We start from the raw sequence: 71677 nt of genomic DNA on the forward strand, positions 1-71677 counted from the left end.
TCACCTGCTGTCAGTGTGGGAAGGGATTTATTGATCCATCCATCCTGCAGAGACATCAGCGAGTTCACACTGGGGAGAAGCCATTCACCTGCTCCCTCTGTGGGAATGGATTCACAGTTATCTACTCTGCAGACACACCAGCGAGTTCACACTGGGGAAAAGCCATTCACCTGCTCTTAGTGTGGGAAGGGATTATATAGGAATTAGGAGCAGGAAGAGATAATTTGGCCCTTTGCGCCTGCTCTGCCATTCATTATGATCATAGTTTATCATCCAAATCCACAGCCTAATCCCGATTTCCCCTCCATATCCTTTGATCCCCTTCGCCCTCAGTGCTTTATCCAACTGCTTCTTGAAAACATGCAAGGTATTGGCCTCAACTATTTCCTGTGGTAACTAATCCCACAGACTCACCACTCTCTGGGTGAAGAAATGTTTCCTCATCTCTGTCTAAATGGTCTACCCCGTATCCTCAGACTGTGGCCTCTGTTTCTGTACACTCCCACCATCGGGAAAATCTTTCCTGCATCTCCCCAATCAAACCCTGTTAGAATATTGTCGGTTTCTATAAGATCCCTCATTCTTCTGAACTCCAGCGAATACAATCCTAACAGATACAATCTCTCATACGTCAGTCCCACCATCCCAGGAATCAGTCTGGTAAACCTTTGCTGCACTTCCTCTAGAGCAAAAACATCCTTCCTCCAATAAGGAGGCCAAAACTGCTCACAATATTCCAGGTACAGTCTTGCCAAGGCCCTGTATAGAACAAAGAACAATACAGCACAGGAACAGGCCCTTCGGCCCTCCAAACCTGCGCCGATCACGTGTTCTATCTGGACCAACCGCCTGTATCCTTCTATACCCCGTGTGTTCATGTGCCTATCCAGATAAGTCTTAAAGGTCGCTAACGTATCTGCCTCAACCACCTCACTTGGCAGTGCATTCCAGGCCACCACCACCCTCTGTGTAAAATACTCTTCCCGCACATCTCCACTGAACCTTTCCACCCTCACCTTGAATTTGTGCCCCCTTGTAATTGCCATTTCTGCACTGTTCACTCTGTACCCCTAATAATTTTATAAACTTTTATCAGGTCACCCCTCCGCCTCCATCTCTCTTGGGAAAACAATCCTGTTTATTCAATCTATCCTCATAGCTAATCCCCTCCATACCAGGCAACATCCTGGTAAACCTTTTCTGTACTCTGTCCAAAGCCTCCACGTCCTTCTGGTAGTGCAGTGACCAGAATTGGGACACAGTATTCCAAATGTGGCCTAACCAACATTCTATGTAATTGTAACATAATTTTTGAGCTTTTATACTCGATACCTCGTCCTATGAAGGCAAGCATGCTGCCTGCTTTCTTCACCACCATTTCCACCTGTGCTGCCACTAAGTATCTGTGGACCTGCATGCCCAGATCTCTCTGTATCTCTATGCTCCTGATGGTCGGCATCTCCACATCATGAGTGTTAAATGCTCTCAGTTCTGTATATTATGAATCTTTGTTGGACCTTATCCAGTGCCTCTATTTTCTTTTTCTAAATGGAGATCACCAATGTTGTCAGTGCTCCCAGTGTTGTCTAACCCTAATTCTAAAGAAGTTGAACATTTCCTCCGTGCTTTTCAATTCTATCCCTCTGGAATAGAACCTTAGATATGGGCATCACACTGTAAGAAAGATGTGAAGTTCTTAGAGAGGGTGCAGAGGACATTTACAATAACAATAATCATCTTTATTATTGTCACAAGTGGGCTGACATTAAACTGCAATGAAGTTACTGTGAAAATCCCCTAGTCGCCACACTCCTGCGACTGTTCAGTTTCACCGAGGGAGAATTCAGAATCTCCAATTCACTGAACAAGCACATCTTTCGGGGCTTGTAGGAAACTGGAGCACCCGGACGAAACTCACGCAGACACAGGGAGAACGAGCAGACTTCGCACAGACAGTGACCCAAACCGGTAATCAAACTTGGGACCCTGGTGCTGTGAAGCCACAGTGATAACCACATGTGCTGCCCATTGAAAGCTGCAGCAAGACTGTGCAGTTGCATGTTGCACAAGTCCATTGGGTCATGTGAAAGTGAAAATCGCTTATTGTCATGAGTAGGCTTCAATGAAGTTACTGTGAAAAGCCCGGGTGCCAGTTGTGTAGAGTAGGGGTTATCATAGTCACCTAACACGTGAAAGGTCCCCGGTTTGAAACTGGCAGAAGCATTAAATGCTTCTCATTTAGTCAGAGGAAAACTTTCCACAACATCCGTTTGTCCCTGAATATTACCTGAATCTCGTATGTGAGAGGAATAGGAGATCTGGTCTCACATCAGCCACAACAATTGATTCAGCGAAGTCTGAAGTGTTGCATTTTCAAGAAGCAGTGAGATGATAAAGAATTTCCTGCTTTGATACAGTTCCGATATTGGCAGTTTGTTCAACCACAACAGAATTTAATGTGCTTACAGATGCAAATGAACATAATAACTGTCTCAATCATGTCTAATTGTGAGATAAAAGCAACTTACTGCGGATTCTTCAATCGGAAACAAAAACAGAAAATACTGGACAATCTCAGCAGGTCTGACAGCCTCTGTGGAGAGAGATGGCAGCTGACGTTTTGAGTCTGGGTGACTCTTTGTCAAAGCTGGAGAACTGCAAATAGGGTCAGATTTAGACTATTGTGGGTGGACAGTGGATGGGGCGGGAGGGCAGGGAGCTTGTGGAGATGTGGGGCTGGGTAGAGGGCCAGGGACAGGTGGTGAATGACTAAAATGACAGAAAGAAAAAGAGAATGTAAATAGGGGTAATAAAGGCTAAGAACACTGCTGATAGTGGTGCGTTAAGAGATTAGAATCTGAATGGCAGAATAAAAGTTAGCAGTGAGTGAAAGGAAGACTAGGAACAGGGAGCAGATTGTCCAAGGGGGGAGGGGGGGGGGGGGACAATGGTGGAGGAAAAACAGATCGATGGAAGAAATGAAAATAAGTTGCTAGAAATAAACATGTGAGGAAGGTGGAGGAGAATAATAAGTGACATGGCCTCTCAGCCTAACCATCAGAAGCTGCAGCAAGACCTGCAGTTGAACATAGCATAGGTCCATTGGCTGCTCCACTGCTGCCTGTTTCTGTGGTGTAGTGGTTAACATGTTCAGCTAACTCGCGAAAGATCCTCCATTCAAAACTGTGCAGGAACATTGAATTCTTCTCGCTTAGTTTGAGGGATGTTTGGATAACATGCGTTTGTTTCTGCATATCATCAGAATCCCATTTATTAGATATATATTTGGCCTCCTCGGCCTCAAACTTCTTTCAGAGAATTCTGTGAATATTGAAGAAGCAAAGATCAGAAAAAGATGATCCCATTTTGATACAGTTCAGATCTTCTCAGTTTGTTCAGTCCACAACAGAATTTAATGGATTTCCGGATATAGATTAACATTTTTAATCACCATCTGAAAGATATCTAATGGTAATGTGTGTTCATACAGACATAGGCAAATGATATTCTAACTGAATTAGAGGGAATGGCAGAGATTCAACTAAAACACCTTTTTGAAAATCGGGCTTTGTGGTAGAGAAACAGGAAAAGCCACTCAGGGAGATGAGGAAATTCAGGCTCAGTGCGGATTTGCTGTCACCCCTCGTTTCATTAACATGGACGGGATTAAGGCAGCGGAATGTTTCATACCCAGAACAAAGAGGGTAAAAGAGGGGGGGGGGGGTGTTTTCTAGAGCTGTTGGGGAGGGTTTAAACTAATGTGGCAGGGGGATGGGAACCAATGCTGGAAGTTGGTAGTAAAACAGGGACAGAAACAAAAGGAAGTAAGGGGAAAAGTGCAAGGCAGAGAAGACATAGTCAGAAATCCATAAGGGCGACAGTACAAGGTACAGTGACTGAGGGGAGTACAGTGAATAGGCCCAGTAATAACAAAAGGAATAAAACTGGAGATGTTAAGATTCAAAACAGAGGTAAAAAAACCAACATAAGTGTACTTTACCTGAATGCTCGTAGTATTCGGAATAAAGTAAATGAGTTGGTGGCACAAATCATCGTAAATGACTATGATTTAGTGGCCATTACTGAAACATGGTTAAAGGATGGTCATGACTGGGAGTTAAATATCCAAGGGTATCAAACTATTCGGAAGGACAGAGTGGATGGTAAGGGAGGTGGTGTTGCTCTGTTATTTAAGGATGACATCCGGGCAATAGTAAGGGATGACATCGTGCTATGGAGGATAAGGTTGAATCCATTTGGGTGGAAATCAGGAATAGTAAGGCGAAAAAGTCACTGATAGGAGTAGTCTATCGGCCACCAAATAGTAACGAGATGGTGGGGCAGGCAATAAACAAAGAAATAACTGATGCATGTAGAAATGGTACAGCAGTTATCATGGGGGATTTTAATCTACATGTCGATTGGTATAACCAGGTTGGTCAAGGCAACCGTGAGGAGGAGTTTATAGAATGTATCCGCGATAGTTTCCTAGAACAGTATGTAATGGAACCTACGAGGGAACAAGCGGTCCTAGATCTTGTCCTGTGTAATGAGACAGGATTGATTCATGATCTCATAGTTAGGGATCCTCTCGGAAGGAGCGATCACAATATGGTGGAATTTAAAATACAGATGGAGGGTGAGAAAGTAAAATCAAATACTAGTGTTTTGTGTTTAAACAAAGGAGATTACAAGGGGATGAGAGAAGAACTAGCTAAGGTAGACTGGGAGCTAAGACTTTATGGTGGAACAGTTGAGGAACAGTGGAGAACCTTCCAAGCGATTTTTCACAGTGCTCAGCAAAGGTTTATACCAACAAAAAGGAAGGACGGAAGAAAGAGGGAAAATCGACCGTGGATATCTAAGGAAATAAGGGAGAGGATCAAATTGAAGGAAAAAGCATATAAAGTGGCAAAGATTGCTGGGAAATTAGAGGACTGGGAAATCTTTAGGGGGCAACAGAAAGCTACTAAAAAAGCTATAAAGAAGAGTAAGATAGAGTATGAGAGTAAACGTGCTCAGAATATAAAAACAGACAGTAAAAGTTTTTACAAATATATAAGACAAAAAAGAGTGGCTAAGGTAAATATTGGTCCTTTAGAGGATGAGAAGGGAGTTTTAATAATGGGAAATGAGGAAATGGCTGAGGAACTGAACAGGTTTTTTGGGTCGGTCTTCACAGTGGAAGACACCAATAACATGCCAGCGACTGATAGAAATGAGGCTATGACAGGTGAGGACCTTGAGAGGATTGTTATCACTAAGGAGGGAGTGATGGGCAAGCTAATGGGGCTAAAGGTGAACAAGTCTCCTCGCCCTGATGGAATGCATCCCAGAGTGCTAAAAGAGATGGCTAGGGAAATTGCAGATGCACTAGTGATAATTTACCAAAATTCACTAGACTCTGGGGTGGTCCTGGTGGATTGGAAATTAGCAAACGTGACGCCACTGTTTAAAAAAGGAGGTAGGTAGAAAGCAGGAAATTATAGGCCAGTGAGTTTAACTTCGGTAATAGGGAAGATGCTGGAATCTATCATCAAGGAAGAAATTGCGAGGCATCTGGATAGAAATTGTCCCATTGGGCAGACGCAGCATGGGTTCGTTAAAGGCAGGTCATGCCTAACTAATTTAGTGGAATTTTTTGAGGACATTACCAGTGCAGTAGATAACGGGGAGCCGATGGATGTGGTATATCTGGATTTCCAGAAAGCCTTTGACAAGGTGCCACACAAAAGGTTGCTGCATAAGATAAAGATGCATGGCATTAAGGGTAAAGTAGTAGCATGGATAGAGGATTGGTTAATTAATAGAAAGCAAAGAGTTGGGATAAATGGGTGTTTCTCTGGTTGGCAATCAGTAGCTAGTGGTGTCCCTCAGGGATCCGTGTTGGGCCCACAATTGTTCACAATTTACATTGATGATTTGGAGTTGGGGACCAAGGGCAATGTGTCCAAGTTTGCAGATGACACTAAGATGAGTGGTAAAGCGAAAAGTGCAGAGGATACTGGAAGTCTGCAGAGGGATTTGGATAGGTTAAGTGAATGGGCTCAGGTCTGGCAGATGGAATACAATGTTGACAAATGTGAGGTTATCCATTTTGGTAGGAATAACAGCAAACGGGATTATTATTTAAACGATAAAATATTAAAGCATGCCGCTGTTCAGAGAGACTTGGGTGTGCTAGTGCATGAGTCACAGAAGGTTGGTTTACAAGTGCAACAGGTGATTAAGAAGGCAAATGGAATTTTGTCCTTCATTGCTAGAGGGATGGAGTTTAAGAATAGGGAGGTTATGTTGCAATTGTATAAGGTGTTAGTTCGGCCACACCTGGAGTATTGTGTTCAATTTTGGTCTCCTTACTTGAGAAAGGACGTACTGGCGCTGGAGGGTGTGCAGAGGAGATTCACTAGGTTAATCCCAGAGCTGAAGGGGTTGGATTATGAGGAGAGGTTGAGTAGACTAGGACTGTATTCGTTGGAATTTAGAAGGATGAGGGGGGATCTTATAGAAACATTTAAAATTATGAAGGGAATAGATAGGATAGATGCGGGCAGATTGTTTCCACTGGCGGGTGACAGCAGAACTAGGGGGCATAGCCTCAAAATAAGGGGAAATAGATTTAGGACTGAGTTTAGGAGGAACTTCTTCACCCAAAGGGTTGTGAATCTATGGAATTCCTTGCCCAGTGAAGCAGTTGAGGCTCCTTCATTACATGTTTTTAAGGTAAAGATAGATAGTTTTTTGAAGAATAAAGGGATTAAGGGTTATGGTGTTCGGGCCGGAAAGTGGAGCTGAGTCCACAAAAGATCAGCCATGATCTAATTGAATGGCGGAGCAGGCTCGAGGGGCCAGATGGCCTACTCCTGCTCCTAGTTCTTATGTTCTTATGTTCTTATCATTCTTTAATCTCCTACCTGTGAATGTATTTGTTTAAAAACTGACGTGGCCAATCTCAAATGAACTCAACAGAACTTATGTTACCCAGTGACTTTATTTTCTTTGTCAGTCATGTTTGTTGTATATTTCAGAGAGTCTCAATTTCAGATGAGGACATAAACATCAAATAATATCAAGTTTTGAGTAATGCAACAAATACTGAGTAAAATTGTTTGATGTTTTTCGAAGGAATATAAGAATTATGTTATTACTGAATGAGAGGAAATATTTGCTGGGCAGACATTTCTACATTTCATAATTCATTTGAAATCTAATAAAGTAAACTACTTCAGCAAAGTGATCTCTAAAGTCTAGAGGGCTTTGTTAAGCTTTACAAATCCCTCTCTAATAGACAGACTCTGTGAATAGGATGTAGATCAAATGTAATTAGATTCTGTTATCAACTCAGAAATAATGACAAGATGCTTCAGCAGCAAAATACACTTTTGTAAATTCAATATGAAACCAATTGCATGATTACATAATGTTTGTATCATAAACTACACCATCTTCATGTCCGAATCTTCTGGTCATTGGTCCAGGGGAACGTTCTCATTAAATCAAACTGAGCAAGGATTCTGCAGAAACTCCTTTTTCAAAAGCAAATTGGAAGAATAATTGGAATAGAGAAACTTCAAGATCACAGAAAGAGAGAAGGACATTGAGACTAATCAATTTGCTCTTGTTCAATCTATATTTTTATTTGACTTTGATCATTTTTACAGATAGCACAACAGATTTTCCAATGGGCTCATTGTCAATCAGCTGTTTTTTCAGTGCACTGGTTATCACGTCTCCTCACACACCAAATGTCCCTCATTATTATTATTCGAAACATTATTGATGTTACTCATCTAAATTGGCAGATAAGTTGTATCATTGTTATTTATTGTTCAATAGTTAAACAAATGCATTACCTGACACCCGCAAAGTTCCAAATGATACCCTGCAAAATACTCTGTGATGGAGACTGGCAGGAATTGCAGTCAGAGTTCACACGTGTTAGTTGTGAATGGTTTTCTAATGTGTTGTGGCATTTTATGATTCAAAAGTCAGATCAATTTCTCCACCAATTGCCTAATTTTCAGTCAAATTGTACTCCCACATAGAAGGGTCTTCAGTGCAATAAGGATGCACTGTTTACTATTCTCGGTCAGTGCACGAAGCGCTGTTCCCTGTTTCTGTAGTGTAGTGATTATGTTTGCTTAAAGGCCCTCGGTTTAATACTGCACAGAAACATTATTAAACCACATTCATTTCCATGAGTGGAAAAGTTACAAGATTGACATTTTCATTATTCATTTACACCCACCCTGAATTGCCCTTGAATTGGGTTGCTGAGGTGATCTGCCGTGTGGAACCCCGGAGCTTCAGCCTGGTTCTCCGCTTTCCTAGTCTGGATGTGGAGATGCCAGCATTGGACTGGGGTGGGCACAGTAGGAAGACTGACAACACCAGGTTAAAGTCCAATTGGTTTGTGTCGAATCACTAGCTTTCGGAGCACAGCTCCTTCCACAGGTGAATGAAGAGGTGGGTTCCACAACCCCATATATAGAGAAATTCAATGATGCAAGATGATACTTTGAGTGCGTGTCTGCAGGTAATTAAATCTTTACAGTTCCAAACATTGCAACTGGAGAGAGGGATAATCACAGGTTAAAGAGATGTGAAATGTCTCAAGCCAGTACAGTTGGTAGGATTTCACAAGCCCAGGTGGGGGGTGAATGTAATGCGACATGAATCCAAGGTCCCGGTTGAGGCTGTACCCATGCGTGCGGAACTTGGCTATCAGTTTCTGCTTGGCGATACTGCGTTGCCGAACGTCCTGAAGGCTGCCTACCTAAGCCCCACCTCTATCCTATCCCCATAACCCAGTAACCCCACCAAACCTTTTTGTACACTATGGCAATTTAACATGGCCAATCCACCTAACCTGCACATATTTGGACTCATGCCTGTGCTATCACAAAGACTGCCCGTTTCCATCCACGTTACATTATCCGGCCTCTCTCCTGTGTCTGTGCGCCTGGGGCTGAAATCTCAGTCATGCTTTCGTCACCTCCCGATTTGACAATTCCATTACACACCTGGCTGCTCTCCCACATTCTACCTCTGTAAACTTAAAGCCATCCAAAAGGCTACTACCCATGTCTTAATTCACAGCAAGTCCCTTTCCCCTATGATCTCTGTGCTCCGAGACTTGCATTCTCTCCCAGTCAATTCTCACTCTCATTTTCAAATGGCTCCATGACCTCATCTCTCCCTGTGTCTGTCATCTCCTCCAGCTCCACAACCCCCTGAGATATCTGTACAGCTCTGATCCTGGACTCTTGCACACCCCCGATTCTAATTACTCCGCCATGGTTTTAAATTCCCTCGGCCCCAAGCACTGAATTCCCTCCCTCAACCTCCCCGTCTCCACCTCACTTACCTCCTTTCAGACTCTAAAAGTCACCTCTTTGACCAAGTTTTTGGTCACCTGTCCTAATATCTCCTTTTGTGTCTGGGTGTCTCACTTTGTTTTACAATGTTCCTGTGAAGTTGACTGGGATGATTTATGATGTTAAAGGTGTTATATAAATAGAAGTTGTTGTTTTTGACTTTAACGCTGACCTCCTGTTTTACAATATCCCATTGGTTTCACAACAAACTCTATCTCTGATGTTTTGCCTCCTGCGGGTTTGCAGCCTCTATAAAGACGGCGGCCGTTAACTCAGGCCTGTCACCGGGAGCAGGTCGCAGCTGTCCCCCCGTTCGATGCAAACCCGGGCCCGGAAACTTTTTATTGGTTTGGAGAGGTTTCAATGAACCCTCCAAGCCGAGTCCAGAATAGGCACTGCGCATGCTCCAGCTCACAATGCCAGAGAGTGATTGACGGCAGCTCTGGTCTAATAGGAAGAGAGGGGTGGGCCTGGAGGACCGAGTGGTTGCAGCCAGTCTTCCAACCAATCGTAGTGAATGAGGGGCGGGGCTCAGCCCCGGTCTCCCACGTGAGGCCAGAGCATGCGCAGTACCTATGACAACTCGGGATTCAGGCGGTTGGGTCGAAATTGTGAGCCGGTCAAATTCGGTTTGGTAAGTCATGAGGGAGGGATGGAGCCGGCGGATGGGTCGAAAGGCTTCACAGACACTCCGTGTAGACCGAAGCCCCGAATACGAAGTGAGGATGCAGGAGCTGAACCGGCGAAAGCTGCTCGGGCTTTTCTCCGAGACAGGCCCGGGTGGCCGGGCGCATGCGGAGGGAGCGAGAGCCCCGGCTTTGCTCCGCCTCCCATTCACTCTGATTGCCTGGAGGACCAGTCGCTCTTGTTTGGTCCTCCAGCCCCGCCCCCTCTTCCTATTGGCCCGAACCCGCCGTCAATCAGTCCTCGGGCATTGTGAGCTGGAGCAAACCCTTCACCATCATTGTCAGCTCCCTGGTTTGCAGCTGCGGAGCTTCTCCCTCCCTCCCGGGAACAGGCCCAGGTTAACGGGCACCATCCTGCTTCACACACTGGAGGGTGGTTCACATCACAGGAGGGGGGATAATAAATAAGAGCTGACACTTTGCACTCAAATCAATGAGGACTCTGATCTCTGCCAAGGAAGGAAACCCTGGCATGTGGGCGGGGAGGATTCACAAACACCCGCTGGAGGCACCAAACCCCCAATAATTTTATTGTCAGTCTGCAGACAGGAACTGGAGAACTGAACCCAGGCAGAGGAGAGGGAGGGAGAAAACTGGGAGTGAAGGAAATAAATGGTGCAGATGGTGAGATGGGTTTGGATTTCAGCCCAGGGAGTAGGGAGAGTGTGTGGGGTGGAGATTTACAGCTTTGGGGGAACGAGAGAGGGACAAATGTTCCAGAGAAACTAAAATTGTCTGTTCAGAATTTCTATCCTGGACTGACAGTGATGGCTTTTGTAAACTCCTTTTACAGGGGGTTAGAATTGGAGACTCTGCACACAACAAACTGAACCCAACAGAAAGGTTTGTCTTTGCGAATTCTATCCTGCATCAACAGTTATGACTTTTGTAACATGAACGATTACAGCTCTCAGGAAAGATTAAATGGAGTGGAGCCCTTTTTCTATCGACAACAATAAATGAAGCAGTGACCTGCTATAAATCTTTTAAATTATCAGTAGTTTGGAGAGGGGCGATGTGAGAGAATGACCATCAATAAACAACACGTCATAAATACAAGATAGTTACAAATAAATCTAAGGGGGCAATACAGACAAATTTATTTATCACAGGTTCAGAATGTGCAACTCATTACCATGGAAAGGAGTTGAGGAAAGTGCTGAGATGTTTTCAAAAGGAAACGGGACAAGCACGAGAGAAAATTGAATCAAAAACCAGCTGAAGGGCTGAGATTTGATAGGTGTGACAGTCGGAGATGTGTGCCGAGTATTGACAGCAGTATCGGTACAGAATGGCATATTTGTGTCGTATATATTCACAGTATTTCAATGTAATCTTTTATAGAATATTTGCAGATGCAAACATCATGTCGAGATCTGACAGAGTCACTTGATTCATCAGGACCGGCCTTTCAACGTGGAAGGAGAAATGTTCGTCTGTTTTGTCTTTCAGAAAAAATGTCAAAAATCACTGTGATTGGAAAAGCACCGAGACACAGACATCTAAGTAATTTTCCACAGTTAGCTGGAACTGAGCTTTAACCAATCACAAAGCATGAAATTAAATTGCAGCATTTACATCAGGGAGACACCGTACTCAGGCTTCAACTGATGATCCAAGTTGGAGAGACATAAGGACATTCGCACCAAAGGAATCAAGAAGCAGCAATAGGACATTCAGCCCCGTGAGCCTGTTCCACCATTTAATAACATCACGGCTGATCTGATAGTGACCTCAAATCTGCATCCCACCGACACCTGACAACTTGTCGATAACCATGGAGAAACCGTGGAAATGTGGGGACTGTGGTATGGGATTCAATTACCCGTCTGAATTGGGAACTCATCGACGTATTCATACTGGGGAAAGGCCGTTCACCTGCTCCGTGTGTGGGAAGGGATTCACTCGGTCATCACACCTCCTGACACACCAACTTGTTCATACTGATCAGAGACCATTTAAATGTGATCACTGTAAGAAGAGTTTTAAAAGCAGATATAATTTACTGACACATCAATGCACTCACACTGGGGAGAGGCCATTCACCTGCTTCGTGTGTGGGAAGGGATTCATTCTGTCAACTGAACTCCTGAGACATCAACTTGTTCATACTGATGAGAAACCTTTTAAATGTGCTGACTGTGAAAAGAGCTTTAAAAGCAGAAAGGATTTACTGTTACATCAACGCACTCACACTGGGGAAAGGCCATTCACCTGTTTGGAATGTGGGAAAGGATTTAATGATTTGTCAAACCTCCGGGCTCACCATCGGGTCCACTCTGACCAGAGACCGTTTAAATGTGCTGACTGTGAGAAGAGCTTTAAACGCAGAATGGATTTACTGACACACCAACGCACTCACACTTGGGAGAGGCCATTCACCTGCTCCGTGTGTGGGAAGGGATTCACTCGGTCATCAATCCTCCTGAGACACCAACTTTTTCATACCGATCAGAGACGCTACAAATGTGCTGACTGTGAGATGAGCTTTAAAAGTAAAAAGAATTTACTGGTACACCAACGCACTCACACTGGGGAGAGGCCATTCACCTGTTCCGTGTGTGGAAAGGGATTCACTCAGTCATCAATCCTCCTGAGACACCAACTTGTTCATACTGATCAGAAACCTTTTAAATGTGCTGACTGTGAGAAGAGCTTTAAAAGTAAAAAGAATTTACTGTCACATCAACGCACTCACTCTGGGGAGAGGCCGTTCACCTGCTCCGTGTGTGAGAAGAGCTTTAAAAATAAAAATAATTTACTGTCACATCAACGCACTCACACTGGGGAGAGGCCATTCACCTGCTCCGTGTGTGGGAAGGGATTCACATGTTCATCCCAGCTTCTGCAACACCAGCGAGTTCACATGTGTGACAAGAAATTTACTCAGTCATCCTATCTGACTTCACACCAACTTGTTCACATTGATCAGAAACCTTTTAAATATTCTGACTGAAAAGAGATTTAAAGGTAAACCGAATCTATGGAAACACCAGCGAGTTCACACTGAAACACAATCATAGAATTTACAGTGCAGAAGGAGGGCATTCGGCCCATCGAGTGCACCGGCCCTTGGAAAGAGCACCTCACTTAAGCCATACCTCCAACCTAACCCATCACCCCACCTCACCTTTTTGGACACTCAGGGCAATTTATCATGGCCAATCCACCTAATCTACACATTTTTGGACTTCTGGGAGGAAACTGGAGGACCTGGAGGAAACCCACGCAGACATGGGGAGAACGTGCAAACTCCGCACAGACAGTGAGCCAAGCGGGAATTCTGGGACCCTGGAGCTTTGAAGCAACAGTGCCAACCACTGTGTTACCGTGTGGCCGACACGTCGGAGCGGTACTGGGGAGAGGCTGTTTAACTGCTCCGTGTGTGGGAGGAGATTCACTCAGTCAAACAACCTGCACAGACATCAGCAAGTTCACAGGCAACAGCAGGGTTTGGATTCAGCTGTTGTTGCTGCTGTTAGTCACATCCAGGACTGAATGATGCCTGGACGTCTGTTTCCAGTGGGGCTCCAGTTTTCCGGTATATATCAATGATTTAGACTGAAATGTATGTACTAGGATTATACAAAAGTTGCTGATGTGTTTTAGACAATGAGGGAGAAGCTATGGACTGGGTTAGGCGGGCAGAAAAATGGTGAATGGAAATTTAGATAATGAGATAATGAGAGATAATGAGATGAAAATAAAGTCACTTGAAATGAAATGAAATGAAAATCGCTTATTGTCACAAGTAGGCTTCAAATGAAGTTGCGGTGAAAAGCCCCTAGTCGCCACATTCCGGCGCCTGTTCGGGGAGGCTGGTACGGGAATCGAACTGTGCTGCTGGCCTGCCTTGGTCTACTTTCAAAGCCAGCGTTTTAGGAAAAAACTGATTGGTGGGGAAGCGACAAATAATCCTTTTTTTTTAAAATAAATTCTGAGTACCCAATTATTATTATTTTTTTTCGAATTCAGGGGCAATTTAACCTGGCCAATCCACATAACCTGCACATCTTTGGGTTGTGGGGGTGAAACCCACGCAGACACGGGGAGAATATGCAAACTCCACACGGACAGTGACCCAGGGCCGGGATTTCAAACCCGGGTCCTCAGCGCTGTCGTCCCACAGCTAACCACTGCTCCACGTGCTGCCCTAGCTACAAATAATTCTAATAAGTTTCTTGAACAGTTCTCACATGGAAAGGCACTTGACCACTTTAAAACAGACCACGTTAAGACCAAGTCATATTTAGGGCAAGATTATAAACAGGGCATTCACTTAAAGTGATTAGAAAAAGAAGCAATGCTGAGCAAGGCTTGGAGAGTGGGCAAAGAAATGGCAGATGGAATACAATATGGAAAAGTGTGAGGTTATGCACTTTAGAAGGATAAATGGGGGCATAGACTATTTTCTAAATGGGAAAATGCTGAGGAAATCACAAGCACAAAGGGACTTGGGAGACCTTGTTCAAGATTCTCTTCAGGTTAAACTGCAGGTGCACTGCAGCCTCACGGCGCTGAGGTCCCAGTTTCGATCCCGGCTCTGGGTCACTGACCGTGTGGAGTTTGCACATCTCCCTCTGTTTGTGTGGGTTTCGTCCCCACATCCCAAAGATGTGCAGGGTAGGTGGATTGGCCACACTAAATTTCCCCTTAATTGGAAAAAATGAATTGGGTACTCTAAATTTAAAAAAATGTAAAAACAAATGGTTAATGTGCAGGTTCAGTCGGCAGTTAGGAAGGCAAATGCAATGTATTCATGTCGAGAGGGCTTGAATACAAGACCAGGGCTGTACTTCTGAGGCTATGTAAGGCCTTGATCAGACCCCATTTGGGAAGCACGGTAGCATTGTGGATAGCACAATGGCTTCACAGCTCCAGGGCCCCAGGTTCGATTCCGGCTTGGGTCACTGTCTGTGTGGAGTCTGCATTCTCCCCGTGTGTGCGTGGGTTTCCTCCGAGTGCTCCGGTTTCTCCCACAGTCCAAATATGTGCAGGTTAGGTGGATTGGCCGTGATAAATTGCCCTTAGTCCAAAATTGCCCTTAGTGTTGGGTGGGGTTACTGGGTTATGGGGATAGGGTGGAGGTGTTGACCTTGGGTAGGGTGCTCTTTCCAAGAGCCGGTGCAGACTCGATGGGCCGAATGGCCTCCTTCTGCACTGTAAATTCTATGATAATTCTATGATTATGAGCAGTTTTGGGTCCCGTATCTAAGGAAGGATGTGTTGGCCTTGGAAAGGGTCCAGAGGAGGTTTGCAAGAGGGATCCCTGGAATGAAGAGCTTGTCGTATGAGGAACAGTTGAGGACTCTGGGTCTGTACTCGTTGGAGTTTAGACGGATATGGGGGAATCTTATTAAAACTTACAGAATACTGCGAGGCCTGGGTAGAGTGGACATGGAGAAGATGTTCCACTTGTAGGAAAAACTAGAAGCAGAGGACACAATCTCAGACTACAGTTGCAATCCTTTAAAACAGAATAAGAAGTCTTACAACACCAGGTTAAAGTCCAACAGGCTTGTTTCGACTCACTAGCTTTCGGGGCACAGTTCCTTCCTTTGGTGATGAGGAGGAATTAAAACACATGAGGAGGAATTTCTTCAGCCAGAGTGTGGTGAATCTGTGGAAGTCTTTGCCACAGAATGCCGTGGAGGCTAAATCACTGAGTGTCTTTAAGATAGAGATAGATAGGTTCTTGATTAATAAGGGGATCAGGGGTTATGGGGAGAAGGCAGGAAAATGGAGATGAGAAAAATATCAGCCTTGATTGAATGGCGGAGCAGATTCGATGGGCCGAGTGGCCTAATTCTGTTCCTATGTCTTACGATGTGAAGAAAAACATTCTGTGCTGCATGTAGGATCATGAATGCACTGCTCGAAAATGTGGTGGAGGCAGATTCAATTGATTCCTTGAAAAGAGAATTGGGCAACTCTCTGTTACTATCAGATCAGCCATGACCATATTAAATGGTGGAGCAGACTGGGCTGAATAGCCAACTCCAGCTCCTTGCTCATCTGTTTGTATCTTTTGAGGAGAAAAATATCTGCAGAGTTCAGGGCCAATGACAGGGGATTGTGATTGTTCCAGAAAGCTGGCACAGATACAATTTGTTGAGTGCCTTTGTTTTGTGCTGTCACCTTTCTGTGCCACTGTGTTATGAGGGAAATGCAGTGCACCAATGCAAGAGAGGCAGATTGCTCCCTCGATTTAGGTTAGATTTTATTGTCACGTGTACAGTACCGAGGTGCAGTGAAAATTATTATTCTGCGAGCAGCTCAAATAGATCATTTTGTACATGAAAAGTAAACTAAAAAGAAAATACATAATAGGGCAACACAAGGTACACAATGTAAATACGTAGACAAAGGCATTGAGTGAAGCATACAGGAGTGTAGTATTAATCAGATCAGTTCATAAGAGGGTCGTTTCAGAGTCTGGTAATAGCGGGAAAGAAGCTCTTTTCAATCTGTTTGTGCGTGTCCTCAGACTTTTGTATCTCCTGCCCGATGGAAGAAGTTGGAAGAGTGAGTAAGCTGGGTGGGAGGGGTCTTTAATTATGCTGCCCGCTTTCCCCAGGCAGCGGGAGGTGTGGATAGAGTCAATGGATGGGAGGTAGCTTTGTGTGATGGACTAGGCTGTGTTCACTCCTCTCTGACGTTTCTTGTGGTCTTGGGCCAAGCAGTTGCCATACCAGGCTGTGATGCAACCAGATTGGATACTTTCTATGGTGCATCTGTAAAAGTTGGTAAGAGTAGTGTGGACATGTCAAATTTCCTTAGTTTCCTGAAGAAGTATAGGCGCTGTTGTGCTTTCTTGGTGGCAGCGTCGATGTGGGTGGATCAGATTTTTGGTGATGGAAACCCTGTGCCTAGTGCAGGAGAGGCTGGTTGTTGGGCAGTGTGAACTGAACATACATGGCTGGATAAAGACTAAGGCAGATGTCAAGACCCTTGGAGCGAAAACAGGTCTGGAGGGAGTTGGTCAAAAAACCTGGGGAGTTGCATTTTGCATGAATCGTGAGTATGATCCAGTCACAATTATAAACAGTAAACAAACCTATCACTGATTTGATGAGATGATTTACCGTGTCTCAGGTGTTGTAAATACTGTAGTTCAGTCTGCTTGCTGCCCATGTCTAAGTGATATCAGAATAATGTGCTTCTGTATTAAATAAAGTACCCAAACCTCTCATTGTGCTTCATCCCCAGCATCTTGCCTAACTGTGAATCTTCTATTTTGCTAACTGGGAAATAGAATCTTCCTGTTTACTAATTGCTCTATGGCGTTACCCAGAATCCCCCGGGCTGCAGAAAGTCCCCTATCAGTGAGTGTACGAGGCCAGTGTACAGGTGCAGTGTGGGTGTGTGCTTTGAGCATGCTCAGTGTCAATCATGGTGAGAGAGTGAGGAGGAGCTGGGTTGAATACAACAGTCAGGGGGGGGGGGGGGGGGGGGGGGGGAAGGAGGAGGAGGAAGGAGTGGGTGCCGGGGAGACCAGAATCACAACAGGAAAACAATCCCTTCCCACTCTCGGAGCGGTGAACGGTCTCTCTCTAATGTGAGCATATTGGTGAGTTAGCAGATCCATTTTGCTTCTAAAGTTCTTCTCGCAGTCGGAACACAAAATGTCTTGTGTCAGAGTGAACATGTTGGTATGAAGTGAGATGGGTTCGAGTTATAGAGTTTTACAGCACAAAACAAGGCCCTTTGTCCCATTGTGTCTGTGCCGGCTATCAAGCACCAATCTATTCTAATCTCAGTTTCAGGGATTATTAACATCAACTCAAACAAACTCCATCTGTCAGAATGAACATGGTTCTGTCCTGGATGTGATTTTGGTTCAGTCCCGGATGTGATTAATATCAATAACAGCAGAGTCTTGGAGGCACTTGTGAACTCGCTGGTGTGTCTGCAGGGTGGATGACCGAATGAATCCCTTCCCACACAGGTAACAGATGAACGCTCCCTCCCTGGTGTGACTGCGCTGGTGAATCAGCCGGAGGGACTGCTGAGTGAATCCCTTCCCACACACGGAGCAGGTGAACGGCCTCTCTCCAGTGTGACTGCGCTGGTGAATCAGCAGATCCATTTAACTTTGAAGCTCTTCTCACAGGCGGAACATTTAAAAGGTCTCGTGTCAGAGTGAACACGTTGGTGGGTAGACTCGAGTGAATCCTTTCCCACACTCAAGGTAGGTGAATGGTCTCTCCCCAGTGCAAACACGCTATAAATTGCCCCTTAGTGTCCAAAGGTGATATGGGGTTACAGGCAGAGGGAAGGGAAAGTGCACCTGGGTGGGGTGCTCTTTTGTAGAGTTGGTGTAAACTCGATGGGCAAAATGGCCTCCTTCTGCACTGTAGGGATTCTGTGATGCTGCCAGATTTGTTCAGTTAATCTGGCATTTTCAGTTTTAACTCTATATTACACACACTTTTAATCGACTTATTATATTTATTGAACCACCATACCATCAACTACCAGGAGCAGTGTCTTGATGTTTGAGCTATTTCGACCTTGGGTGACTGGGTGGCGTTTGCACAATCTCCCCGTGTCTGCGTGGGTTTCCTCCGGGTGCTCCAGTTTTCACCCACAGTCCAAAGATGTACAAGTTAGGGCGACTGGCCACACTAAATTGCCCCTTAGTGCACACACTAAGGTTAGGTGGGGTTACTGGGTACGGGGATAGAGTGGAGGCATGGACTTAAGTAGGATGCCGTTTCCAAGGGGCGGTGCAGGCGAGATGGGCCAAATGGCCTTCTGCACTGTAAATTCTATGATTCTGTAGGATTTTCTCAGTCTCATCCAATGGGTCTGTCTGGTGGTATTTCTCTGATGGGAGCAGAGTGGTTGGAACTGTTGCTTCACAGCGCCAGGGTTCCGAGTTCACTTCCCACTTAGGTCACTCTGTGCGGATTCTGCACGTTACCTCTGTGTCTGCATGAGTTTCCTCCGGGTGCTCCTCTTTCCTCCCACAGGTCCTGAAAGATGTACTTGTTGGACATTCTGGATTCTCCCTCGGTGTACCCGAACAGGTGCTGGAGTGGCGACTAGCAGTTTGTCACAGCAACTTGATTGCAGTGTTAATGTAAGCCTACTTGTGAAAATAAAGATTATCATCATGTGTTTGTGTATTTTAAGGAACATGTAGAACTTCCTTAGTTCGTCCTGTTGTCCCCTCAGATATTTCATCTGTTTGGTTAACGTATCTGCAGTAAGTTCTTCCAGTCTGTCTCCAATTCTCCTTCCTGTCTGGGGTATATGGGTCTAGGTAGCTTGGTCTTGTGATTTGTGTTGTTTGGTTGTCTGCCTGTCTGTCTCCAGCGGGTATTGTTGTCTCTCGATAATGACTGTGCTGCTAACTTGTGATGACTGACCTTGTCTTCTGGTCTTATGGACATATCCGTGTTGGATCCAAGCTCCCGGATTGTCTGTCTTTCTCTCCGGGTGAGATTCTGTTTGTCTCTTGTATTTCACTGTGACAGGGCAGAGACCTGATTGAAGGGATTCAAACATGGGAGTTCTGGGAAAGATGGGGAAGGATTTGGGAGGTGACAAGTTCAAAGAGTTTGGAGAGGAGAGGGAGGTTGAAGATGGACAATAATTTGTAAGGATGGCAGGGTCAAGGGTTTGTTTTATTGAGGAGGGGGTGATGATGGCAGATTTGAAGGACAGAGGGACAGTACCTGAAGAGAGAGAAATGTTGACAATAGCCATTGACACAGGGTAGTTGGCTGATCAGTAGCTCAGTGGGAATAAGGTCGATGGAGCAGGAGCTGGGTCTCGTGGACAAGATGAGCTCAGAGGGCATGAGGGGAGATGGGAGAGAAACTAGAGAAAGATGTGGGTTCAGGGCTCGGGAAAGGATGAAATTTAGAGACAGTTTGGTCCGGTGGGCTCGTGGAAGGGAGGGAAGCAGCAGAGGCAGCTGATCGGATTTACTCAATCTCAGTCACAAAGAAGCTCCACCATCTCCTCACACTTCTTGTTGGAGGTGAGGATGGAACAGACAGGGGAGAGTGAGAGGACTTCAAAAGGAACTGACTTATGTCAGAGATATTAAAAAGTTTCAATGCACTGCGTATTGATCACAAATCTATTTATTTGACTTTTAGCCAGAATATTAGCCCCTGTAAATGGGCTGGATTTTGTTATCAGCAGAAAGAGACCCAAATTAACATGGTTCAGTCCTGAATGTGAAGAACAGCAAAATTCAATCATGCACAGCAATCAAAGAACAATACAGAACAGGAACAGGCCCTTCGGCCCTCCAAGCTTGTAGCGGTCATGATAGCTACCTTGGCCAAAACCCTTGTGCCATATCCCTCTATATCCATCTTATCCATGTGTTTGCCAAGATGCTTTTTGAACGCCGTTAATGTATCTGCTCTGTGGCCTCGGTGTGTCAGCAGGTGGGATGAAGCGGTAAATTCCTCCTCGCAGGTGAACGATCACTCTCCAGTGTGGACTCGCTGGTGTGTCAGCAGGTTGGATGACTGAGTGAATCCCTTCCCACACTTGGCGCAGGTGAATGGCCTCTCCCCAGTGTGAACTCGCTGATGTACAGTGAGGTGAGATGATCGTCTGAATCCAGTCCCGCAGTGAGAGCAGCGAAATGGTTTATTGTCAGTGTGAACACGTTGATGGCTCATCAGACTCCCAGAACTTTTATAGCATTTCCCGCAGTCTGAACATTGAAACGGTCTCTCCCCAGTGTGAACTCGGTGGTGTTTCTCCAGGTCGGATGACCTGTGGGAATCCCTTCCCACACTTGGAGCAGGTGAATGGTCTCTCCCCAGTGTGACTGCGTCGATGAGTTTCCAGCTTGGATGGGTAAGTGAATCCTTTCCCACAGTCCGCACATTTCCACGGTTTCTCCTCATTGTGACTGCATTTGTGGCTTGTGACGCCTGATGATTGACTGAATCCTTGTCCACACACACAACATGTGTCCGGTTTCTCCCCACTGTGAACAATGCTTTTTCCTTCCATGTTCAAAGTACGATGATATTCAGGGTATGATAAATTGAGGACTCGGTCAGATCCTGTTCTGATGCTTGGCTTGAGTTTCCGGACTTTGAAGCCTCCCCTTCGAACACCCTGTGAAAATGATTTAAAACAGAAAATAGGGAGTGAGAGAGAACCCATAAAAACACAAAGGCAGGTTGTGAAATCGAGCTGAATGAATCTGGTCATTTGTGGGGTCGACACTGGGAAAAAAACTGACCATGAAAACTGCTGGATTGTTATAAGATCCAACTGGCCTCTTTGGGAGGAGAGAGGTGAAGAGGGATTTTGTATATCTACAAGTCATACTAAAGAGAATAGATGGCAAAGCAAATTCGACCTTGAGTTTCATAAACAGCAATACTGATACTGAAACTATGCTTCTGGTGTCACAGTGGTTAGCACTGCTGCCTCACAGCGCTAGGGACTCGGGTTCAATTCCGACCTTGGTGACTGTCTGCGTGGAGTTTGCACTTTCTCCCCGTGTCTGCGTGGGTTTCCACCCGGTGCTCAGGTTTCCTCCAACAATCCAAAGAAGGGAAAGTTAGGTGGATTGGCTTTGGTAAATTGTCCTTAGTGTCCAGGGATGTGCAGGTTAGGTGAGGTTATGGGGTTACAGGGACAGGGTAGGTGTCTGGGCCTAGGCAGGGATCCCTTTCAGAGAATCACTGCAGACTCGATGGGCCGAATGGCCTCCTTCTGCTCTGTAGGAATTCTATGGTTCTAATTCTTTTCGATGAATCGTTATAAAGCTCTGGTCACCACTCTTCAGGAAGGATGTGAAGGTTCTTGGAGAAGGTGCAGAGGAGATTTACCAGAATAGTTCCAGCAAAGGAGGTTGAGGGGAAATTTGATTCAGTTGCACAAGGTTATGCCAAGTTTTGATCAGGTGTGCAAAGAAACTGTTTCCATTCACTGATCGTACAAGCAGTTGGGACACAGATTTAAAGTTTTGGGTAAAACCTGGATTGAACTATATAAGATGATGATGCGGAGAGGATGTTTCCTCTTGAGGGAGAATCGAAAACGAGTGTGTCACTGTTGCAAAATAAGGAGTCACCCATTTCAGATGATGGTGAGGATTTTTTATTCTCAAGGGTTGTCAGACTTTGGAAATCACGTCCTTAAAAGGCAGTGGGAGCAGAGTCCTTGAATATTTTTAAGGTAGAGCTGGATAGATTCTTGATGAGCAAGGGGGTGAAAGGTCATCAGGGGGAGGCAGGACTGTGGAGTTGAGGTTAGAATGAGATCAGCCGCAATCTTATTGAATGCTGAGCAGGCTCGAGGGACCGAGTGGCCTGTTCCTAGTTTGTATGTAAAAGGTACAGGAGATATGAGGTGATATGAGATATGTTTATACACAGCGAGCAGCAATGACTTGAAACTTGCTGCCTATGAGGGAGTTTGAAAATACAGACAATGAATGATTTGATTTCAAAAGGAAATTGGTTAGACATCTGAGGGAAATAAACCTGTGAGGATACAGGGAGAGAGCAGGAGAATGGGACTGACTGGATTGCCCCAGAGAGCTAGCATGGGCTCAATGGGCCGAATTTCCTTCTTGTGCCATTATGTCTCTGACTCGTTTGTGTAATCTAGTTTTGTAATTTAACCCCGGGGGGTTCAGATATCACTCAGGTAAATCTGTGCTGCACTCCCTCCGAGGCCATTCTATCCTTCCTCAGGTTTGTTGCCCAGAACTGAACACAGTTCTCCAGGTTTGGTCTAACCAGGGTTTGTGAATCTCGGGGCTTTTCCAGTCACACTGAGACCTGAAATCTTCCCTCACAGACAGAACAGACAAACCTTTTACCTTCCACACCCAGATGCTGCTGAAATTCAGGTTCTGATGAATCGAGTGACTCTGTCAGATCGCGATGTGACATTTGGTTTGTGTTTCCCGTCTGTTAAACCTCCACTTCCAGTATCCTGTAAATTTACAGAAACCTCACTGTCAGTTTAGGATAGAAATTCACAACATTCTCTCCTCGCCAACTTTGATTAAATGTATTCCTGGAGGTTTGGTCACATGACCTGCACCCATCCTCCAGCCATTAATCGGTCAACACATCCATCCTTGTGACACACTGCCTTCCTCGGCCAATTGGGAAAAGGACTCATTACCTTACAGGACAGTTACTGTCCTAACGATTTTCCAGACACCCAGGTATGAATCTCACTAACACAGGGAGCGGAGTTGGTGTGAACTCGGGCAGGAGGAGCTTCGGAACAGTAAATATAAATAACTTACCTCAGGGATTCACGGCCTAGTCGGCAGGGAGAGGAGTTGGCACAAATCCAGGGAGGAGCAGCTTCGGAACAGTAAATATAAATAACTTACCTCGAGTAAAGCTGATTGGCTGGGGGAATCTGTTCTAAATTTGAGAAACTGGAATAATTAACTAAGTAGGGAGTAACTCAGAGATCAGTAACTAGGAGATTGCTGTTTGTATCTATATCAACAATTTGGATGAGAATGTACAAGGCATGATCAGTAAGTTTGCAGATGACACTAAAATAGGTGGTATTGTCGGCAGTGAGGAAGGTTATCAAAAATTGCAGCAGGATCTTGATCAGCTGGGGAAGTGGGCCGAGAAATGGCAAATGGTGTTCAATACAGATAAATGTGAGGTGTTGCATGTCAGAAAATCAAATGCAAGGTAGGACTTTCACAGTGAATGGTAGGGCCTTAGGGTGTATCATGGAACAGAGGGATCTTGGAGTTCATGTGTACGGTTCTTTAAAGGTGGAGTCACAGGTAGATAGGGCAGCATGGTGGCATAGTGGTTAGCACAGTTGCTCCACAGCTACAGGGTCCCAGGTTCGATTCCCAGCTGGGTCACTGTCTGTGCGGAGTCTGCACATTCTCCCCGTGTGCGCGTGGGTTTCCTCCGGGTGCTCCGGTTTCCCTGATGGGCCGAATAGCCTCCTTCTGCTCTGTAAATTCTCTGAAGAAGGTTTTTGGCATGCTGGCCTTCATCAGTCAGGGCATTGAGTATAGAAGTTGGGAAGTTATGTTGCAGTTGTGCAGGACGTTGGTGAGGTCGCACCTGGAGTATCGTGTTCAGTTTTGGTCGCCTTGCTATAGGAAATATGTTATTAAACTGGAGAGAGCGCAGAAGAGATTTACAAGGATGTTGCCAGGACTCAAGAGATGGCGTGAAAGGGAGAGATTGGACAGACCAGGACCTTTATCTTTGGAGCGTAGGGGACTGAGCGGTGATCTTATAGAGGTGTATAAGATCATGAGAGGCATGGACAGGGTGAATGCACTCAGTCTTTTTCTCAGGGTTGGGGAGTCGGGAACTAAAGGGCACAGGTGTATGTTAAGAGGGGAAAGAATTAATGGGAACCCAAGGAGCAATGGTTTTACACAGAGGATAGTACGGAATGAGCTCGCTGAGGAAGGAGTTGAGGCAGGAACATTGACAACACTGAAAAGGCATTTGGACAGATACATGGATAGGAAAGGTTCAGGGATCTGGCCAATACAGGCCAATGGGATTGGCTTAGATGAGCTTTTTGGTTGGCATGGACCAGTTTGGGCCGAAGGGCCTGTCTCCGTGCTGTAGATTCTATGAACCCCAAGTCTCTTTGGACACCGACTGTACTGAACCTGTTTCCATTTAGAAATGCTCACTTCGATCCTTTTTGGTTCAAAACAGATAACCTCACACTTGTTTATATTGCCACAATCTTGCCCATTCACCTTGTCTGTCAATATCTTCTTGCAATTTAATGCAATCATCTATGCTGTCTATGATGCCACCAAACTTTGTATCATCAGCAACTCAGAGGGGCTGGTTAAGCAGACTGGGCTAAATCGGGCTTTTAAAGCAGACCCAGGCAGGCCAGCAGCACGGTTCAATTCCGTACCACCTCCCCAAACAGGCGCTGGAATGTGGCGACTAGGGGCTTTTCACAGTAACTTCATTTGAAGCCTACTTGTGACAATAAGCGATTTTCATTTCATTTTCCTTTAATTGTTTTCACACTGCAGAAGAGGCCCTTTAGTCCAAGTTAGCACCGACACATGATAAACCTGACCCACCTACCTGATCCCATTTACCAGCACTTGGCTCATAGCCTTCAATGTTATGACATGCCAGTCTTCATCCAGGTACTTTTTTAGAGGATGTGAGGCAACCCGTCTCTATCACCCTCCCAGGTAGTGCATTGCAGACCGTCACCACCCTCTGGGTAAAAACATTTTCTTCAGTACATGTGTAAATACATCTAATCCCCCTCTCAGCTGTCTGCTGGTTAGCCAATCCTCTATCTAATGTATTATCTCTCAACCCGTGGGATTTTACGTTATTACCTTTTGTGTGACACCTTATCAAATGTATTCTGGGAGTCCAAATACATCTACAGGACCCCATTATCCACTTGGCTTGTTACATCTTCCAAGAACTGCACAAAATGAGTCAAACCGGATCTACCCTTCACAAAACCACGCAGACTGCAGATGGATTGCAGTTTGACTTTCCAAATGTCCAGTTACTACTTCAATAATGGATTCCAACATTTCCCAACAACAGGCGTTAAACTAACTAGTTTCCTACTTTCTCACCTAATCCAGTGACATTGAAGATTTTCTCAGTGACCATCATTGAGACTAACTTTAAATTCCAGATTTTATTAATTTAATGGATCGGAGTCGATGTCCCCATATCATTTTCCTGTCTCTCTGGGTGACTAATGCAGTGACATTGTCACTGGGTCAGTTCTCCCCCCCGGTCTCTATGAGGTTGTTTGAGAAGCCGGAAGTGACGGAAGTGAGAGTGGAGAATGTTCATTGTTTCACATTCGGCTCTGGGGCCCCACTGGAGTTTGTAAACCCCGCCCCCGACGCTGACCTCACCTGACACCTCACAATGAGCGGAGTGCTTGACGGCAGCACCGACCAATAGGCAAAGACTGGGCGGACCGGAGGACCGGTCGGGAGTGACTGGTCCTCCAACCAATCAGCGTGAACGAGGGAGCGGGACTGAGCTGAGTGAAGCATGCGCAGTGTGATTAATGTCGACGCAGAAAAACGTTCGTTCTCGGATCCACAATCCGTGAAGGTGGGAATGACGGGACGGAGGGAGAGCTCGATTAGGTGCGCTTCGTGAACTTGTTATTTTCACTGAAAATCCGGAAAATAACCTACCGGTGCCTGGGGATCTGAACGGAGGCCGCAGCTTTGTTATAGACCAGACCATGCGGCCGCCATCTTTATTTGGTACTGGCAGTGGTGCGCATGCGCACCCACCATCTTTATTGGGGCATGAGCAGAGAGCGCATGCTCAGTCGCCATCATTGTTCGGGGCAACATTTTTGAAACGTTTCTTCATGACAGACTGTCCATCAAACTGCTTCACTCTGAGTTACAAATTCCTATTTATAGGGCAGAATATCTGCCGAGGGCTGTGACAATAATTCGAATTTATATTATGACTTGAACAGAATATAACTTTTCAGAGAAAAGTTCAGAGAAACATTACAAAACAACAATTGACACTGAGCCGCATGAGGAGATATTAGATTGTAAGGAGAATGTTAACTGAGGAAAGTAAGTTTGAGAGTCGGAGTTTTAAGGAGGAAATTCCAGAAATTGAGGTCTTGCAACTCAGTAATCGTGGAGAGATTCAAATCAAGAATACTCAAATGGCTGGAATTAAATGAGTGCAGAGATCTCAAAGGGATGTATGTGGAGGAGATTACAGTGATCAGGATGATCACTACCATGGTTGAAAAGAAGAATGAGAAATTTAAACTTTTTTGTGCCTTTTAAAGGAAGCATTTCAGTGGATCAGTGGGACAGCGGCTGATGTGAGTAAGCACTTGGGTAGCAGAGTTTGGGATGGGATGGAGGGTGTTGTTTAATGTTGAAGTCTGGCTGCAAGTGCATTGGAATAATTTATTTGAGAGTGGAACAGAAGAATAGATGATGGTTTCTGCAGCAGATGAACAGTGACTAAGGTGGAGTCGAGCTATATCTGAGGTGGAAATTGGCAATCTTGGTGATGATGTGGATCTGGTCAAGAGCTCATCTCGGGTGGTGACAGATTTCACAGGGTTCTGAACAGTCTGCTTCAGCCACAGGAATGCAATTGGTGGCAAGGGAGTGGAGTTTGCTAGCCGGGACAGGAAGGGAATGGGTTCAGTCTTTTTTTTAAATAAACAATTTTATTGAGGTGTTTTTGGCATTGTAAATAGTTACAGTTACAGACAGTAATGTGCAAGTATCAACACAAAGCAGAAACATAGTGCAAATGCAGCACGGTAGCACTGTGGCTAGCATAAGTGCTTCACAGCTCCAGGTTCCCAGGTTCGATTCCGGCTGGGTCCACTGTCTGTGCGGAGTCTGCACATTCTCCCCGTGTGCGCGTGGGTTTCCTCCGGGTGCTCCGGTTTCCTCCCACAGTCCAAAGATGTGCAGGTTAGGTGGATTGGCCATGATAAATTCCCCTAAGTGTCAGAAATTTCCCTTAGTGCGATTACTGGGTTATGGGGATTGGGTGGATGTGTTGACCTTGGGTAGGGTGCTCTTTCCAAGAGCCGGTGCAGACTCGATGGGCTGAATGGCCTCCTTCTACACTGTAAATTCTATGATAAAGACCACTCCTCTCTCATAAACAGTACCCGCCTATTTATCCCTCCTATTCTACTCTAATTTACCCCCCCCCCCCCCCCCCCCCCCCCCCCTGGTTAACAATGAAATCCCCGCGAAGAAGTCGATGAATGGTTGCCACCTTCGGGCGAACCCTAATACAGACCCTCTCAAGGCGAACTTAATTTTTTCCAGCCCTATAAAGCTCGACATGTCTGAGAGCCATGCTTCAGTCTTTGGGGGCTTTGAGTCCCTCCATGCCAGCAGTATACGTTCCCTGCCTACCAAGGAAGCAAAGGCCAAGATGTCGGCCTCCCTCTCCTCCTGGACCCCCGGGGCTTCCGAGACCCCAAAAACTGCCACCACTGGACTCATCACCACCCTGGTTTTCAGTACCTGGGACATGACGTTCGCAAATCCTTCCCAGTATCTCCTAAGTTTTGGGCATGCCCAGAACATGGGGACGTCATTCGCTGGCCCTCTGCAGACCTAGCGCATTTTTACTCCACCCCAAAAAATGTACTCATCCGGGCCACCGTCATGTGGGCCCAGTGGACGGGAATGGGTTCAGTCTTGTCAATATTTAAATAGAGGAAAGTGGATGTCAGGCAAGTTTAGACAGTGTGTCTTGGAAAGGAACTAACAGGTGATGATGTTCACATACATCTGCTGTTCTGTTCATCAAGGTGGTGGAGTTTAAATATTTAGGAGATTCTGTCAAATTGTGATTCAGTCGTCAGTCGAGAAAATGCCTCTCCGATGCCACCTGTTGCCCCCCCCCCCCCCCCCCCCCCCCCGCCGTGTTCTCCCTCCCTCTCCCTTTCCCTCATTCTTTTTTACTTTCTCTCGGTTTCTTGCAGAGAATTCTCTAGCCCAGAGGGTTGTGGATGATATTTGAGGCTGAGATGTGCGATTTTTGGTCTCTCAGGAAGTCAAAGGACAGAGAGAGCTAACGGGAAAGTGGAATTGAAGACTGAGATCAGCCACAATCGTGTTCAATGGCAGAGCAGGGTCGACGGGCCGAATGGTCTACTTCTATTTCTTGTGTTCTTGCAGAGGCCCGAGTTTTGTGTGGGCTCAGGCCGGTGGCAGGTTCCCTTCCCTGAAGGACATTAACAAACTAGTTCACTTTTCACAAAAGGTTCCAACAGTTTTCGTGGTCACTTTTTCCCAGTGTCGGCCCCACAAGTTACCAGATTCATTCAGCTCAATTTCACAACCTGTTTTTGTAGGATCTCTCTCACTCCCTTTTTTCTGTTTTAAATCAATTTCAGAGTTAGAAGGGGAGGATTTGCAGTCAGGAAACTCAGATCAAACATCTTATCAGGATCAGACAACGTCATCGAATTGATCGTAACCTAAATATTGGTGAATTTGGACCATGGAAGGAAAAAGCAACGCTCACAGTCCTCTGAAAGAGCACCCTACCTCTCCATCCCCGCTTAACCTATACATCCTTGGATTGTGAGAGGAAATGAGAGCACCCGGAGGAAACCCATGCAGACACGGGGAGAAAGTGCAAACTCCACAATTCACCAAATTCCTGGAATCAAACCTAGGTCGCACGCACTGCGCGGCAGCAGTGCTACCATGCTCACGACTGTCCACCATGCTACCTGGGTTCCTAACATTACTGATTTCCGCTGCAATCGCCAAATCATAGCGAAATAATTAACAAATCCCTGCTTGGTTAGTAGCTGCCATGGCGGGAACATTACCCGGCACCCCCCGCGGTGGTGAATGTCCTCGGTCCAGAACACAGGTGAGCAATGCGCAAGCGCAGGACCGCCCTGTATTGGAGCATGCGCAGTGATAGCGAAGAGAAGCCTATTGTTTATCGGATCTCCAAACCGGTGAGGATGCGGAAACGCGGAGGGGGCGATGGAGCCGGTGGGTGGATGGGGAGGGTTTCTAAACACCTGGTGAAGGCACAAAGCCCCGAATCCGAACCTGCGGGTCCCACATTTGCAGCTCCGGGTCTTTTCCCCGGAGACGACCCAGACTAACGGCCGCCATCTTGTTTCAGGTGGAGAGTGCGCATGCGCTTCTGTTATGGGGCCTTCGAAAGATTGTGGGCGGGGCTTCAGCACCTCTGTTTCCAACCGGGTCCTAGCGTCCGGCAAGAACACCCATCTGCCGGTGCTACTTGCAACCCAGAGAATTCCATGGGCCATGTATACATTCAGTGTGGGAGGTTGCAGTCTCGATAGTTAGTTACCTGCAAAAGCTACTTCTCAAGTTTTAGATACATTTCAGCCCCAGGCTCCTAATCTTTGGCTGCCCAGTGTGTAGGGACTGGGTAAGTCAGATGATTTTCCCCTGCTCTTGGGCCTGGTTAAAACAGCAATTTATAGAATTTGGATGATCAGGTCCCATTTGGTGAGGGGGATTACACTGGTTAAATATAAGAAATAGGAGCAGGAGTCAGCCACTACGGCAACACCACTACACCAGTACCACGTAGTGGTATTGTCACTGGACTCCTAAACCAAAAATCCAGGGTAATGCTTCTGGTAAAACCCAGGTTCGAATCCTGCCACTGCAGATGTTGAAATTTGAATTCAATAAGCATCTGGAATTAATAGTCTAATGATGACCATGAAACCATTGTTGATTGTCATTAAAAACTCAACTCATTCACTAATGTCCTTGAGGGAATGAAATCTGCCGTCCTTACCCGGTCTGGCCGACATGTGACTCCAGACCTACAGCAATGTAGTTGACTCTTAACTGCCTCATCCAGGGCAATTAGGGATGGGCAATAAGTATGAACAAATAAAATAAAAATCACTCCATTGAGCCAGTTCCACCATTGAATAAGGTCACTTTACTGCCGCCCCCCATAAGAGGCTGCCGGCCTCTCTTCCATGGGCCTGCCTGTGTCTGGGTGGTTCTGGTGAGGGAGCATGTGGTGTCCACCAGTACAATTGACACCTTCCACAATCAGTCGGTTCCTCAGAGTACAGAATGTCTCAGAGACATTGGTAATAACATTTTGGTTTATTCAGGAAGGTTCTTTTGCTCTTGTTGGGACTTTGTTTCTGATTTTGGTTTATTTTATTTTGATTGAACAACGGGCGCGATTCTCCCAAACCGGGAGAAATCGTAAGGCTGGCGTCAAAAACGGGCGGGTTTGACGCCAGCCTCCGCCCCCCCGACCGGGAACTGATTCTGTTCCTCGGTCGGGGCTAGCATGCCGTGGCCGTGAACTCCGGCATCGCAGGCTTAACGAATTTCGTTAATCCCGCTTGCCAGAGTTTGCGACGGCTGACGCGTCACATGACTTCAGCCGCGCATGCGCGGATTGGAAGACTCCAACCCGCGCATGCGCGGATGACGTCATCGCGCATTTGCGCAAAACCCGCACATGCGCGGGCCGGGATGCCCCTCAGCCGCCCCGCGAATGGATACAGCGGGGCGGCGGAAGGGCAAAGAGTGCGCGGGGTAAGTACCCGCTGCCTGCGATCGGTGCCCACCGATCGCGGGCCCATGGCACCCTTGGCACGGCCATGGTACTGCCGTGCCAATCGGTGCCATGGTTGCCAAGATCCCAACTTTACGGCCGTTTTTACGAACGTTCAGACCAGGTGTGTTTGACGTTCCTAAAAACGGTCGTAAAGGGCTTGGACTTCGGCCCATCGGCCAGCTGAGAATCGCTGCTCGCCGTAAAAAAACGGCGGCAGCAATTCGTGTCGGGAGTCGGGCGTGGGGGGGGGGGCGGGAGAATAGCGGGAGGGTGTCAGACTAGCGTGGCCGTAAAAATTTACGACCCCCGCTATTCTCCGCACCGTCGTGAGTGCGGAGAATCGCGCCCATCATGTTTGAGAAAACAAGAAAAGAATGAATGTTGCATAGAAACTAGAATTGTCTGTTGTAAATTTCTATCCTGCACTGACAGCAATGACTTTTGTAAACTCTGTTTATAGGATATTAGGAGATAACGTGTGGATGGGGAACTCAAACCAAGCATCACATTAAGATCTGATCATCACTTAATTCACTCGGAGCTGAATATCATCAAGCTTTAAATGTCAAAGCAGAAATATTTATCTGTTTTGTCTGCGGGAAATGATTTCAGACATCAGTGTGACTGGAAAAGCACTGAGACATACACATACCCGAGTGAGTGTGTTCCAGTCGACCTTTAAGCAGTGTCACAGCCTGAACAAAAATCACACCATTCACAGCGGGAATAAACCGTACATATATTCTGTGTGTGGACGAGGCTTCAACTGATCATCCAATCTGGAGAGACACAAACTCATTCGCACTACAAAGAAACCGTGGAAATGTGGGGACTGTGGGAAAGGATTCCTTTGCCCATCCCAGCTGGAAGCTCATCGACGCAGTCACACTGGGGAGAGACCGTTCATCTGCTCCGTGTGTGGGAATGGATTCACTCTGATGTCCAGCCTTCAGTTACACCTGCGGGTTCACACTGATGAGAGACCTTTTAAATGTTCTGATTGTGAAAAATGCTTTAAAATCTCACCGGATCTGATTAAACACCAGTTTGTTCACACGGACGAGAGACCATTCGGTTGTTCTCAGTGTGAGAAGAGATTCAGACAGTCACCTCACCTTATTCAACACCAGCGAATTCACAGCGGGGAGAGGCCGTACACCTGCTCTGTGTGTGGGAAGGGATTCATTTCATCATCCAACCTGGTGAGGCACCAACAGGTTCACACAAGGGAGAAGATATTCACCTGCTCTGTGTGTGGGAAGGGCTTTACTCAGTCTTCCAACCTGCTGAGACACCAGCAAGTTCACACTGGGGAGAGGCCGTTCACCTGCTCTGTGTGTGAGAAGAGATTTGCTCGATCGTCTCACTTGCTGACACACCAGCGAGTTCACAACTGACTGTGGAGGTTCGATTCTGCTGTTAATCACATCATTTGTTTGTTTCTATTGCTGTTAGTAACTCTTGCAACTAAATTGGTGATGATGAAATCAGACAGCGCTGTTGTAAGCAGACAAGGGTTAGGAGCAGGATCAGGCCAGACAACCTGTCTCACCTACTCTGTTATTCAATACAATCATGGCTGAATGAGCCTCAATTCCTCCCTCCTGTCTGTTCACCAGCACCCTTGATTCTCTGAGACACCAAAATTCAGTCTATTTCAGTCTTCAATTTGTTCGACAATGGAAACAGAAAATTTAAATTTCTAGGACCAAAGGAGACCAGTTGGCCCATCATATCAGTACCAGCCCAACCCCACTTTCTAGCTCTTAGTCTATAACCTTGTAGCTTGCAACATGTCAAATACCTCACTGTAATGATTTGTTGGACGGTCACTCTCCACTGCGTTCTGAGTAATCACAAGAAACTGAATTATGAATCACAATGGTGGGGTTTTTACCCAGCATTCCCCACATGGTGGATGTCCCCTATCTACACCACAGGAGACGAGTGCACAGGTGCAGTGTCGCCCAGTTTTTGAAGCATGTGCTGTGTCGGTCATGACCATGGACAGGTGTTTATTTGTCACATCTGCAGCTGGTCGAAGGTGTGCTGGAGTTGGCGGCTGGATGGGGAGGTTTTGGAAACACTTTGTGGATCCACAAACTCATCAGGATAATTGTCAGCTCCCTGGTTTGCCTGTGTGGCTTCTCCCTCCCTCCCGGGAACAGGCCCAGGTTAATGGGCACAATCCTGCTTCACACACTGGAGGGTGGTTCACATCACAGGATGGGGGAGGGGGGGGGGATAATCAATAAGAGCTGACACTTCGCACTCAAATCAATGAGGACTCTGATTTCTGGGAAACTATTAACAAATGTCTCCCTGTGAAACATCAGCTCAGGGTCACATTGGACAGGAAGAGAACCAGAAATCAAAACAAGAGAGAGCGAGAGAGAGAGAAAGGTTAATGTCTGAATTGTGATGACAACACAAATATAACAAGTAATTAGAATTCATCACATAGTTATAGATAGCCATTAAATAAAAGTATAAAATAATGACGGGATTGCACATTATTTCATCAGACAAATAATTACAATAGGTTACAAAGAGCAGGACTCCTTAACCAGCAGAATATAAATTAAAGATTCTCTGCATAGTGCGTTTTTTTAAAACTTGTTTTTATTGAGAATTTTACAGACTTTTTACAAAACCACTACTAAAAGAAGGCAACAAAAAACAAAAAAAGAATGAACAACTTAACAAAAATCTATCCACAACCCATACAGTTCCCCACCTCCCCCTCTGGGTTGCTGCTGCTGCTGACCTCCATCTAACGTTCCGTGAGAAAGTCAAGGAATGGTTGCCACCGCCCGGAGAACCCCTGCAGAGACCCTCGCAAGGCAAACGTTATCCTCTCCAAACCTAGAAACCCCACCATGTCACTAACCCAAGTCTCAACACTTGGGGGTTTTGTGTCCCTCCACATTAATAACAGCCTTCTCCGGGCTACCAAGGAGGCAAAGGTCAGGATTCCGGCCTCTTTTTACCCCCCCCGGCTGCGCTCAAAGAACATTCTTTTAACTCGCGGGGTCTTGTTTCCCAATACCAAGCCCGTGATAATCCTGTTCGCCCGCTTGAAGAAGGATTTGAGGATGGGAAGGCACTGGAAGATAAACAAGAACCTGGGGAGGACCGTCATCTTCACGGACTGCACCCTGCCTGCCAGGGAAAGTGGCAACATGTCCCACCTCTTAAAGTCCCCCTCCATCTGATCCACAAGCCACGTTAGGTTGAGCTTGTGCAGGGCATCCCAACTCTTAGCCATCTGTATGCCCAAGTAGCGAAAGCTCCTCTCCACCATCTTGAGCGGGAGCTCTCCCAGTCTCTTTTCCTGGCCTGTCGCATGGATCACAAAAAGCTCGCTTTTCCCGACATTTAACTTATACCCCGAGAAATCCCCAAAATCGTTTAGTATCTGCATGACCTCCCCCACCCCTCCACCGGATCTGAAATATACAGGAGCAGGTCATCCGCGTACAGTGAAACACGATGCTCCTCCCCTCCCCGAACCAGCACCCTCCAGTTTCTAGACATCCTCAGCGCCATGGCCAATGGCTCGATTGCCAGGGCAAACAGCAGGAGGGACGGGGGCACCCTGCCTCGTTCCTCAATGCAGCCTAAAGTACTCCGACCGCAGTCGGTTCGTGGACACACTTGCTATAGGGGCCTGATATAGTAATCTGACCCATCCTATGAATTCTTTGCCAAATCCAAATCTGCCAAACACTTCCCACAGGTACTCCCACTCCACCCGATCAACGGCTTTTTCCGCATCCATTGCAGCCACCACTTCTGCATCCCCTCCTTCCGAGGGCATCAGGATCACGTTCAAGAACCTCCGCACATTCGTGTTCAGCTGCCTGCCCTTGACAAACCCGGTCTGGTCTTCATTAATCACCCCCGGGACACAGTCCTCAATTCTAGTGGCCAGGGTGTTGGCCAACAGTTTGGTGTCTACATTAAGGAGCGATATCGGCCTGTAGGAGCCGCACTGCAACGGGTCCTTATCTCGGTTAAGGATGAGCGAGATCAAGGTCCGGAACATCGTCGGGGGGAAGGGTTCCCCTTTCTTTGGGGCAGCAGGGTAGCATGGTGGTTAGCATAAATGCTTCACAGCTCCAGGGTCCCAGGTTCGATTCCCAGCTGGGTCACTGTCTGTGTGGAGTCTGCACGTCCTCCCCCTGTGTGCGTGGGTTTCCTCCGGGTGCTCCGGTTTCCTCCCACAGTCCAAAGATGTGCGGGTTAGGTGGATTGGCCATGCTAAATTGCCCGTAGTGTCCTTAAAAGTAAGGTTTAAGGCGGGGGGGGGTTGTTGGGTTATGGGTATAGGGTGGATATGTGGGTTTGAGTAGGGTGATCATGGCTCGGCACAACATTGAGGGCCGAAGGGCCTGTTCTGTGCTGTACTGTTCTATGTTCTATGTTCTTTAGCCTCTTTGAAGGTTCTCAGCAATAGTGGGCTCAACAGCTCTGAGAATTTGCTATAGAATTCTACAGGATATCCGTCCAGTCCCGGGACCTTGCCTGACTGCAAACCCTCCAAACCTTTGCCATCTGCCTTTTGTATTAAGTCCACAGATCATGGACTTCCGGTTGCGGCTATGACCAGCTAAGTCGCACATTTGGCAGCTCCTGCGACAAAGGTGTTTAAGGGCCGATTGGAGGGCCCCGACGGTACTGTAAAGACGAATCCCGGTGGGGGAAGGCTCCCTGAGGAGAGTGAGACCAACTTTATGGTCGGTACTCGGAGTGGGGCGACAAAAAAAGCGGCAGCAGCTCCCCGAAAAAAGCGGGGGAAGAAGACCAAAATGGCGGCCGGTGGCGCACTAGAAGATTGGAGAAAATGGGCGGAGGAGCAGCAGGCCGCTCTCCTCCGGTGTTTTACGGAGCTGAAAGTGGAACTCTTAGAGTCTATGAACGCGACGACCACAAGGCTGATGGGGGCCCAGGCGACCCAAGAGGCGTCGATAAGAGAGCTGCAGCAGGAGATGACTGCAAGGGAGGAGGAGGCCACGGTCCTCGTGGGAAAGGTGGAGGTGCACGAGGCACTCCACCTGAAATGGCAGAGCCGCTTTGAGGAGCTGGACACTCGAATGAGGCGGAAGAACTTGAGGATCCTGGGCCTAGCAGAAGGCCTGGAGGGGCCTGATCTCCCGAAATATGTAGCGGAGATGCTGAGCTCCCTGATGGGAGAGGGGGCCGGTCCATCGCCTCTGGAGCTGGAAGAAGCATATCGGGTCATGGCTAGGCGGCCTAGGGCGAACGAGCCCCCGAGGGCGGTGCTGGTGCGATTCCAGCGTTTCTGTGATCGGGAGAAAGTGCTGAGGTGGGCCAAGAGGGAGAAAAGCAGCAAATGGGAGAATTCGACGGTGCGGATATATCAGGACTGGAGTGCGGAGGTGGCAAAGCGGCAGGCCCGGTTTAACCGGACGAAGGCAGTGCTGCGCGCAAAAAGGATCAAGTTTGGAATGCTGCAGCCAGCGCGCTTGTGGGTCACCTACAAGGACCAGCACCATTACTTTGAGACCCCAGAGGAGGCATGGACTTTTGTTCGGGAGGAAAAGCTGGACCTGAACTAGAACTTGGGAACGCCGGCGGTCGAGGCCGCCCGAGTACCCTTGACTGATCAAGTGGCCCATGTCTTTCTTAGGCCAGGTCGGAACTTGGTTAAAGTTGATGGATCGTTTGGTTTCTTTGAAACTTGTGTTATGGGGGGTTTCTTTGTTCCTTTTTGTGTGTCTCTTCCCGTTGCCAACTTCCCTTGATTATTGTTGTTGCAGGGGGGGCTTTTTTTTACCGTTTTTTGATCTGTTCTTTAAGGGTTATGGTTACTGTTCTGTTCGATGGAGGGTGATGGTTAAATACGTTATTATTGGGTAGTTATTTAGTTATGCAGGCATAGTTATGTATTTATGTATTTATTTGAGATTTGTTATTTATATAGTTATATTGTTAAGTTGGGGAGGCGGGACGGGGGGGTGCAAGTTGGTTATGCGTGTTTTCTTTTTCTCTTTTTCTTCCTCTCGTTTTAAGGGGGCTTTTTTATGGGCTTGGATGGGGACGGGGGTGGAATTGAAGATGGCGGGGTAGGGTGTGGCCGGGCGAAAGCGCGGGCTTTCCCCTGTTTCCCGCGCGCGGGACGGAGGAAGGGGGAGGAGAGAAGAGTGGGGTGTGGCCAGCAATGGCGGCTTTTCCCGCGCTGAAGCGGGGTCAGAGAGGGATGGCAAGGGGGGGGGAGGCCCCTCCCCCCCACATCGGGAGGAGTCGGAGTGTGGCAGGGGCAGCCGGGTCAGCGAAAATCAGCTGACTCTCGGGAGTACGATGGTGGATACACCGCGGCTAGGAGGGGTCCTAGCCGGGGGGGGGGGGGGGGGGGGGGGGGAGGGGGGTTAGGGGGGGATACCGGGTTGCTGCTGGAAAGGCCGAGGACGGGAAGGGAAGAACGGGAGGAGAGGGGGGGGGGGCCATCGCCATGGGGAACGGGTCAGAAGGGGAGGGTCGACCCGGGGCGAACAGGGGACAGGACATGGCTAATAGACAGGGGAAAGGGACAGGTCGCTCTGCGACCCGGTTGATTACTTGGAACGTGAGGGGGCTGAATGGGCCGGTCAAGAGAGCAAGGGTTTTTTCACACCTAAAGGGACTGCAGGCGGATGTGGCAATGTTGCAGGAGACTCACTTGAGAGTAGTAGACCAGGTACGCCTGAGAAGGGGGTGGGTGGGACAGGTGTTCCACTCAGGCTTGGACGCAAAGAACCGGGGGGTGGCGATTCTGGTGGGAAAGAGGGTGTCGTTCGTGGCGGCGCAGGTGGTAGCAGATAAGGAGGGTAGGTACGTGATGGTGAAGGGTAGGCTGCAGGGAGAGAATGTGGTGCTGGTGAATGTGTATGCCCCGAATTGGGATGACGCGGGTTTTATGAGGCGCCTGTTGGGCCTCATTCCGGGTCTGGAGGCAGGGGGCCTGATCATGGGGGGGGACTTCAATACAGTGCTCGACCCTGGGCTGGACAGATAGAGTTCCAGGACGAATAGGAGGCCGGCAGCGGCAGAGGTGCTAAGGGGGTTCATGGAGCAGATGGGGGGGGTAGACCCTTGGAGATTTGGCAGGCCAAGGGCGAGGGAGTATTCTTTTTTCTCCCACGTCCACAGGGTGTACTCCAGAATAGACTTTTTTGTACTGAGCAGGGGGCTGATTTCGAGAGTGCAGGACACGGAGTACTCGGCCATTGCGATTTCGGACCATGCACCACACTGGGTAGAGGTAGAACTGGGGGAAGCACGGGACCAGCGCCCGTTGTGGCGCCTGGATGTGGGGCTGCTGGCGGACGATGAGGTGTGCGGAAGGGTCCGGAAGGGCATTGAGAGATATCTGGGCACGAACGACACGGGCGAGGTGAAGGTGGGGGTAGTCTGGGAGGCCCTGAAAGCAGTGATCAGAGGAGAGCTGATCTCCATAAGGGCACACAGAGAAAGGAAGGAGAGGCAGGAGAGGGAGAGACTGGCGGGGGAACTTATAGAAGTGGACAGGAGATATGCGGAGACACCAGAGGAGGGGCTGTTGAGGGAGCGGCGCAGTTTACAGGCCCAGTTTGACCTACTGACCACTAGGAAGGCGGAGACGCAATGGAGAAGGGCACAGGGCGCGGTCTATGAGTACGGGGAAAAGGCGAGCAGGATGCTAGCACACCAGCTGCGCAAGCGAGAGGCAGCCAGAGAGATTGGGGGAGTGAGAGAGAAGGGAGGGAACGTAGTGCAGAAGGGGCAAGAGGTGAACGGGGTCTTCAGGGATTTCTACAGGGAATTGTACCGGTCTGAGCCGCCCAGGAGGAGGGGGGGAATGGAGAACTTCCTCGATAGATTGAGGTTCCCAAAGGTCCAGGAGGAACGGGTGGAGGGGCTGGGGGCGCCGATAGAGCTGCAGGAGCTAGTTAAAGGGATAGGCCAGATGCAGGCGGGGAAGACGCCGGGGCCGGATGGGTTCCCGGTGGAATTTTATAAGAAGTATGTGGACTTGGTGGGTCCAGTGCTGGTGCAAGCCTTCAATGAGGCGCGAGAGGGGGGGGTTCTGCCCCCGACAATGTCACAGGCCCTGATCTCCTTGATCCTGAAGCGGGACAAAGACCCTGTACAGTGCGGGTCCTACAGGCCTATCTCCCTCTTGAATGTAGATGCCAAACTGTTGGCAAAGGTCCTGGCAACCAGAATAGAGGATTGTGTGCCAGGGGTAATCCATGAGGACCAGACGGGGTTCGTAAAGGGACGACAACTTAACACAAATGTCCGGAGACTGTTGAATGTGATTATGATGCCAGCAGTGGAGGGGGAGGCTGAGATAGTGGTAGCACTGGATGCGGAGAAGGCATTCGATAGGGTGGAGTGGGAATACCTGTGGGAGACGCTGGAACGGTTTGGGTTTGGGGAGGGATTTATCAAGTGGGTGAAGCTGCTGTATTCGGCCCCGAGGGCGAGTGTGGTTACAAACGGGAGGAGGTCAGAGTATTTTGGGCTCCATCGAGGTACCAGGCAGGGATGCCCCCTATCCCCCTTACTATTTGCATTAGCGATCGAACCGTTGGCGATGGCACTGAGGGGTTCAGGGGGGTGGAGAGGACTGACAAGGGGAGGGGAGGAACATCGGGTATCACTCTATGCGGATGATTTGTTGTTATATGTGGCGGACCCGGAAGGGGGAATGCCGGAGGTAATGGAAATACTAGCGGAGTTTGGGGACTTTTCGGGATATAAATTAAATGTGGGTAAAAGTGAGGTCTTTGTGATACACCCGGGAGATCAGGGGGAGGGAATTGGGCGGCTCCCCTTTAAGAGAGCAGTAAAGAGCTTCAGGTACTTGGGGGTGCAGGTGGCAAGGAACTGGGGGACCCTCCACAAGCTGAACTTTTCAAGGCTGGTGGAGCAGATGGAGGAGGAGTTCAAGAGGTGGGACATGGTACCGCTGTCGCTAGCAGGGAGGGTGCAGTCAGTCAAAATGACGGTCCTCCCGAGGTTCTTGTTTCTGTTTCAGTGCTTGCCCATCTTTCTCCCCAGGGCCTTCTTCAAGAAGGTAACTAGCAGCATTATGGGCTATGTGTGGGCACATGGCACCCCTAGAGTGAGAAGGATTTTCTTGGAACGGAGTAGGGACAGGGGAGGATTAGCGCTGCCCAATCTTTCCGGATACTACTGGGCGGCGAACGCATCGATGGTGCGCAAGTGGGTGATGGAGGGGGAGGGGGCAGCTTGGAAACGTATGGAGAGGGCGTCCTGCGGCAATACAAGCCTGGGGGCGCTAGTAACGGCACCATGGCCGCTCCCCCCCACAAGGTATACCACGAGTCCGGTAGTGGCGGCCACCCTGAAAATCTGGGGGCAGTGGAGGCGACACAGGGGGGAAGTGGGGGGTCTGATGGCGGCGCCACTGAGAGGGAACCACAGATTTGTCCCGGGGAACACTGGCGGGGGATTCCAGAGCTGGCACAGGGCGGGCATCAGGCAACTGAGGGACATGTTCATAGAGGGGAGGTTTGCGAGCCTGGGAGAGCTGGAGGAGAAATTTGAGCTCCCCCCGGGGAACACGTTTAGATACCTGCAGGTGAAGGCATTTGCCAGACGACAGGTGGAAGGATTTCCCTTGCTTCCCGATAGAGGGGTGAGTGATAGGGTGCTGTCAGGGGTCTGGGTCGGAGAAGGGAAGGTCTCGGACATCTACAAAATAATGCAGGAGGTGGAGGAGGTATCGATAGAGGAGCTGAAAGACAAGTGGGAAGCGGAGCTGGGAGAGCAGATAGAAGATGGGACATGGGCGGATGCCTTAGAGAGGGTCAATTCGTCGTCGTCGTGCGCAAGGTTGGGCCTCATCCAATTTAAGGTGCTGCACAGAGCCCATATGACGGGGACTAGGATGAGTCGGTTCTTCGGGGGTGAGGACAGGTGTGTTAGGTGTTCGGGAAGCCCTGCGAACCATGTACATATGTTCTGGATGTGCCCGGCACTGGAAGAGTTCTGGGAGGGGGTGGCGGGGACGGTATCGAGAGTGGTGGGAACCAGGGTCAAACCAGGGTGGGGGCTAGCGATTTTTGGGGTTGGGGTGGAGCCAGGAGTACAGGAGGCAGGGGAGGCCGGAATATTGGCCTTTGCGTCCTTGGTAGCTCGGAGAAGGATCTTGATTCAGTGGAGGGACACAAGGCCACCAAGTGTTAACACCTGGTTAAACGACATGGCAAGCTTCATCCAATTGGAAAGAATCAAATTCGCCCTGAGAGGGTCGGTACAGGGGTTCTTCCGGCGGTGGCAGCCCTTCCTTGACTTTCTGGATCAGAGATAGGAACTGGAGGCCGAAACAGCAGCAACCCGGGGAGAAAGGGGGGGGGGGGGGGGGAAGGGAGGGGGGGGGGATAGCAACGAAGGGAGCACGTCAGCGGGGGGTCGCGGGCAATGACTGCCCGAGGCCATCGGCAGAAAGGGAAAAAACGGTTTGGTTGCTAGACGGGTAGCGCGGGGGGGGGGGGGGGTGGGGGGGGTGCGCGCGGGGGAGGGCGTGGGGAGGATTTTCCAGGGGGGATTTGTTGTGTTATAATTTAAAATGTAGTAGGGGTAAATGTTTGTATCGAAAAATTTCAATAAAAATTATTTAAAAAAAAAAAAAAAAGTCCACAGATCATATGTTGTCAGCTTGAGTTCATTAAATTTTCAATCATTTACATACTGTCTATGAGTTTTATAAAGTATGTCATTTATAAAGTAAGTCTTGTCGTCTATTTGTTCTATCTCTTATTTGTGGTGTAGAGTCCTTTGTCTTGAATTCCAATCTACATTTATTTTTGTGTGGTTGTGACAAAGAGATAGTGGCAGTGGGGACGAAGGTTCAAGAGTTTTCCAGTGAAATCCAAACAGTTTTCCAACTTGCTGTGAACACATATCCAGCCGATTGATTGTATAATATTTTATCAGCATTCATGGATGAAATGAATTATCCAACATGTTTCTATCTCTATTTGTCTAAATTTGTACAAAGGATACAGAAAACAATATCCAACACTTTATTTCGATTTCAGCCCAGTGGGGAGGGAGTGTGTGGGACGGGGATCTGTAGCTGTCGTGGAATAAGAGGAAAAAAATGTTTCATAGAAACGATGATTAACTGTTCTGCATTGTTATCTTCTACTTACAGTGATGACTTTGGTAATCTCCTTTTACAGAGCATGAAGAGAATTTGCAGATGAGTAACGCAAACTAAACATCATGTCAAGATCTGACACAGTCACTTGATTCGTCAGGACCTGAAGATCATCGGCCTTTGAATGTGGAAGGAGAAATATTTGTCTGTTCTGTCTGTGGGAAAAGATTTCAAATATCAGTGTGACTGGAAAAGCACTGAGACCCACACAACACACACCCGAGTGAGAGAGTTCCAGTGAACTGACTATGGAAACATCAGTGTGACTGGAAAAGCACCGAGACCCACACAACACACACCCGAGTGAGAGAGTTCCAGTGAACTGACTATGGAAACATCAGTGTGACTGGAAAAGCACCGAGACCCACACAACACACACCCGAGTGAGAGAGTTCCAGTGAACTGACTATGGAAACATCAGTGTGACTGGAAAAGCACCGAGACCCACACAACACACACCCGAGTGAGAGTGTTCCAGTGAACTGACTGTGGAAAGTGCTTTAACCAGATACACAGCCTGAAGAAACATTACACCATTCACAGTGAGGAGAGACAGTGCACATGTTCTGTGTCTGAGCAAGATTGCAACTGACCATCCAACCTGGAGAGACACAATGACACTGGCACCATGGAGAAACCTTGTAAATGTGGGGACTGTGGGAAAGGATTCAATTACCCATCCCAGCTGGAGAGCCATTGGCGCTGTCACACTGGGGAGAGACCGTTCACCTGCTCCATGTGTGGGAAGGGATTCACAAAGTCATCCAGCCTGGCGTCACATCAGAGAGTTCACAGTGATGAGAGACCTTTTAAATGCTTTTACTGTGGGGATTGCTTTAAAACCTCTCCAGATCTAATTTTTTTTTTTTTTTTTTTTTTCTTTTCTTTGTCATTATGCTTCTGTATTAAAACTACAATGGGAGGTTGACTAACACAAGCTTCAAACCAACTGAGGCAAATTACACATGTTGGAATTTATCAAATTAAAATACCACAACATACAGCCTTCAAAAGGAATTCAACATCAAGAAACTGAATCTGAGAACTTGCATAATCTACTGTAGGCTCCATTTAACAGTTTATTACAACACTAATAGTACATCTAGTTTGATAAACTGAAACTTAGCTGTTTGCAGTCATTATTTGAACATTAACATTTTGTAACAATTTTGGTAACAAGATGAAAGAACTATAAAAACAGTGAAGCTAACGACTTTTAAATTTACATGTCATGTACTTCTAACGCTTAGAATACGAAGAGTTGCCAAAGCTTTTAGTAACTTTTAAGTCACACAGGTTGTGTCCAAATAAAATGGTTAATCAAGCAACATAAAAAAAATGTAGAGCAATCAGTTACCATTACATTTGCTTTATTCGTTACTGTTGCTCCGTTTAACCACGTAGCCTGAGAATTCCTGTTCAACCATGAAATTCCAACAGATGGATAAAGGGCAGTCTTTTCTGTGAAGAGCCTTTGTTGTTTCTTTTATCTGGGAGACGTTTCTCTTCAGACAGCTGTAATGTGTCAAAATTCATGATGTAGATTTTATTCTTCCCTGACTACGTTTGTACATACTTTACACCATCACACTGAATTTACTGAAGAACATATTATAAAACATGCATGTGTATTAATGTGTCTTGAACATTTTTCCCCCATTAGTGCTCAAATACTACAGATTGAAGAAATCAGAAACAATTTAAACTTCCACTTTCAGCAGTTGCAAACTTTTCCAAATATTTTTCCCGCACATTCTAAGTCTCTCAGAATATACCAAATATACATTTTCAAGACCAATCAATATTATGCTACACATCAGTAAATTAATTGATTAACACAGCATAATTATTTTTCAATCACATTCAGAAGTAACCATTTAAAAAAGACTTGAACTATCACAGACTCATTAGAAAACATTTCAAGCTTGAAAATTGAGCTCAATTGTGACCTTTCACCAGCTGACCCAGCAAAATAGTTGTAACTCGTATCAAGATGTGTTTTGTTGAATTTTAAATGCTTTATTTTATTTCAAAACAGTTATTGAGTTAACAGTCACATTTTATTGAGAGCCAAATCATAATACATTCCTTGACAGCTAAAGTGCTTGTTCACATTAAGCCATTATGTTCATTAGAGTTCTGTAAAAGTGTGCACCCAAAACTTACATCCTTGAAAACAAGAGAGGCACTTAAGAGGAAATACAGCTGCAGATTTTTTTAAAACAAAAAGAATATAAACTTAAAAACTTAGGAGATACTTTAATTACAGGTTAAAGGTCACAACTGGGCCAATTTGTATGTAAATACTCCCCTTTAAACATCTTCAATAAAGACATGAATTGGTGAATGGTATTTGCTGGAAAATTATCAATATATTACACCTTACAAAAACAGAGATTGCTTTCTTGCATAACAACCAGACATGCAGATATACAATGCTTCAAGCTAAACTCTTAACATTATCTTCTATTTAAACTGCGTCTAATTATTTCCAATCTGAATAAAAATATTAAAACAATTTTACAAAATTTTGCAACAACCAACGGTTTCCCTGTATCCTGTAATTTCAGCAACTAATAAACTGAACTAAAGTCTTTGGATTAACCTCTCCAGATCTAATTAAACACCAGCTTGTTCACACTGACAAGAGACCATTCAGTTGCTCTGATTGTGAGAAGAGATTCAGACAATCGTCTCACCTTATTCAACACCAGCGAATTCACACTGGGGAAAGGATATTCACCTGCTCTGTGTGTGGGAAACAATTCACTCAATCATCCAATCTCCAGACACACCAACACATTCACAGTGGGGAGAAGCCGTTCACCTGCCCCGAGTGTGGGAAGGGATTCAATCGATCATCCAACCCGCTGAGACACCAGCAGGTTCATGTGTGACTGCAGGAGTTGGGTGTTGTTGGTAATCGCATCCTTTATTAGGGCTGGATTTTGATCACAGGACAGGTGATGTGTCGGGATTGCAGCATGTGGGAGGTTTTGGAGAACGTTACAATCCTCGACAATCATATCTTCGGGAGTGTCTGCAACTTGCAGAACCTGGGCTCAGGGGTATTGAGCTGGAGTCTGAGCTGCTGACATTGTGAGGCATCAGGGAGGGGGAGAGTGACCTGGACACTTCCCCAAGGTTCAGTAAAAATTTCCAGTTAATGGTCCAGATACAGCAGAACATGAAAATAGATCAGTTTTAATGCCTCTGTCTCACAGGAGCCGGTTACATGACACAGTGTGAAGGAGATTTGGTGACCAGTAATTACAGCTTTTTGACCACAGCTAACTCATATATTCCTAATAGCTGTACCATCAGGTCTAGGATAAAGCCCCCAACTTCTTGTTTTACATCCCTAATTTCAGAGCAGAGGGTGTGGGGACTCGATTTTCTGCATCAATCGACAGTTTGATATGTGTGGGGGAAGAGTGAGGAACAATCAGTGAGGTGCGGCTGTCTGACAGCGCGTTGTATTGCTGCAGGCTGAGAGACACAGTGACAGGAACCAGAGGGAACCTTAGACAAGAACACTGCCGCAGTGTGGCAAGGTGAACACAGCAGTGGGCTGTGGAGGGAGTTATGTGGAGTTCTAGAATTTAACAGACAATACCATCTAAACAATGTGTCCACAGACAGCTCTCATCAGCTCTGAAGAGAGAAGTCAGATTTCATTCACTGCCCTTATATTTTTCTGCTCTGTTTGATGTGCCACTGATGGAGAATAACAAGAACAAATCTTCCCCTTTTTGTATCTTCAGTGGAAGTTTAATCAGAATCCACCCCGTCACCAAGCTCAGTCTAATTAATGACAATGAGCGAAATAAGTTGGACATCTTCATCTATATTCAACACCTGTATTCTTTCTCTTAAATTAATTAAAGATCAAACTGTCTCTCAGATCAATGAGATCGCTGTCATCATTTCATTGGAATCACTCGGTTACATCAGTGATATTGTGAATCTAATCAACATCTGTAGGAAGCCGCAATATCACATGCCCATTGCAGCTTGGCTGTAAGGTTTAGCCCTGAACCTGGTGGTAGCTTCACTCATGATACCCAATTACATGCAAGGCAGAAATTGGAAGGGAATAGAAGTAAAATACTGTGGATGCTGGAAATCTGTGATAAAAACACAAAATGCTGGATAAACTAAGCAGGTCTGGCAAAATCTCTGGAGAAACCCATTAACATTTAGTTCTTATGGTTTTGGTTGCAGAATGATAAGTGTAATCTGATCAATTAGATTTTATTGTAAAACGGAGTGAGGGGAAAAGGAAGCAATATTATAAATGTCTCTGATATTGAGTGACGTCCATCTTTGTGCGGGGCAGAGCTGCTCCATTAGGCCAGAGGGTGAATCGGAGCCGAGTTGCCCCTAACAAAGATGGATGACGGCGGAGCATGCATTTCGCCGAGGATGTCCGGACTGCAGCGCATGCTCATTGCAGCGGGTGTGTTTTGTTGACAGAAGCGCGCGGATTATTCCCCGGATCAGATTTGAGGCGTCGCTGGCGTTGTCATGGCTGCGGGGGCGGCGCTCACTAGCCACGCGCGCTGGACCCACAAGCTCAACCCGAGCGGCAGCAGCAGGTGCAGAGGCCGTGGTGGAGCCTGGGGCTCGAGTAGGAGGTGCAGGGTGGGCCAGCCTGCCTCACCCGCGTGGAGGGCACCGCACACTGACCCGGGGATGTGAACACCAACCCAAAACATTCCATCCCACGGTTTTCCAGGGTCCTTTCACTCTGCACTTGACCCCTTAGCAGAAAGCAGCCTCTCAAATCTCCCAGAAACCACTCAGAATGTCCAAATTTCGGGACTTGTGGGAGGAAGCTTCTTCCTCACAGCGACAAGTCTCCTCAATGACTCTCCCTCGGACTGATCTGTTCCCTGTAAGAACACTATTCACGATGCCCTATGCTGCTCTTGCTCATATATTTGCTCTGTTTGGGCCTTATTCTGCAGTATAACCAATCACTGTCGCTGTACCATTTGTCAATGTTGTCTGTTGATTATTCTTTTTTTACCGACTGTCTACATTCCCTCAGCCGCAGAAAAATACTTTTCACAGTAATTCGGTACATGTGACAACAAATCAAATCAAATAACTTGAAACAGAGACTCAATGTGTTGACTCCTCACAAACAGTGACCTAAGGGCAGGTTGTTGCTGAGCAAGTTCCACTTGTTAGCACTGTTGATGACCCCTCCGTCACTTTACTGATGATTGGGAGAAGACTGATGGGGCAGTAATGGGCTGGGTTTGACCTGCTCTTTTATACAGGACATACCTGGGAAATTTTCCACGCTGCTGGGTAATCAGTAATTTACAAAGATTCACGATAGCTTCCTTGCATTTGTACTCTGTGTCTACATTAATAAACAGGGGAACCCCATTAGCTTATTTTTAAACAGCTTAATCAACCAATTGTGTACATTTATCACCCCCCCCCCCCCCACACTCTGTTTAAAATTGCACCGTTTAGTTTTTACTGTCTCTCCTCATTCCTCCCTCCAAAATTCATCATTGACTGTCAATCACTTTGGGATGTTCTGAGGGTGTGAAATTAACACAATAACTTTCTTTCTCTTTTATAGCTGATTTAAATCTGCAGCGTTTGAACCAAAGATTAAATTGAAATGAAAAATGAAAATTGCTTATTGTCACAAGTAGGCTTCAAATGAAGTAACTGTGAAAAGCCCCTAGTCGCCACATTCCCGCGCCTGTTCGGGGAGGCTGGTACGGGAATTGAACCGTGTTGTTGGCCTGACTTGGTCTGCTTTCAAAGCCAGCGATCTCGCCCTGTGCTAATTGGGATTGATATCTGAAGTTAACTATTTTACTGCACAAACAGCTTCAGCTGGGAGTCAGTGAATGAAGAGGAAAGATCCCAGACAATGGTTCTTCAAGGTTCACTGCAGGCCCGACGGCTTAATCAGCTCCACTCTCAACTCAGGAGAGCTCAGCAGCTCCACACACTGTCCACAGGGGAGATCTCCTGGTCCAGTGGGACCAAGATTCGTGTTTTAACTGACACCACCAAAACACCTGTGTTCCAATCTCAGTTGATGGTGGAACTGGGCGGTAAGATCTGTAGCCACCTAAGATGGACACTGGGCTACCAAAATGGAGAACTGCTAAGGCTGCAGGGAGAAAACAGTCTTAGCAAGGACAAGCAGTTTGCAGAAGGCTAATTAGCATTCTGCACGTATCGAAACCAGTTTATGGCCAGGTGCAGGATCTCAGCTTAAGGTATAAATGGCAACAACGATTTGCATAGTAATGAGGTGATCCAGATCTAGGCCCACACAATAGCAACATTTGGGTTTGAATGGATACTTTGAGTGGATGCCCAGACGAAACGGCACCAGAAGTATCCATCACAAAGCACCATAGAGACCGCCCCACCCATCGAGAAGAGACCCTCAGATTGGGGGATTTGTAAGATATCGATTGGGAAATGACCCAATCGATACATGGCAGGTAAAGGCCCGCCCCGAAGAGGCACGGACTTTGGGGGACCTATAAAGGTAGACCCCGCACATGGTTCTGTCTGTTTTTGCTCCGGCCCAGATCTGCTGTTGTTGCTCCGGCTTGCTGTTGACTCCGGCCAGTGGCAGCGGGTAGATGGAAAATAGGAAGGGTCGAGGATAGATCCTTGGGGAACACCGAGTGCACGGAAAGGAAAGGGAGATTGGAGATGGAGCAGTAGGTTGCCAGGATGATCGGATCAAGGGTTTTGTTTTTAGGTTGGATGATGCGAGTGAATTTAACGCTGGAAGGGACAGAACCATTAACGATATCAGATAATGTGGGGAGTCAGGTGATCAGGGCAAAGGGAAATAGTGGCAGGTCTCATGGACAGGATGAGCAATGAGAGGGTTTGATAGAGGCAGGTCTCATGGACAGGATGAGCAATGAGAGGGTTTGATAGAGGCAGGTCTCATGGTCAGGATGAGCAATGAGAGGGTTTGGGCAGGTCTCATGGTCAGGATGAGCAATGAGAGGGTTTGGGCAGGTCTCATGGGCAGGATGAGCAATGAGAGGGTTTGATAGAGGCAGGTCTCATGGACAGGATGGGCAATGAGAGGGTTTGGGCAGGTCTCATGGACAGGATGGGCAATGAGAGGGTTTGGGCAGGTCTCACGGACAGGATGGGCAATGAGAGGGTTTGGGCAGGTCTCATGGACAGGATGGGCAATGAGAGTGTTTGGGCAGGTCTCATGGACAGGATGAGCAATGGGAGGGTTTGGGCAGGTCTCATGGACAGGATGGGCAATGAGAGGGTTTGATGGGGGACAGGAGAGAAACTGGAGAAAGATGTGAGTTCAGATCTTGGACAAGGGGGAGCTTCAGAGCCAGTTTGGTCCAGTGGGTTTGTGAGAGGGAGGAAGCAGCAGAGGCAGCTGATCAGATTGTCTCAATCTCAGTGAGAAAGAAGCTCCATCAGCTCCTCACACTTGTTGTTGGTGGGGATGGAGGAGATCGGAGGGTTAGAGCCGTTCAAAAGGAGAACCCTTCAGATATTAAAAATACCCGACGCAGCATGTTTAACATAAAGATGGCATAATTTATTTTTGTCCAGAATATTAGTCTTTATGACAGGTCTGAAGTGTATTAACATCTGCAGAAACAGACCTCAATGAACAGGGCTCAGTTCTCAATGTGAGTAACAACGAAATTCAATCACTGTAGTTACCAGTGAACTCACTGGTGTCTCAGCAGTGCGGATGACGAGTAAATCCCTTCCCACACTAGGAACAGGTAAACTATCTCTCTGCAGTGTGAACGTGTTGGTGTGTCAGTAGGTTGGATGATTGAATGAATCTCTTCCCACAATCAGAGCAGATGAACGATCTCTCTCCGTGTGAATTCGCTGGTGTCTTAGCAGAGCGGATGACTGAGTGAACCTCTTCCCACACTTGGAGCAGGCGTACGGTGTCTCTCCTGTGTGAGTGCGCTGGTGTACAGTGAGGTGAGATGATCGTTTGAACCCAGTCCCGCAGTGAGAGCATCTGAACGGTTTCTCATCAGTGTGAACCTGTTGATGGGAGACCTGTTCCTGCGAGGTTTTAAAACACTTCCCGCAGTCCAGACATTTAAAAGGTCTCTCGTCAGTGTGAACTCTTTGGTGTATCATCAGGTGCGATGAATTAATGAATCCCTTCCCACACTCGAAGCAGATGAATGGTCTCTGTTTAGTGTGAACCTGCTGGTGTGTCAGCAGGGTGGATTGGTGAGCGAATCTCTTCCCACAATCAGAGCAGGTAAATGGCTTCTCCCTGGTGTGTATTCGCTGGTGTGTCAGCAGGGTGGATGACTGAGTGAATCCCATGCCACACACAGAACAGGTGAATGGTTTCTCCCCAGTGTGTATTCGCTGATGTTTCAGCAGAGTGGATGACTGAGTGAATCTCTTCCCACAGTCAGAGCAGGTGAATGGCTTCTCCCCACTGTGTGTGCGCTGGTGTGTCAGCAGGATGGATGACTTAGTAAATCCCCTCCCACAGTCCGAGCAGGTGAATGGCCTCTCCCCGGTGTGACCACGCTGATGAATTTCCAGCTCTGATGGGTAACTGAATCCTTTCCCACAATCCCCACATTTCCACGGCTTCTCCCCGTCATGCCTACATTTATGTTTTGACAGGCCAGATGATCGATTGAACCCTCGTCCACACACAGAACACGTGTACGGTTTCTCCTCACTGTGAATGCTGCTTTTTTCTTCCATCTTCAAAATCCGATGATATTCAGGTTACAATAGATTGGGCGCGTCCATGAGATCCTGATATGATCTTTAGTTTCAGTTTCCCGACTGCAAATCCTCCCCTTTCTAATATTCTGTGATATAGATTTCAAAAAGAAAAAGGAAGTGAGAGAGAGCCCACCGAAACACAAAGGCAAGCTATAATATTCTGCTGAATAAATCTGGTAACTTGTGAGGTCGGCACGAGGAAAGTGACTGAAAATTACTGGATTGTCATAAAAATCAGACAGGTTCACTAATGTTGTTCACGGAATGAATCCTGCCACCCAATCTGGGATTACACATAATCTAGCATCAATGGGAGGGGATGAGAGGGAGATAGAGAGAGGGGTGCAAGAAAGGGTTAGGTTGATTGGCTATGCTAAATTGCCCTTAGGGTCCTAAATAATACGGTTAATGGGGGGGGGGTTGTTGGGTTACGTGGATAGGTTGACTTGAGTGGGGTGATCATTGCTCGGCACAACATTGAGGGCCGAAGGGCCTGTTCTGTGCTGTACTGTTCTATCTATCATAAACAGGGGGTAAAAGAGACAAATTTTCTACAACTACAGCTTGACCAGAGCTCTGAGTGAATTTTTTAACCCATCAACCTCCACTGTCTGGATGGACTCGAGAAGTAGGTGCAAGTGAAAATCATCACCACCTAGTTCATTGGGGCAGCACGGTAGCATTGTGGATAGCACAATTGCTTCACAGCTCCAGGGTCCCAGGTTCGATTCCGGCTTGGGTCACTGTCTGTGCGGAGTCTGCACATCCTCCCCGTGTGTGCGTGGGTTTCCTCCGGGTGCTCTGGTTTCCTCCCACAGTCCAAAGACGTGCAGGTTAGGTGGATTGGCCATGATAAATTGCCCTTAGTGTCCAAAATTGCCCTGAGTGTTGGGTGGGGTTACTGGGTTATGGGGATAGGGTGGAGTTGTTAACCTTGGGTAGGGTGCTCTTTCCAGGAGCCGGTGCAGACTCGATGGGCCGAATGGCCTCCTTCTGCACTGTAAATTCTATGTAATCTCCAACTCACACACACTGTCCTGGCTTGTCTGGCATCAAGTGCTGCAGGAGCAGAAATTTCCGGCCTTTAAACATTGGGAAGGCTGAAGCCATTCTCTCTAGTCACCAGCACAAACTTCACTCTCTAACCACCTACTCCATCCCTCTACTTGTTAACTGTCTGAGGCTGAAGGTCATCTTTTGACCACATATCCACATCATCTCCAAGACCACCTATTTCCCCCTCAGTTACAGAGCCCGGCTCCACTTTAGTCTTTACTTTATCTGCTAGAGAAACCATCATCCTTTCCTTTTGATTTTATAGTCAGATTTATTCTGTTAAAGACACAATATGAATACAAATGATTGTTATTGGCCTGAAATCGTTATTCGGCGTCATCGATAAGAAATTGGAGGTGAAAGAGTGAAGCAGTTTAATGAACAATTTGTTCTCTTCGTTACTGGGTAAATTTCAAAAATAGTGCCCCTAACAAAGATGGCGATTCTGCATTGCGCATGCGCCTCCCTGCGACCAGTGCCCCCCGACAAAGATGGCGGACATTAAACCGGGTGTGTAATTGAGGAAAGCTGCGGCCTGCTCTGTGCAAAGGGTGGGGGACCATCCCGGATATCAGTAAGTTGTTTTTCATGGGTTTGTGGTTCATATAACATATTTACAAAGCTTCTCCTACCCCCCGCCTGATCCATAGCTCCCCCGGTTCCGCCATACCCACCTCTGCGGATTATCGAACCGAGAAAGCACCGTCTCTGCGCCGCCATTAATCACACTGCGCATGCCTCTAATCACTGCGCATGCCTCACACGACCGAGCCCAGCCCGGCCCTCGTTCACTCGGATTGGTTGGAGGACCAGTCACTCCCGCTCGGTCCTCCAGACCCGCCTCCCCCTTCCCTATTGGCCCAGAGATGCTGTCAATCATTCCCTGGACATTGTGAGGTACCAGGTGAGAGGTCAGTGACTATCCGTCACTTCTGGCTTCTCTCCACAAACAACCTCATAGAGATCAGGGGGGGAGACACTGACCCAGTGACAATGTCACTGCGTTAGTCACCCAGAGAGACAGGAGAATGTTCTGGGGACATCGGCTCCAATCCATTCAATTAATAAAATCTGGAATTTAAAGTTAGTCTCAATGATGGTGACTGAGGGTCACTGAGAAAATCTGGGACCCTGGCGCTGTGAAGCTACAGTGCTACCCAGTGCTAAACATAGATCCGAGCAAGCAATGAGCCACAAAATGACCACAAGATATAGGAGCAGAATTAGGCCATTCAGCCCATCAAGTCTGCTCTGCCATTCAGTCATGGCTTACATTTTTCTCATCCCCATTCTCCTGCCTCCTCCCCATAACCCCCAACCCCCTTAGGAACAAGAACCTGTCTATCTCTGTCTTAAAGACACCCAGTGATTTAGCCTCCACAGCCTTCTGTGGCAAAGAGTACCACATAATAATAATATTTATTAGTGGTACAAGTAGGCTTACATTAACATTGCAGTAAAGTTACTGTGAAAATCCCCTAGTCGCCACACTCCGGCGCCTGTTCGGGTACACTGAGGGAGAATTAATGTCCACTTCACCTAACAAACATGTCTTTAGGGACTTGTGGAAGGAAATCGAAGCAACCGGAAGAAACCCACGCAGACACAGGGAGAACGAGTAGACTCCACACAGTCAGTGACCCAAGCCGGGAATCAATCCCGGGTCCCTAGCGCTGTGAAACAACAGTGCTAACTATTGTGCTACCCTGAGAGGGTGAGAAAGAGAGAGAGAGAGAGAGTGAGAGAGAGAGAGAGTGAGAAAGAGAGAGAGTGAGAAAGAGAGAGAGTGAGAAAGAGAGAGTGAGAATATTCACCACCCTCTGGCTGAAGAAATTCCCCTAATCTCAGTTTGATAAGTTCGTCCCTTCCGTCAGAGGCTGTGCCCTCGGGTTCTAGTTTCTCCTACTGGTGGCAACATCCTCTCCATGTCCACTCTATCCAGGCCTCTCATTATTCTGTAAGTTTCAATGAGAATGGCATGGTGGCAGAGGGGTTAGCACTGCTGCCTCAAAGCGCCACAGGTTCAATTTCAGTTTTGGGTGGCTGTCTGTGACGTTTGCACTTTGTCCCAGTGTCTGCGTGGGTTTCCTCCGGGTGCTCCTGTGTCCTCCCATAGTCCAAAGATGTGTAGGTTAGGTAGATTGGCCCTGCTAAATTGGCCCTTAATAATAATAATAATAATAATAATCGCTTATTGTCACAAGTAGGCTTCAATTAATTTAGGTGAAGTAGGGTTTGGGGGATGGGATGGAGGCATGGGCCGAGATAGGGTGCTCTTTCAGAGGGTCCATAAAGACTCAATGGGCTGAATGGCCTCCTTCTGCACTATTAGAATTCTATCCCCCATCATCCTTCTGAACTCCATCGAGCACAGACCCAGAGACCTCAACCGCTCCTCATATAAAAGAGGTTCTTCATTCCATAACTTCATGGTTTCTGATGGCAATAGGAAGGATTACCTTGAATATCTGTTCCTTTCTAATAAATAGATAAATAAATCCTGGTTCTGGGTCACTGTCCATGTGGAGTTTGCACATTCTCCCCATGTCTGTGTGGGTTTGACCCCCACAACACAAAGACGTGCAGGATAGGTTGATTGGTCAGGCTAAATAGCCCCTTAATTGGAAAAAAAAAATTAGGTACTCTAATTTTTATCAGTAAATTATCCCGAGGACACTGTCACCTCCAGCCCTGGATATCACCATCCTCCTAATCCGGATCAGTAAATTATTCCAAGGACACTGTCACCTCCAGCCCTGGATATCACCATCCTCCTGATCCGGGATCAGTAAATTATTCCGAGGAGATTGTCACCTCCAGCTCCGGATATCACCTTCCTCCTGATCCGGGATCAGTAATCCATTCCGAGGAGACGGTCACTTCCAGCTCCGGATATCACCATCCTCCTGATCCGGGATCAGTAATCCATTCCGAGGAGACTGTCACTTCCAGCTCCGGATATCACCATCCTCCTGATCCGGGATCAGTAATCCATTCCGAGGAGACTGTCACTTCCAGCTCCGGATATCACCATCCTCCTGATCCGGGATCAGTAATCCATTCCGAGGAGATCGTCACCTCCAGCTCCGGATATCACCATCCTCCTGATCCGGGATCAGTAATCCATTCCGAGGAGATCGTCACCTCCAGCTCCGGATATCACCATCCTCCTGATCCGGGATCAGTAATCCATTCCGAGGAGGCTGTCACTTCCAGCCCCGGAGATCAGCATTCAAACCAGCAGGAACTAGTATTCTCTCCAGTAACTTCTGAATTCTACCGCTTAACTTAAAGACACTTGTCCATTAATCCTGCTTGATTTAAAGATACATGTCCATTAATCCTGCTTGACGTAATCTTTGGGGTAGCTTCGGAGCCGGGAGTGCTGGAGGCGAGAGAGGCCGGCATTCTGGCCTTTGCGTCTCTAGTAGCCCGGCGCAGGATTCTGTTACGGTGGAGGGATACGCGGCCCCCGAGTTCGGAGACCTGGGTCAACGACATGGCTGGGTTCATCAAGTTGGAGAGGATGAAGTTTGCCCCGAGGGGGTCGGTACAGGGGTTCTTTCTGCGGTGGCAGCCCTTTCTCGACTTCCTGGCAAAGGGGTAGAGAGTGGTCGGTCTCAGCAGCAACTTTGGGGGGGGGGGGTTTGGGGATGGTTAGGGGGGTTTTTTTTTTACGGCGGTGGGTTTGCTATGTTGTTATTTTCTTTGGTCTTGTATTGCTGTTGGTTTTTTGTTATTATTTATTTTGCGGGGGTGAGTTATTTTCTTGTGTTGGTGTGGAAACACGCCTTGTTTGTTTTAAATTGTGGGGAGAAAATTTGTTATTGAAAAACTTGAATAAAAATTATTTTTAGAAAAAAATCCTGCTTGACGTAAAGATACATGTCCATTAATCCTGCTTGATTTAAAGATACATGTCCATTAATCCTGCTTGACGTAAAGATACATGTCCATTAATCCTGCTTGACGTAAAGATACATGTCTATTAATCCTGCTTGACGTAAAGATACATGTCCATTAATCCTGCTTGACGTAAAGATACATGTCCATTAATCCTGCTTGATTTAAAGATACATGTCCATTAATCCTGCTTGACGTAAAGATACACGTCCATTAATCCTGCTTGATTTAAAGATACGTGTCCATTAATCCTGCTTGACGTAAAGATACATGTCCATTAATCCTGCTTGGCGTAAAGATACGTATCCATTAATCCTGCTTGATTTAAAGATACGTGTCCATTAATCCTGCTTGACGTAAAGATAGGTGTCCATTAATCCTGCTTGATTTAAAAATACATGTCCATTAATCATCCTTGGATCAAAAATAATAACGACAAAATAAGAGATAGTGAAAATAAGGGAATAAACAGGATGGAGCCTTACAACTGTTATGGGTCACATGTATTTTCTGCCAATTTAGCTGGTGTACCATATCTTTTTTTTTTAAATTTAGAGTATTTTTTTTTTTTTTTTCTAATTAAGGGGCAATTTAGCGTGTTCAATCCACCTAGCCTGCACATCTTTGGGTTGTGGGGGCGAAACCCACGCAAACACGGGGAGAATGTGCAAACTCACACGGACAGTGACCCAGAGCCGGGATCGAACCTGGGACCTCAGCGCCGTGAGACTGCAGTGCTAACCTACTGAGCCACCGTGCTGCCCTGGTGTACCATATCTAACCTGTTGTTTTTTCATAAACTCTTCAAAATTATCAATGACATGGACCCCCCTTTTTGGGTAAACTCTGACTCCCGGACTAAAATCTTAAGTTTCCAGCATTCATCATTAATCTTGTCGCCTCTAAACACAGTTGTAAAGGAGCCTTCTGTCTGTATCTACGAGCTTTGAACCATGGAAGAGAGCGACTGTGGCGCGTTTCTTACACACCTCAGTATTAACCCACACATTCAGTCCTGGATCTGATTGACAGCAGCAAAAACAGCCGAATCCAATCCCTGCAGACACTTATCAAGTCGCTGGTGTTTCAGCATAAGCTGTAAGTCAGTGAATCCATTCCCACACTCAGGGCAGATGAACAATCTCTCTCCAGTGTGAACTTGCTGGTGTTTCATTAGATTACTGCTGCTTCTAAAGCTGTGCTCACAGGCAAAACATTGAAGAGGTTTCATATCAGAATGAATTTGTTGGTGTTTCAGCAGGTTGTATGACTGAGTGAATCCCTTCCCACACACAGAGCAGGTGAATGGTCTCTCCCCAGTGTGAATCCGCTGATGCATTACTAGACCGTTGCTGCTTTTAAAGCTCTGCTCACAGACAAAACATTTAAAAGGTTTTAGATCAGAGTGAATTTGTTGGTGTTTCAGTAGGTGATATGACTGAATGAATTCCTTCCCACACACAGAGCAGGTAAACGGTCTCTCCCCAGTGTGAATTCGCTGATGTACAGTAAGTTCAGATGATCGCCTGAAGCCAGTCCCGCAGTGAGAGCACCTGAATGGTCTCTCGTCAGTGTGAACACGTTGATGACAGGTCACTTCCCCGGACGTTTTAAAGCACTTCCCACAGTCTGGACATTTAAAAGGTCTTTTATCAGTGTGAACTCGCTGGTGTTTCTGAAGGTTAGATGCAGCAGTGAATCCCTTTCCACACAAGGAGCGGATGAATGGCTTCTCCTCACTGTGAATGTGTTGGTGTCTCAACAGATACTTTTTGCTTTTAAATCTCTTCTCACATTCAGAACATTTAAAAGGTGTCTGTTCTGTGTGAACATACTGGTGTGTCAGCAGGCTGGATGGCTGAGTGAATCCCTTCCCACAGGTGGAGCAGGTGAACGGCCTCTCCCCAGTGTGACTGCGTCGATGCATTTCCAGTTCAGAAGGGTAACTGAATCCCTTCCAACAGTCCCCACATTTCCACGGTTTCTCCATGGTGCCGGTCGGTGTCCTTGTGTCTCTCCGGGTTGAATGACAAGTTGAACTCTTGTCCAGACACACAACACATGGACGGTTTCGCCCCATAGTCAATGGTGTGATGGTTTTTCTGTCTATGTAACTGGTTAAAGCTCTTTCCACGGTCAGTTCATGGAACACTTTTTTTTAAAATTTAGATTACCCAATTATTTTTTCCAATTAAGGGGCAATTTAACGTGGCCAATCCACCTACTCTGCACATTTTTGGGTTGTGGGGGTGAAAACCACGCAGACACGGGGAGAATGTGCAAACTCCACACAGACAGTGACCCAGAGCCGGGATCGAACCTGGGACCTCAGCGCCGTGAGGCAGTTGTGCTAACCACTAGGCCACCGTGCTGCCCTCGTTCATAGAACACTTAATGTGTATGTGCGTCTCGGTGCTTTTCCAATCACACTGATGTTTAAAATCTTTTCCCACAAACTGAACAGACAAACATTACTCCTTCCACATTCAAAGACTGTGATATTCAGGTTCGAAAGAATTGAGTGACTCTGTCAGATCTCGATATTTGGTTTGAGTTTTCTGACAGCCAATCTTCCGCTTCGAACCCCCTGTAAAAGTAGTTTATAAAAGCCATCACCATCAGTCCAGGATATAAATTCTGAACAGGCAATTCTAGTTTCTCTGGAACATTTTTCCCTCTCTTGTTCCCCCAAAACTGTAAATCCCCGTCCCACACACTCCCTGGGCTGAAATTCAAACCCATCTCACCATCTGCACCATTTCTTTCCTCCACTCCCAGTTTTCTCCCTCCCTCTCCTCTGCCTGGGTTCAGTTCTCCAGCTCCTGTTTGCAGACTGACAATAAAACCAATGGGTCTTATTGGGGGGTTTGGGGCCTCCACTCACCCGCCTGAATCCAGCTTCATATCCAGACTACGCATGCTCCAACTCACAATGGCTGGGGAGTGATTGACGGTGGCTACTGACCAATAGGAAGAGTGCAGTCCAGGAGTGGCTTTACCGGCCGCCATCTTGGGAAAGGGAGGCGGTTCTTTTTTCCCTGGAGCGGAACGCTGGGGCGGCCATCTTAGTATGGGAAGAGGGAGTGCCCGGTGACAGGCCGCGGGGCAACCGGCGACCGCCGCCATCTTTGGAATGGAAGACGGGTCTTTTGTTCGGGGAGCGGAGCGCTGGGGCGGCCATCTTAGTACAGGAAGACGGAGTGGGCGGGACTTTCTCCCCGGTGACAGGCCCCGGGCCACCCGGCGGGCGCCGCCATCTTATGGCGGGATTTTCTATCCGGGTCTTCAGTGAAGGACAATGAGCTGGAGCTGAGGTTGCAAAGTGTTCAGAGGAAGGTCTGGAATCAGAATTACAGCCAGATATCTGTAAGAACCACAAAGTTCACATTCATTATGTTTGTCAAATGAAATCATAATGCTGCAAACACTCACTTCTGAAGAAGAATCAGATTGCATTGGAAATGTTAACTCTCTCTCTTCACAGAAGCTGCCAAACCTGCTGAGGATTTCCACAACTTCCTGTTTTCACTTCACATTTCCAGCTTCCGCAGGGTTTTACTCAAATTATTATTAGGTTTTTGAAATGTTGTTACATAACCTGTTCAGAGTAAAATAATTGTCATTATTTAAATGTCCAAATCAGTGAGATTTAGTTGTTTAACTGAGACTGGGTTGTTCAGGAGCAATGTCAGAAATCACTTCATAGAAAATATCGTGAAACCTGGAATTCTATTCAGATTGTCAGTAGAAAGTTTAAAAACTGAGATTGATTTAAGTTTGTGAGACAAGATTATTAAGGGTTATTAAATGAAGGTAGCCGGGTGGGCTGAACAGACACGTCAGACATCTGCACGCTGTAGCTTAATGTCTGTGGTTGGACTGATTCTGGTTTTCTTTTAATAATCTTTATTGTCACAAGTAGTCTTACATTTGCATTGCAATGAAGTTACTGTGAAAAGCCCCTAGTCACCACATTCCGGTGCCTGTTCGGGTACACAGAAAGAGAATTCAGAATGTCCAAATCACCTAACAACACGTACATAGAACATAGAACAGTACAGCACAGAACAGGCCCTTCGGCCCTCGATGTTGTGCCGAGCAATGATCACCCTACTCAAACCCACGTATCCACCCTATACCCGTAACCCAACAACCCCCCCCCAACCTTACTTTTTAGGACACTACGGGCAATTTAGCATAGCCAATCCACCTAACCCGCACATCTTTGGACTGTGGGAGGAAACCGGAGCACCCGGAGGAAACCCACGCACACACGGGGAGGACGTGCAGACTCCGCACAGACAGTGACCCAGCCGGGAACCGAACCTGGGACCCTGGAGCTGTGAAGCATTTATGCTAACCACCATGCTACTGTGCTGCCCCGTCTTTTGGGAGGAAACCGGAGCACCAAGCGGAAACCCACACAGACACGGAGAGAACGTGCAGATTCCACACAGACAGTAACCCAAGCCAGGAATCGAACCTGGGACCTCAGCACTGTGAAGAAACAGTGCTTACCGCTGTGCTACCGTGCCACCCCTTAATTGGAAGAAAGGAAACCTCCCTGATCAGTCCTGACTTCCTATTTCATTGGCAGTCCCTTGGGACCGTGAATAAGTTCTGAGGTGGCTCGGCAGGAAATTTACCCTGGAAACCGGCCGCCATCGGTTGTAGGGTGGACGCACGCAGACACGGAGAGAATGTTCAAACTCCACATGGACAGCGACCCTGGGCCGGGAGTGAAACTGGGTCTTCGGTGGCTTGGAGCAGCAGTGCTAACCACTGCATCACCGTACTGCCCTGAGCTTGGGGAGTCTTGTCCAGCCAGCAGGGTACATGTGGGGTCATCTTAGTGAAGGGATGTTGGGTAGGTGGGCTTCAGGCCCCAGTGACCTGGAGAGAAAATGATGGACTCATTGATTTTATTCTCAGTCTGCAAACAGAAGCTGGAGAAGTAAACCCAGTTAGAGAAGTGGGAGAGGGAAAACTGGGAGTGGAGGAAATAAACTTAACTGCATTCTGCATTAGGAAGAGGGATGGGGAACAAAAATGTTCCACTGAAACTGGAATTTCTGTTTTGAATTTCTATCCAGGACTTAGAATAATGACATTTGTCAACTCCTTTTACAGGATATTAGAAGAGGATTCAAGATCTGACACAGCTATTTGATGCATCACGTTTTTTATATGGAAGGAGAAATGTTTGTTCTGTCTGGGAAAAGATTTCAAACATCAGTGTGACTGGAAAAGCCCCGAGACACACACACCCGAGTGAGAGTGTGCCAGTAGGTGGACTGTGGAAAGAGTTTTAACCAGTTGCACAGCCTGAAAAATATTCACAGCGGGAGAAACATGTATTTTGTGTGGACGACGATTTAACTGATCTTTCAACCTGGAGAGACACAAGGACTCTGGCACCATGGAGAAACGATGGAAATGTGCGGACTGTGGGAGGGGATTCAATTGGCCATCCCAGCTGGAAATTCATCGACGCAGTCACACTGGGATAAGGCCGTTCACCTGTTCCATGTGTGGGAAGGGATTCAGAGAGTCATCCAACCTGCTGCAACACCAGCGAGTTCACACTGACCTGAAACCTTTTAAATGCCCAGGCTGCGGGAAGTGCTATAAAAGTTCTGGGGACCTGATGTCCCATCAACGTGTTCACACTGACGAGAGACCATTCAAGTGCTCTCACTGCGGGACTGGGTTCAGGAAATCATCTGAACTGACTGTACACCAGCGAATTCACACTGGGGAGCGACCGTTCACCTGCTCCATGTGTGGGAAGGGCTTCATTAATTCATCTAATCTGCTGAGACACCAGCGTATTCACTCCGATATGAGAACTTATAAATGTCCTGATTGTGAGGAGAGCTTTAAAAGCAGCGACAATCTGCTGAGACATCGACGCACTCACAGTGGAAAGAGGCCATTCACCTGCTCCCTGTGTGGGAAGGAATTCACTCGATCAGCTGCATTGCTGACACACCAGCGGGTTCACAGTGGAGAGAGGCCGTTCTCGTGCTCTGTGTGTGGGAAGGGATTCATTTGTTCATCCCACCTGCTGAAACACCAACGCACTCACACTGGGGAGAGGCCGTTCACCTGCTCCGAGTGTGGGAAGAGATTCACTGCTTCATCCCACCTGCTGACTCACCAACGCTCTCACACTGGGGAGAGACCGTTCACCTGCCCAGCGTGTGGGAAGGGATTCACTCAGTCGTCTAACCTGCTGACACATCAACGGGTTCACAGGTGACTGCAGAGATTGGATTCTTGTGTTATTGCTGCTGTAACCACATTGAGGACTGAATGTGTGGGTTAATCCTGAGGTGTGTAAGAAATGTGTCCCAGCCACTCTCTCTCTAGGGTTCAGAGCTCCTAGACACAGAACAGAAGCTCCTTTACCACTGTGTTCAGAGTCAGGAAGGACAATGGTGAATAATGGAAACGTGCTGTCAAATCCGAGATTGGTGTAAAACTGGGACCTGTTCCTGACTGAAAGTGAAACAGCAGCTTTAAGTTTATAGTCTGAAACTTTATCATAAAATGTCCCAAGCTGTTTCACAGGTTATTAAACGTTTGATCAGGTGACATATGGCGCAGTGGCTCACACTGGGATGACGGCACTGAGGAGCTGGGTTTGAATCCCAGCCCTGGGTCACTGTCCGTGTGGAGTTTGCACATTCTCCCCGTGTGTGCGTGGGTCTCACCCCCACAACCCAAAGATGTGCAGGTTAGGTGGATTGGCCACGCTAAATTGTCCCTTCTGCTTGCCTTCTGAGGAAAGGTTGGAGAAGTTAGGTTTATATCTACTGGTGTTTAGAAGAGTAAACTGGGCGATCCTTTCAGATCCTGAGGGTTTTACAAGGTGGGTGTGGAGAAGATGTTTCTTGCCGGAGAATCTAGAACTCAGGGTCACTATTTAAAATGAAGGGGTCACTCATTAAAGACGGAGCTGAGGAGATTTTATTTCTCTCCGTGGGGTGAGAGTCTCTGGAACCGGCATCTTCAAAAGACATTAAAGCAGAATCTTTGAATATCTTTAAGATAGAGTTAGATATGTTCTTGATCAACATGGAGATGAAAGGTAATCCAGTTGTGGGCAGGAATGTGCGTTGAGGTTACAATTAGATCAGTCGTTATCTTATTAAATGGCGGAGCAGACCCGAGGGGCCGAGTGGCCCATTCCTGCTCCTATTTCATATGTTTGAAGAATTGGAGGCTGTCTGAATTTCCAGAGACCGTGTCATGGAGAGAGTGGCTGCCTCCATGGAGTCCTCAAGCCCCATGTTTACCCTGCCTGCCGACGATGACAGGCCCGGGGCAACGGGGTTCACCGGCCACCATCCTGTGATGGGAGTCAGGACAGATCATGAGGCAGGGCTTCCTCCCCAGTGACAGGCCCAGGTTACCCAGCCAACCGGCTGCCATCTTGGCAGGAAGTAGTTTGCATGAGTGGCCAAACCTTTGTGAGGAAAGAGGGAGTGGGCGGGGCTTTGTGAGGAAAGAGGGAGTGGCCACACCTTTGTGAGGAAAGAGGGAGTGGGCGGGGCTTTGTGAGGAAATCTGGAGTGGCCACACCTTTGTGAGGAAAGAGGGAGTGGGCGGGGCTTTGTGAGGAAAGAGGGAGTGGGCGGGGCTTCAGGAACACACGGGTCTGAGCAGCATTTTAAAACAGAATTCACTTCCCCAGAGAGGAGGGAAGACTGGGTCACCGGCTGAGTTAGTAGCTCTGATATTTGATCCACTGGGCAGTCATAGGTTATGGGGACGGGGAGAGAAGTGGAATGAAGGGCAGAATCAGATCAGCCATAAGGGGCTGAATGGCCCACGCTGTTGCCGTTTCATATGACCTTATAAATCTGGCACTGTTCAGCGAGCAGAGCAAGTGTGTGACCATCTTGGTGAGGGAACAGACTGGGTGGAACTTCAACAACCCAGTGACCAGCGGAGAAAATGATTGAAGGAGAGTTTGTGAGACGGAGTTAAACCTTTGGGGAATCAAGAGAGGGGAAAAAAATACCCAACAGAAACGAGAATTGTCTGCTCTAAATTTCTGCCCTTTACTGACAGTGTAAACTTCTGTAAACTCCTTTTACAGGGTATCAGAAAGGGGGGATTTTAAGATCTTTAAGAATCATGCTACTCATCAGGTCTTGGATATCATTAACTTTGCAATGTGGAAGGAGAAATGTTTGTCTGTTCTGTCTGTGGGAAAAGATTTGAAACATCAGTGTGACTGGAAAAGCACCGAGACACCAGCTGGAAAACCATCGACACAGTCACACCAGTAAAAGGCCGTTCATGTGCTCCGCGTTTCTCATTCTCCTCCAGTCACACCAGCGAGTTCACACTGAGGAGATCTTTCAGCTGAATTTCCTGTGAAAAGAGGTTCAGGTGTTCATCTAACCTCACTACACACCAGCAATTCACACTGGGGAGAGACCGTTAACCTGCTCCGTGTGTGGGAAGGGATTCACTCAGTCTACTACTCTGCTGATAATCAGTGAGTTCACACTGGGAGAGTGCTCGTACAACTGTTCCGTGCGTGGGAAGAGATTCACTCAGTTAAACAACATGCAAAGTCATACTAGTGTGAAGACATTCATATGCTCTGTGGGAATGGATTCAGTCACTCATGTAACTGGCTGACATACGAGAGAATTCACACCAGAGAGAGACCATTCACCTGCTGGAATGGATTCACTCGGTCACAACACCTGGTGACACACCAGCAAGAACATAAGTGACTGCGGTGTTGGGATTCTGCTGTTAATCACATCCAGGATTGACAGTCTGACAATATTTACTTTCTTCCTTCTAATGTTAACTGACTTGTGTTAATATTCCAGATATATCGCTGATTTTTGTGATGGCAGTGTCCATTTTAAAAGCATCGTCTGTGATCTTACACCGCCAATTCAAGAACTTCCAAAGGAAAAGTGAACAATAAAATTATTAATTTTTACTCCACTCCTAAATTGGTCTTTGTATAAACTCTACAATTCAGTGGCTGAACACGTCCTCTGATTAACATCTTCAATTAGAAAATACTGTGGGCACGGTAGCGGCGGTTAGCACAGTTGCTTCACAGTGCCAGGGACCCGGGTTCAATTCCCGGCTTGGGTCACTCTGTGTGGAGTCTGCATGTTCTCCCTGTGTCTGTGTGGGTTTCCTCCGGGTGCTCCAATATCCCCCGACAAGTCCTTGAAAGATGTGTTTGTTAGGTGAATTGGACATTCTGAATTCTCCCTCGGTGTTACCCAAACAGGCGCCAGAACGTGGTTGATGTGGGGCTTTTCCAGTAACTTCATTGCAATGTTAATGTAAGCCTACTTGTGACAATAAAATTTTATTTTTTTAATATTTCCTGTTAAAAGTTTATTGATGAAACAGAACGTGGTTAAAAAAAAACAGAAACTTAGTTGAGGATCAAAGACAACCAGAGTAACAGGATGTTCACAATGTTCTGGGTCCCAAATATTTTCCCTGCGGCTCCTCTGTACCCTGTTCCCGTGACTCCCCGCTTTGGACACAGGGGGCACTGAACCCTGGGGGTCCGCATCACCATCAGCCCCGGTCATCCTCGCACCCTGAACCCTGATTGGTTGGAGGTGCAGTTCCAGTCAGTCCTCCAGCACCTTCCTGTCTCTATTAGCGACGCCCATGGCAGTTCCCCATCTGGGAACAGGTCCCGTTATTCTCAGCTAAATTCAGCCCTCAGCTCCATCACCTGGCTGTCAGTGACACGAGCAATAGAGACAGAAAGGTGCCCGAGGCTCAAATAGGACAACATTTGTGGATCAGGATCTCCGTAAACGTCAGCAACTTCTTAGAAAAAAAAATCAAATTCTAAGTGAACACAAAGAGACTTCAAGTTTCATGACGTTTAATGCAACAAATAAATTAGAAGCTACTTTAACTCGGAAACCCTACACAGTAAACTATAAAATAGAACTTTGCCCTTTTTACACAATCTAAAATCGCACGCCACGATTACAGTTACTCTGCCTGGAAGTCAAAACTTAATTGTTTAGAACCTGTCCAAAGTGATGATTAATTCCCAAGGATTTACTTCCATTCTTTTTCTTTTGCCGTCTGGCAGCCTTTAATCCCAGAATTGTCTTTCACAGTGAAAGATTAGCCAGCTGCCAGAAAACCAAGAGGAGGCACAAATAGGCCATTTTCTGGTTGGCGAGATGTAATGAGTGATGTGTCACAGGGATCAGTGCTGGAGACTCAACGGTTTACAATTTATATCAATGTCTTTGATGACGGGGCCAAAGGTTTGCTGAGGAAGTATAGGCACTGTTGTGATTTCTTGATCGTAGCGTTGATGTGTGTGCACCAGGACAGATTGTTGGTGATGTGCACACCTAGAAATTTGAAGCTGTCAACCATCTCCACCTCGACATCATTGATGCAGACAGGGGTGTGTACGACACTTCCTGAAGTCAATGACCAGCTCCGTCAGTTTTGCTGATGTTGAGGGAGAGATTGATGTCATTGCACCACTCCACTAGGTTCTCTGTCTCCCCTCCTGTACTCTGACCCATCGGTGTTCAAGATCAAAACAGTAGGGGTAGTGTGGGACATGGTATTAATCGGAGATTAGAGAAGTATGTAGCATGGGGTAAAACAGTAATGGGTGACTTCAATCTGCATATAGACTGGGTTAACCTAATGGGCACTGATGCTGTGGAGGACAAGTTTCTGGAGTGTGTTAGGGACATTTATCTACAGCAGTAAGTTGAGGAACCAGACTAGAGAACAGGCTTTTGCAGATCTAATATTATGCAATGATAAAGGGCTAATTGATAATCGCGCTGAAACAACCTTTAGGGATGAGTGACCAGAATATTGAATCTGAGGTATTCCAATCCGAAGCCAGGGTATTAAGTTTGAAGGAAATTATGAAGGTAGAAGGGATCAAATTGGCCTGAGGTGGATTGGGGTTAATACATTAAAAGGTTTGTGACAGTCCACAGGCAATAGATAGACTTTCAATAATTATTACACAGTTTACATTCCTTCACCGGCACAAGAACCCCAAAAGGTCAGAGAACCGTGACTACCAGAGGAAGTGAAGTTTTATAGAAGATTGAAAGAAAGGCTGATAAGTTATCAGAAATAGGATACAAACCTGAGGATTGGGAGGATTTTAGAATACAGCAAAGACCAAAAGACTGATGAAAGCGAGGGAGAAAGAATATGAATGTGAACCAGCAAAATAAATAAAAATGAACTGTAAAAGTTCCTACAGGTACGTAAAAAAGGAAACGTTTTGCTAAGACAAAGGATTTGTCCGACGCAGATAAGTCAGGAGGAATTTATTCGGGCAGCACAGTAACACAATGGTTAGCACAGTAGCCATTCACAGCATCCAGAGTCCCAGGTTCGATCCCCTGCTGGGTCACTGTCTGTGCTGAGTCCTGCACGTTCTTCCCCGGTCTGTGTGGGTTTTCCCTCCTGTTCCTCCCACAGGTCAAAGACATGCAGGTTAGGTGGATTAGCCACGTTAAATTGCCCTTAGTGTACAAAAGGTTAGGAGGGATATTGGGTTTGGGTGGAAGTGAGGGCTTAAGTGGGTCGGTGCAGACTCGATAGGCCGAATGGTCTCCTTCATGCATCGTATGGTCTATAATGGGGAATAGAGATCCACAGCCACATCGCTCAACACTCTGGGATGCAGATCATCAGCTTTTGGGGATTTATTCACTTTCAACCCCATTAATGTCTCCAGTACGACATTTTCACCAATACTAATCTCTGCCAGTCCTTGGTTCTCTGGTGTTTTGGGGACAGTTTCTGTATCTTCCTCTGTGAGACAGACATCACATTGTTTAGTTTCTCTGCCATTTCCTTACTCCCATTATAAAACTCTCCTGTCTCTGCCTGGAATGGACCCACATTGGTCTTTGCTAATCTTTTCCTTTTCACATTCCTGTAGAAGCTTTTCCAGTCAGGTTTTTATGTTTCTCACCAGTTTGCTATCATCAGTTTCTTGATCCTCCTTTGCTGAATTCTAATGGATCTCATGGAATCTTAACTTTTCTTGTTCGCCAAGATGCAATCATTTTTTTATGTTGGATTGTTGTACTTAAGGAATCTATATTTGTTGTATATGTGCAAAATACAATTGCAAAAATCCCAGAGAGACCATAGGCTGCTCTCCCCTTGACAGAGAGAGAGCTGACTGGAGGTGATTTAACCCGAGGTCAGTACACCTCAGGCGAGGGGCCTGGTTGAGAAGGCCGGGCCTTCATGATAAACTCAGCCAGTACGGGAGTGTGAATCCTCTCTGTTGGCCTCTGCTCTGCATCAACAACCAGTGTCCGGCCAACTGAGCTTACCGACCCCCTGATAAATATTAATAATTCCTTTGAACAGTAGTGTATTCCCTGTACCAATCAGTTTCCCAAGTCCACCTCAGACAACTTGCCCCTCATACCCTGATTGTTTTCTTCTGTGAGAAACACTCAGATAAATTAAACAAAGAACCAGGTAACCACCAGGGCCCATCTCCATGCAACATGGCTGAGGAGGGGGGGGGGGGGGGGGGGGGGGGTGGTTCCAAACAGAAATGGAAACTAAATATCTTCAAACTTCCAAACACTCCTTTCACTCTGAGATCCTTGTGCAATTTGAAGCCGGGTTATTAGCAACAAGGCTCAAAGAGCATCAGCCCACTGGAGGCAAAGTGGTGAGACCGGCCAGTCCAGCAGAAAGAAACCCTTCGACCAACCCCACATGACCACCTGTCAGAATGAACAAAATGCAGTCCTGGGTGTAGAGCAGAAACAATAGCAGCAGAATCCAACCCCTGTAATCGCTTGTGAAATTGTTGGTGTCACAGCAGGTGTGGGTGCAACATGCAATCCCGTCTCACATTGAGGGGTGAATGGACTCTCCCCAGTGTGAACTCGCTGGTGTGACTGCAGGTTGAATGCTCGAGTAAATCCTTTCCCACACTGAGAGCAGGTGAATGGCCTCTCCCCAGTGTGAACTCGCTGGTGTCTTCGCAGGTGAGATAACTGAGTAAATCCCTTCCCACACTGAGAGCATGTGGATGGCCTCTCCCCAGTGTGAACTCGCTGGTGTGTCCGCAGGGTGGATGAATCAGTGAATCTTTTTCCACACCGAGGGCAGGTGAATGGCCTCTCTCCAGTGTGAACTCGCTGATGTCTCTGCAGGTTGGATGAATCATTGAATCCCTTCCCACACTGAGAGCAGGTGAATGGTCTTTCCCCAGTGTGAACTCGCTGATGTGTCTGCAGGCTGGAAAACTGAGTCAATCCTTGCCACATTTTGAGCAGGTGAATAGCGTCTCCCCAGCGTGAGCTCGCTGGTGTGTCTGCAGGCTGGAGAACTGAGTGAATCCCTTCCCACACTTGGAGCAGGTGAATGGTCTCTCCCCAGTGTGACTGCTGTCGATGAGTCTCCAGCTGAGATGGGAAACTGAATCCCTTCCCACAGTCCCCACATTTCCACGGTTTCTCCATTTTTTTGGGTCTCCAAATCAGTTGAAGCCTCGTCCACAGACACACACGGGTAAGGTCCCTCCCCACTCTGAATGTTGTTTTTCAGGCTGTGTAACTGGTTAAAGCTCTTTCCACAGTCAGTTCACTGGAACACTCTCACTCGGGTGTGTGTTGTGTGGGTCTCGGTGCTTTTCCAGTCACACTGATGTTTCCACAGTCAGTTCACTGGAACACTCTCACTCGGGTGTGTGTTGTGTGGGTCTTGGTGCTTTTCCAGTCACACTGATGTTTCAAATCTTAAGCCGACAATTTGGGTAAATGTTTCATCTTATCAACTCAAAGGCCAATGATAATCTGGTTCTAAGGAATCGAGTGACTGTCAAATTGAGACTTGACTGTTGAGATTTCTGTCTGTAATTCCTCCTCACTGAATATTCTGTAAAAAAAAATTACAAAATTCATCATGTCAGTACAGGATAGAAAACTCAGAACATAATTCTCAATAAATGGAACATTTTTTCTCTCTCTTATTCCCCGAAAGCTGGAAATCTCCACCCCACACACTCTCCCTCCATTCTCACTCTGCTGTATCTAATATTCACCCTCCTATTCTCCCTGAAGGTGCTGATTCAGGCTGATTGACAGATCCAAGCTCAGCTCACTGCTTCCTGTCCAGGAGGTCACAACAAATCTGAGCTTGCACAGGTCAGCCATTCGGCCCATCCAACCTGAACCATTCAATGGGATCATTGAAGCTGGGAGTTTAAAATTAGAAAGTGTGCATCATATCTGTCTCTGAGGCTGAGGGATAGTTTTCATCCCAGGCCCTGTTATCATTCGCTTCCACAACCTGAAAGAAGATTCTGGAGATGGGTTACGGTTGCGGTGGCACCTGGCCCCCGGAGAGGGGGAGGATTCAGGACTTTTCGGCAGCAACACAAACAAAGCGTCAAGGCATACGATGAAGTTCAAAGGCAGCTCAAGGCCTGTGGAGAGTGAATTCCGTCAGGCTTTATCCTGCAACCCGAAAAAACGGTATCCAACAACTCCGTCAAGTCTTCAATAGACTCATAGAATTTACAGTGCAGAGAGGCCATTCGGCCCATCGAGTCTGCACCGGCTCTTGGAAAGAGCACCCCTACCCAAGGTCAACACCTCCACCCTATCCCCATAAACCCAATACCCCACCAACCACTAAGGGCAATTTTTGGACACTAAGGGCAATTTATCATGACCAATCCAACCTAACCTGCACATCTTTGGAATGTGGGAGGAAACCGGAGCACCCGGAGGAAACCCACGCACGCACTGGGAGGATATGCAGACTCCGCACAGACAGTGACCCAAGCCGGAATCGAACCTGAGACCCTGGAGCTGTGAAGCGATTGTGCTGTCCACAATGCTACCGTGCGCCCCCAACTATTGCCTTGATCTTCACTAAATCCATGAAGGGCAAGGATCTGGAGGGATGGTTTGCAGCTCAGACTAACTCAGGTTCTAATCCGGACTCTTTCCCTGTCATGGTGTTGTCTGAATTTCACAGAATCACAGAACTTACACATTGGGACAGGAGTAGGCCATTCAGCCCCTCAAATCTGTTCCTGCCATTTAGTGAGATCATGGCTGATCTGTGACCTAACTCCATATTCCTTGTATCTTTGCTCAACAAAAATCTATCTATTTCAGATATAAACTTAACAAGTGATCCAGCTTCACCTGCTGTTTGTGGGAGAGTTCCAAACCTCTCCCACCCTGTGTGTGAAGGAGTTCTTCCGAACATCTCCTGAACGGTCCAGCCCTGATTTTTAGACAATGACCCCTAGTTTTCGAATCGCCAATCAGTGGAAATAGTTTATCTTCATCAACCCTGTCTTTCCCTGTTAATATCTTAAATACTTCAATCAGATCACACCTTAACCTTCTAAATTCTAGCGAAAACAGGCCTAATTTGTGTAATCTCTCCTTGTCACGTAACCCCCCCCGTAGTCAGTGTATTGTGGGGTGCCGTTTTAGTAAACCTTAGTTGCACTCCCTCCAAGGCCAAAATATCCTCCCGAAGGTGTGGTGCCCAGAACTGCTCACAGTTCTCCAAGTGGGGTCTTACCAGGGTTTTGTATAACTGCAGTCTTTATACTGAAATCCTCTAGCTATGAATGGCTTTCGC

At 47.1% G+C, this 71677-nt stretch overlaps 2 protein-coding genes and 1 long non-coding RNA gene across 10 annotated transcripts; 2 read left to right on the forward strand and 1 right to left on the reverse strand.

The window, feature by feature from the left end:
- The first annotated feature begins 29469 nt into the window (after positions 1–29469).
- Positions 29470–42534, forward strand: LOC119961654. Of its 2 annotated transcripts, none has more exons than XR_005459704.1 (3): positions 29470–29518; positions 31592–32536; positions 42302–42534. It is a non-coding gene; the product is annotated as an uncharacterized LOC119961654 (long non-coding RNA). The 2 variants fall into 2 exon arrangements; XR_005459703.1 differs by having other exon boundaries at positions 42330–42534.
- A 146-nt stretch (positions 42535–42680) lies between these two features.
- Positions 42681–45229, forward strand: LOC119961653 (zinc finger protein 664-like). The gene is made up of 2 exons (XM_038788946.1): positions 42681–43158; positions 44921–45229. Exons 1-2 carry the CDS (start codon positions 42936–42938, stop codon positions 45202–45204), a joined length of 507 nt encoding a protein of 168 aa, XP_038644874.1. The 5' UTR covers positions 42681–42935; the 3' UTR covers positions 45205–45229.
- Positions 45230–49531: 4302 nt separating this feature from the next.
- LOC119961652 (gastrula zinc finger protein XlCGF8.2DB-like) lies at positions 49532–58943 on the reverse strand. Of its 7 annotated transcripts, none has more exons than XM_038788944.1 (2): positions 58911–58943; positions 49532–51153 (listed from the first exon to the last, which is right to left on the reverse strand). In XM_038788944.1, the coding sequence occupies exon 2, from the start codon at positions 51041–51043 to the stop codon at positions 50114–50116; it is 930 nt and encodes a 309-aa protein (XP_038644872.1). In that variant the 5' UTR covers positions 51044–51153; positions 58911–58943; the 3' UTR covers positions 49532–50113. The 7 variants fall into 7 exon arrangements, with proteins under 7 accessions (XP_038644872.1, XP_038644870.1, XP_038644867.1 ...); XM_038788942.1 differs by having other exon boundaries at positions 58774–58934; XM_038788939.1 differs by lacking the exon at positions 58911–58943 and adding an exon at positions 54938–55498.
- Between the last annotated feature and the right edge of the window lie 12734 nt (positions 58944–71677).

Source organism: Scyliorhinus canicula, unplaced genomic scaffold, assembly GCF_902713615.1.
Source record: "Scyliorhinus canicula unplaced genomic scaffold, sScyCan1.1, whole genome shotgun sequence".
NCBI lineage: Eukaryota > Metazoa > Chordata > Chondrichthyes > Carcharhiniformes > Scyliorhinidae > Scyliorhinus > Scyliorhinus canicula.

What these genes read in the sequence shown, in the direction of transcription:
- LOC119961652 (XM_038788944.1), bottom strand. Translation starts at nt 51,043, where the DNA reads ATGGAAGAAAAAAGCAGCATTCACAGTGAGGAGAAACCGTACACGTGT.
- LOC119961653 (XM_038788946.1), top strand. Translation starts at nt 42,936, where the DNA reads ATGGAGAAACCTTGTAAATGTGGGGACTGTGGGAAAGGATTCAATTAC. An exon ending in TTGCTTTAAAACCTCTCCAG is followed by an intron (nt 43,159 to 44,920) that starts ATCTAATTTTTT and finishes TAACCTCTCCAG; the next exon opens with ATCTAATTAAACACCAGCTT.